Source organism: Bicyclus anynana, chromosome 6 (assembly GCF_947172395.1).
Source record: "Bicyclus anynana chromosome 6, ilBicAnyn1.1, whole genome shotgun sequence".
Classification (NCBI taxonomy): Eukaryota; Metazoa; Arthropoda; class Insecta; order Lepidoptera; family Nymphalidae; genus Bicyclus; species Bicyclus anynana.
In genome coordinates this window covers 10,608,208-10,678,864 of record NC_069088.1, presented here as the reverse complement: position 1 = coordinate 10,678,864, position 70,657 = coordinate 10,608,208, and the positions used below count along the sequence as shown (strand labels likewise).

The 70,657-nt window shown below is 34.8% G+C and overlaps 8 protein-coding genes and 1 long non-coding RNA gene across 12 annotated transcripts; 5 read left to right on the top strand and 4 right to left on the bottom strand.

The window, feature by feature from the left end:
- Positions 1–17,147: 17,147 nt before the first annotated feature.
- LOC112056672 (uroporphyrinogen decarboxylase) lies at positions 17,148–19,530 on the top strand. Its single transcript, XM_024097132.2, has 7 exons — positions 17,148–17,355; positions 17,429–17,716; positions 17,787–17,945; positions 18,427–18,570; positions 18,642–18,797; positions 18,869–19,036; positions 19,239–19,530. Exons 1-7 carry the CDS (start codon positions 17,338–17,340, stop codon positions 19,380–19,382), a joined length of 1,077 nt encoding a protein of 358 aa, XP_023952900.2. The 5' UTR covers positions 17,148–17,337; the 3' UTR covers positions 19,383–19,530.
- Positions 19,448–27,356, bottom strand: LOC112056671 (COP9 signalosome complex subunit 3). Its single transcript, XM_024097131.2, has 9 exons — positions 27,134–27,356; positions 26,500–26,654; positions 25,732–25,828; positions 24,551–24,768; positions 23,603–23,800; positions 22,848–23,000; positions 21,454–21,585; positions 20,170–20,352; positions 19,448–19,593 (listed from the first exon to the last, which is right to left on the bottom strand). Exons 1-9 carry the CDS (start codon positions 27,186–27,188, stop codon positions 19,513–19,515), a joined length of 1,272 nt encoding a protein of 423 aa, XP_023952899.1. The 5' UTR covers positions 27,189–27,356; the 3' UTR covers positions 19,448–19,512.
- A 1,083-nt stretch (positions 27,357–28,439) lies between these two features.
- On the top strand, positions 28,440–30,123 carry LOC112051035 (RWD domain-containing protein 2A). Its single transcript, XM_024089497.2, has one exon. It carries the CDS (start codon positions 28,926–28,928, stop codon positions 29,808–29,810), a length of 885 nt encoding a protein of 294 aa, XP_023945265.2. The 5' UTR covers positions 28,440–28,925; the 3' UTR covers positions 29,811–30,123.
- Positions 30,124–31,480: 1,357 nt separating this feature from the next.
- Positions 31,481–38,164, top strand: LOC112051034 (anaphase-promoting complex subunit 4). Of its 3 annotated transcripts, none has more exons than XM_052881982.1 (6): positions 31,481–31,741; positions 34,465–34,568; positions 35,381–35,572; positions 36,006–36,543; positions 36,659–36,858; positions 36,951–38,164. In XM_052881982.1, the coding sequence occupies exons 1-6, from the start codon at positions 31,699–31,701 to the stop codon at positions 38,115–38,117; spliced, it is 2,244 nt and encodes a 747-aa protein (XP_052737942.1). In that variant the 5' UTR covers positions 31,481–31,698; the 3' UTR covers positions 38,118–38,164. The 3 variants fall into 3 exon arrangements, with proteins under 3 accessions (XP_052737942.1, XP_052737943.1, XP_023945264.2); XM_052881983.1 differs by lacking the exon at positions 31,481–31,741 and adding an exon at positions 31,814–32,040; XM_024089496.2 differs by lacking the exon at positions 31,481–31,741 and adding an exon at positions 33,451–33,827.
- On the bottom strand, positions 32,691–33,429 carry LOC128198146 (uncharacterized). The gene is made up of 2 exons (XR_008250884.1): positions 33,182–33,429; positions 32,691–32,852 (listed from the first exon to the last, which is right to left on the bottom strand). It is a non-coding gene; the product is annotated as an uncharacterized LOC128198146 (long non-coding RNA).
- LOC112051036 (contactin-5-like) lies at positions 38,155–40,629 on the bottom strand. 2 transcript variants are annotated; one of them, XM_024089499.2, is made up of 3 exons: positions 40,071–40,629; positions 39,246–39,477; positions 38,155–38,802 (listed from the first exon to the last, which is right to left on the bottom strand). In XM_024089499.2, exons 1-3 carry the CDS (start codon positions 40,257–40,259, stop codon positions 38,609–38,611), a joined length of 615 nt encoding a protein of 204 aa, XP_023945267.2. In that variant the 5' UTR covers positions 40,260–40,629; the 3' UTR covers positions 38,155–38,608. The 2 variants fall into 2 exon arrangements, with proteins under 2 accessions (XP_023945267.2, XP_023945266.2); XM_024089498.2 differs by having other exon boundaries at positions 38,155–38,805; positions 40,071–40,626.
- Positions 40,630–40,676: 47 nt separating this feature from the next.
- Positions 40,677–41,500, bottom strand: LOC112051038 (transmembrane protein 60). Its single transcript, XM_024089500.2, has one exon. It carries the CDS (start codon positions 41,124–41,126, stop codon positions 40,719–40,721), a length of 408 nt encoding a protein of 135 aa, XP_023945268.1. The 5' UTR covers positions 41,127–41,500; the 3' UTR covers positions 40,677–40,718.
- Positions 41,501–45,922: 4,422 nt separating this feature from the next.
- On the top strand, positions 45,923–53,581 carry LOC112051048 (probable dolichyl pyrophosphate Glc1Man9GlcNAc2 alpha-1,3-glucosyltransferase). Its single transcript, XM_024089510.2, has 8 exons — positions 45,923–46,201; positions 46,592–46,864; positions 47,411–47,558; positions 49,671–49,913; positions 50,511–50,616; positions 51,174–51,372; positions 52,359–52,445; positions 53,021–53,581. Exons 1-8 carry the CDS (start codon positions 46,143–46,145, stop codon positions 53,493–53,495), a joined length of 1,590 nt encoding a protein of 529 aa, XP_023945278.2. The 5' UTR covers positions 45,923–46,142; the 3' UTR covers positions 53,496–53,581.
- A 5,374-nt stretch (positions 53,582–58,955) lies between these two features.
- LOC112051049 (protein phosphatase 1 regulatory subunit 36-like) lies at positions 58,956–68,352 on the top strand. Its single transcript, XM_052882113.1, has 10 exons — positions 58,956–59,050; positions 59,714–59,810; positions 60,462–60,527; positions 60,952–61,083; positions 61,726–61,870; positions 62,781–62,933; positions 63,499–63,727; positions 65,749–65,916; positions 67,372–67,482; positions 68,216–68,352. The coding sequence occupies exons 1-10, from the start codon at positions 58,956–58,958 to the stop codon at positions 68,325–68,327; spliced, it is 1,308 nt and encodes a 435-aa protein (XP_052738073.1). The 3' UTR covers positions 68,328–68,352.
- Positions 68,353–70,657: the final 2,305 nt, after the last annotated feature.

Genomic DNA, 70,657 nt, shown 5'->3' with positions numbered 1-70,657 from the left:
TAGGTACAATATTGCAATATTTTTTAGTAATTTTTCTACCTATTATTTGGATTACCTACTTAGCAAGCAACTTGTTCATTGACTGTATTAACAAATCTTTATAGAGTCAGTTTATTTAGATATATATATTCTCTGTGTTGATGGCAATAGCTAAATAGGCATCTTTAGTTTATACCTAATATCTTTTCTTAGGCACCTAGGAGCATGTTTTACTCTTCTAGAATCATCTAATACTACGCATACTTATGTCCGCTAATATTCTATGTATGAGTAAAGTGTTTTTCAGATAGCGTGAGTACGGTGACAGTCGTCTGTATGACGTTCATAATACGTACTATTATCGTGTATCGCGGCAAACTTTCAAGAGTGAAACGAACTGTCACTTTACACATGCTATCTGAAAAACACTTTAATATGGCATTTTGTTTACAACATTCATAGTTTGTTGAACTTATTAACTACTTATTTCTTCTTTCAATTGTAATCGATGAAGATTGGAAATGTTATCTACAATCTATAAGTCTTTCATATCTACAGGCATCAATCAATAATGATGCTACTTTAAATCCACGGAAATTTTAAAAGTAGCGAAATTTTTCAAATTGAATAAATATTATCAAAATATAACGTCTCGTTTCTAATTAGTTAAGCCTACATCGCAGATACAGTCGAGTTGGCGGGAAATCTCGCTGCTCTACTTCGGACGTGTAGCAAGTTTTTGTCGCGTTTTTTCCTCGTCTCTTGGTAGGTTGACACAGAGTTCAACTCACGACGATGATTTAAAATTTTTCGACTGTTAGAACGAATGATTTGTTTGATTTTTTAGGCTAGGGATTTGTTTTCTTTTTATAAATAAGAACTACGTTTTAAAACCGTTGATATATTTTCATCGCCTGTTTAACAAAAAGCTTTTGCAGACTTTTCTACATCAATGCCCACTAAAATATTTCCACGGGAGAGAATTAAGTGCATCTCAGACGTCATTCAACATTCTAAAAGATAGATTTAATTAGGTGTTAAAGAAATATAGGAAACGTTGTAAAATAACTCGTAATCTTTATTTATTATTTATCTAACTGAAAATCGTTTAAACCTTAACCAGAAAAACAAAATACTTGTGATTTTTTTAAATATCTGTTTAAACTGAAAATTATGCTAAACTCAGATTGCCTAAGTCTGTATCACCTACGCCCTCTAAGTTTAGTAGACTTTTTACATCCAGATTCTTTCCTAAAAATAAAAAAAAAACATTAAACTTGTTCATTCTTAACACCCAAAGACTCGGCTGTAAATAAGTAATCTCATTACGGATTAAATCTCCAAAACGCACGCCAACAAAAACAGTGTAGAAATACTCGAGCTGAGCTGGCTAAGGCATTGTCGCCGGCGTTAATTCGGCCGGATCACGATCACGCACTTCGCCCCGCGGTTCTGTTGAGTTATTTAATAGTATTTTTTGTGCGGCGGCGGCCGATTGCGCTCCGCCACCCTTGGGCTTCGCGCAAAAAACCCTCCGCTCAAATACTTCGAATAGGACTGCCAGACACAAAACCAAATTTTCCGGACTTTCCTAGACAAAGTTCTTGAGCTTTTACAAATAACTCTGAAAATAAAAGGCTTATAAGTATTTGCAAGATGTCGTGCTGAGCTACGTAACGATGGAACATTTCGAATAATTATGTCAGTGGTGGATTTACCAGTAGGATAAGTAGGCTGGAGCTTAGAGCGGCAAATTTTAGAGGGCGGCAAAGAAAATGTAACGATAATTTTAATATTTTAGTCCTGTACATCCTGTACGCCCTACTAAAATAATAAAACTTGTAATTTTATTGACACAATTTAAGGTAATTGTATTGATTCTATTCCTATCTAATTTCAGAGTTCAGTAGGGGCTGCAAAAATTCAATAGCCTACTGGCGGCAAATTTATATATCCGCCACTGAATTATATTGAATACGATATTGACAGTGCAATCCACCCAAAAAAATAAGCAATCCAAGCAATAAAAATGATACAAAGCGTTTGTTCAGTAGGAACATCATCGTAATATGCATGCTTTTTGTGTTGTGTGTAACGGAATGCGATCCTCGAATTTGCACGCTCAATATCTCACAACGCCTAGTCTAAAGACGTATGTCAAGCAGAAAACAGAAGTCGAAACATTGGACTTAACAGCAAAATTCACGGCGAGAGAAGAGAATCGTCCGAATGGCCAATCATTTTTTTTATCCAAAAGCATATGTTTTCTGTGCCAGAAGTATATACTTGTTAGTACCTACTTAGTGTGAGAGGTTAGAAGAGCTCCAGTTTGCGGACGGTCCTAGAAGCAGCAGAGGCTTGGCAACCGTACCGTAGAATGTTGTTTTGGTGCGAGGGGAGCGGGGCTCGTTGTGAGATCGCTATCGCACGCACCTCCTGCACGCACTATCCTAGTGCCCACTTAATTGTTATGTATGCGAAGCACAAATTCGTGGTGGCTTTCACGAGGAAACTGAAAGTCGGCTGCTTTAATGAGCAGTTTTTAATTGGCGAATGTTTGATAAGATTGGTAAGGCACTGTTGTAAAAGTTATTTTGCCTTAAACAGTTTCTTAAAAGTTTTCTTCAACTACAACTGCGTCGTGTGGTTGCTTTTATATTGGCGCGGAAAATTCGCTGAAAATTTAACTAAAATCCGATTATTTAGTTAAATCTTTGAAATACTCTCCATGTTTGAAAAACGAGGAACGTTATGCACGGCGCATGTGACGTAGACAAGTTTTGGAATAAGCCATACCTACTTTTTACAAATTAATATGTACAAACTAAGTGCACCTTCATCTAATATTTACATTTACATTCATCTCTGTATATTAAATTGAGAATCATAATTGTGAAGTAAAGCGCAACTAATAATTTAAACTTCCAAGATTCAACGCTACAAAAAGTGGCCTATAATTAAAAATAATAGAGAATTAGAAACTTTTGATAACCAGAAAACCAGAGATAATAGTATCATCAACAGTCAGAACCGAGCTTATATTTTAACAGAGAAATAATCCTACGCACACAGCTTTTTTTTTAAATAAGAAAATGCAACGTTTTTTTGACCATTACACGACCATGAGTTTAATAATTTGTATTCAGCCATAGAATCTCTTACATATTTCTTTGGATTTACTTATATAGACACTTTTATAATAAGGTGTTATGCAGGAGTCATCTAGAATCTAGACCTTGGAGCAGGGCACCTAGACATACGTAGGTATATATATTATATGTTATATCATAATTATATTAGGCACGTGTGGTTAATTCGTTAGCTATCTTCGAAGTTTTAAGCCAAATTTTTAGCCGGTTCTTAGTGACAAATTATCTTGTCCAAAAATACTTATACTCGTAATAAAACATTTATACTCAGCAGGCAGCATGTAGCAGATAACTGCTACTTCATCTGCGTAGAATTTGATTTTCTTGAATAAAATAATTTTCATTCAAACTTTAATACCATATTTCACTAACAAAAAGATTAGTTTTTAAAAAATCCGTGTTAATCTAATGTTATAACGTAACTCTACGTATTAACTGATATAATGCGCTATCACTAGATTGGGTTTTTATCTTACATCAGGTTGAATAAGCAATAGAACCAGCCAGCTGTTTCTCCTATACAATCCACTACATTACCTACCTACATAAAAAAAAAACTGAAAATAGAGTAAGTACTGCACAAAAATGCGTATCGCTTGCGTGCGCTTGGCACGAAAAACTAACGGGGGAAGCTCATTAAGGTAAAAAGCCGAATGCAAACGTCGAACTAATAGCGAATTACACGAAGGGGAACCTCACACCACCCATGACTGGAGAGTGATGCGAGTTTTACCACGTTGAACTGTGCTCTTCCTAATTACCAAACGCCAATGTGTTTTATTCAATTTTTGAAATATTTTATCAAGTATTAGGTTTAAGCATCCAGGCTGAAGACTTTCTTAGCTAAAGCATCTAAATGCTTACGTGTTGACGGTGTAGGACCACTTATTTTGGGGCTAGATAGTGATGTGTGTATTGATTAAGTCATCATCATCATGAGCAACCCATATTCGACTCACTGTTGAGCGCGAGTCTCCTCTTAGAATGAGAGGGGTTAAGCAATAGCCCACCACGCTCTCCCAATGCGGATTGACAGACTTTACATATTCACATAAAGAAAATTCCCAGGTATGCAGGTTTTCTCACGATGTTTTCCTTCACCGTTTCAGACACGTGATATTTAATTTTTTAAAATACACATAACTGAAAAGTTGGATTGATTAAGTATATTTACCTATTTATTTACAATAGACACTTTCTTTCGTGTATATTACTAAATCCTATAGTTTCAGGAGGAAGGGGTACTTTAAGGCTTTAGTACTTTTATCTTACCTAAGGTAAACTGAAAAGGAGACCATGAAAAAAACATAAGCTATCGATCTTCTTAAAAAAAGCATAAATTTTCCAGTAAGTGGACGATTCTGGGTGCGATTTCCAGTGGCAGATAATTATAGATGATAGTCCAATTTAAGTTGCAGAGATGCCCTCTCGAATAAGAAAAGGCCATTTGCCCTTTAATTGACCAATAAGACGTTGGAAGCTTATAAAGCACAATAATTACCTAAAGATCGATCGATGTACCGAAATATTTAAATACTAGCGGACGCCCGCGACTCCGTTCGATTGAAATTCTGTTTATCACGTGGTGGCGGTATGCGCGGTGGATTTACAAGACCTAGTAGTTCCTGTCAAGTCCTGGGTTCGAATCTCGGCTGGGCCTATTGAGGATTTCTTAATTCTGGCTGGTGGGAGGCTTCAGCCATGGGTATTTACCGGCAAAGACGTACCGCCAAGCGATTTAGCGTTCTGGCACGATGTCGTGTAGAAACCGAAAGGGGTGTGGATTTTCTTACCCCTAACAATTTCCCACTTCCATCTTAGATTGCATCATCATTTACCATTAAGTGAGATTGTAGTCAAGGCCTAAATTATTTTTTAAATTCAAAATTTCAGCCAAATCGGTTTGCAAGCCGCAGCGTAAAGGAGGAACAACCATACTTACACACACACACACAAACTTTCACATTTATAATATTAGTGTGATAATGCAATAATTTGGCTGATAATGGTGACTGAGCCGTGATTGGGTAGTGATAGTTTAGTGGATGACCTCTGCCACTCTCGGAGGGCGTAGGGTTGCATTTTAAGAATCTCAAAATCACGTGTCTCAAACGATGAAGGAAAAACATTATGAGGAAACCTGTATACTTACCTGAGAATTTTCTTAATTCTCTACGTGTGTGAAGTCGGCCAATTCGCATTGGGACAGCGTAGTGGACTATTAGCCGAACCCCTCTCATTCTGATATGAGACTCGTGCTCGACAGTGAGACTAATATGGATTGTTAATGATTAATGATGATGATGATGATGATGATTGATTGTTTTGTATCTTGTATGACACTAACAATTTAACACACTAATAACTAGGTAAATAAATACTTTCCTTGGTACATGGATATAATAAACCTCGCCGTCAGTGCAACCTGTAATAATATGTCAATGTGCCTGCTAATCATCAATCATTATGCACAATAAGTATCAAAAGACTCAAAAGTTAGAAGTCATCGCAAACCGCATGGTAGTCGCATCGAGGGCCGACGGAGGGCTTGCATGAAGGGGGGCGGGAGGGGGCTATCAGCATTTCGGCGCGTCCGCGTCCCCCTCCCCCCGCGCGCCGATTTCGCCCTGCACCGACCCGCGATGCTCCCCTCCTTGCTTCGTGCTAACCTTGAAAATAGTTTTTACTGACACGAGGGTATTCACCCCGAACCCGAATTCCGAGGCCCGACGCACACTGCCGGTTTCCTAGCTATGCAACCGGGTTTCTTATAGGAATCTTAGATGCATTCAAGAAATCGCGTGGTGTGTTGCGGCATGTGAGTTTTACGCGGACGACGTTAGCAGGCAAAGGATATTTGATTATGTTTAGTTTTTTTTTTGTCGTGAGTTTTGTTCGCTTTATGTGGTGTTCAAAAGAAAAAGTGGAACTTCTTTAAAAAAATGATTTAGGTAGGTTATGGTTTACATACGTACATACCTATGTATTTACTTCTATAATAACTTGGTGATAAGGTTAATGAGCTATTAGGTATCTACTTATTAGCAAGTAGGTTCAACTGCTATTATGTAGGTAGGTAGTTTTCATAGCTGCACCTTAAGTTAGTCGCAAGTACCTAGGAAAAGTTCCTAGGAACTATGCGGATTTTCACTCAACTTCAGGTAGAACAACCTTAGTACCAATTGAATCAAAAAAGAAAAAAATAAGTAAGTAAATAATAGTTTACTGTTGGGTATCTAGAACTTGAACAGCAAAAACCAATACATTCAGAGTTATAGAAATATTCGGCATTTTTCCTAACCGGTCACAGTTCTTTTCCTCTAACGTCCATTACCATAGCCTTGTATCAAGCGTCTAGGCCTTAGAATATGGTAATTTAGGTAAACATATTACCTATAGAGTAATCATTATTATCAACCTGTTTTTCAAGGACACAAGTCTCGTCTCATACAAAAAACGAACTTGCACCACGCTACCCTAAAGCGGGTTACGATTATAATGAGTAATCTGTACCTAAGTCTCTGTTGAGATAATGTCCTGTCCTTAACTACGTCTTTGTAAATGGTAAAGACCTATAGCTTAATGTGCTCTCTGAGGCACACGGGTGAAAAATGCCACCGACTTCCCAACTTCGAACAGAGGTTGAGAATTTTTGAAAGAAAGGAAACCTAATAGTTCATTGCTCGACCTGGGAACCGAACTAAGGTCCTTGTGACCTAAAAAGCAGTCGTACTTATAAGTACATATTTTCAATCGTCCTAAAGAAAAACATTTTCTTTATTTTTTGTCCAAAGTTGTCGAATCAATTTTTTTACTCCACAGCATATCATTGCTAAGAAAGAACGGCGCGTAAAAAGCTGGACCCGTGGCGAAACAAATAAGAAAAAGGAGGACCATCATTTACCTGCAACCGCCGTCGGGAAGGAAAAATAAAGTAAGGCGAGTGTTATACATAGCCGTAGATATAGCAAGGCAAGGGTATAGCGGCAAAAAAGGTAAAAGGCTTGCGTCCGCGCCTACGCGAAGCCCCTCGGCGTTATTGCTCCTCCAATGAAAATGTTGTTATGTCTAAACCAACTGATACTAATATATTGTAGGATATAGGTAATGTGTTTTAAAAATGTGATTTTGAATGCAAAAAGCAAAGATGGCTGATGCTGCTTAAAGAAAGCTTATGTCCAGCAGTGGGTCCATATTGGCTGATAATGATCAAATGGTTCTAATGTGTATTAAATCTACGATTTTCAGGGAGGTTTGGGAAATTACTTCCTTTTTTTTCGCTGGGAAAAGCCTTTACGCCATTTATCATCAAAGGTTATGTGGGACTCGCGGAGACTTCGGAATACCCAATAAAACCCAACGGCTTCGGCTGCGTCATTTGGTGAGATCACAGGATCCTTGGTATATTCTACTGTGATATTTATGTTACTACTTACTTTAATTAAGTTTAAAATTTATAAAGTTACGATTTTCAGGGAAGTTTGGGACCTTTCTTATCCAATCAACTATACTACATCGCAACCTACTTTGCTTCGTAATAAAGAGGTTACGTGTAGACACTGGACAGGGATTCGTAATTTTCTGTAAGCTCAGAGTTTCTTAAACTATGCTCTTATACCATAGAAATTCAGAAAGCAACTGTGAAGTTTAGAACATCGTAGATTTGGGAGGCAGCAGGTTTCAAAGGTACAGGGCCTCAGTCTTCCAAGTATGCTTGCGGTAACCCTTCGGCAGTGACTATTCAAATTTAATCGATATAGCAGTATTTTCCTATAGCACTCTATCTTCTTAGTATTTTTTCTTTCCCTTGTAAATAAGCGAAAAACTTGTCTTAAAATTACGACAACAAGAGGCGGGGAACGTACCCAAATATTTGATTATTAACCTCTTAACCACAAAGCTATTGAGCTGTGACTATTGAAGCTAAAGTCACTTGAATAATTTAACAAAACAAATACGACCGAAGTTCTGAAGGCATCGTTAGCGCTGTAGCTCTTAAATCATTCATTGATCGATTCGTACACAAGTTTTGACCAAAACAACCGCCACCCAACATGACTAGTCGAATTACGAGCAACCCCAACTGCAAATGCGTTTTGATTGGTGGCCAGCTGCCTGTAGAAGCAAAAAACCTGCTTTCTAAATTACCGCTCATATCAACCATACCTTTATCTAGTGCGCTGTGCAAACACCTTTCTCGAGATCATAATCGGAGTATGCTTCCGAAATAAATAACCGCTAATATAATAAGATACAATGATTCGAAGTGCTTTACTTAAACTTATGCATGCATTAGGTACACAAATTATTAATTATGTTAGTTTTTAACTAGTCCCATAAAAAACTTCTATAAATATTTGTCGTATGAGCCCACTAAGGGTCATCGCATCATTATTTTTGGGGGGTGTTTCACTGCTGCTGGACACCGGCCTATGCTATATTTTATACTATATATTTATATTTTTTGACGGCCTCCGTGGCGCAGTGATATACGCGGTAGATTTACAACACGGAGGTCCTGGGTTCGATCCCCGGCTGGGCAGATTGAGATTTTCTTAATTTGTCCAGGTCTGGCTGGTGGGAGGCTTCGGCCGTGGCTAGTTACCACCCTACCGGCAAAGACGTACCGCCAAGCGATTCAGCGTTCCGGTACTATGCCGTGTAGAAACCGAAAGGAGTGTGGATATTCATCCTCCTCCTAACAAGTTAGCCCGCTTCCATCTTAGACTGCATCATCACTTACCATCAGGTGAGATTGTAGTCAAGGGCTAACTTGTAAAGAATAAAAAAAAAATAAAAAAAAATACTATTGCTACTGGTAAGTTTAGTCTCTGCACTTTTATTGCGTCACTAGATATGGATACCTTATGTACCTTTATAGGCACCTACGTACCCACTACAAATTACTTTACTAATTAAATAATAACAACATAGCGGCGGCATAAATTCATTATAATAATATGTGATGCATTAAGATATATATCTACTAAGCACCTACCTAAACGTAATTATTTAAATTTGCATTTTAGATTTGCATTGTTGGTTGCCTCAATGTAAATAGACAAAAAAATAAGGAAATATTTAAAAATAATTCGTCGTTTCTCAAAACACCGTCAAATGATACCTTATGAATAGCAAACCGTTTCTACGTAGGTAGGTCGTATATTTATTTTCCACGAAGTTTTTTAAAATATTTATTTTCCACGAGGTATCTTAATATATAACACTTATTTTCCACGAGGTATTTTAGATCACTGCCTCATTGGTCCATGGGTTAGCCTATGTAGCTATTGATAACGAGGTCCTGGCTTCGAGTCCTGGGTAGGATAATGTAATACAGGGTTTTTCTTCAAATTTCATAAAAAATTCTCAGCTCAGCAGTTGAAAAGTTGATAGTGTTACATTGCATTGGAGCAGAGTGGTGGGTCTTCGCTCGATATCCCCTTTATAAGGAGGGAAGCCTGTAGTGGGCCGTTAAAATAGGTTGATAATTATCTACCTAATGATGATTTTCGATCCCTGCATATTTTCTGTTGAGTACTTACCATCGCAGCCCAGCCCTGGACCTCAAAAAAAGGAGGAGGTTCTTAATTCGAGTCTATGTTTTTTTTTTAGGTTTAGGTATACATGTATGTTACCTCAATACTCGAAGACGGTTGGGCCGATTTGAATGTTTTTTTTTTGTTTTATTATTAATTCTTTGAAGTTCACCCAAGGAAAGACCCAGCACTGTCGCTACATATCTACTAGTCTAAGTAGACATTAGCCGACAACATTTTTCTTCTAGATAAAAGCTACAGTCATCAAACGGCAACAACGCAGCAAGGCAAGCTTGAGATAAGGAACTGTTTACAATGCTTGAGTCAATGTCCTCTTCTTGCGTGCGAACAGGGAAAACCTTGGAGAATCTTAACGCGCCTTCCGTCCGTACGCCAACCTTCAGAATAACCCTTGAGGGTGATGATCCCACATGATGCATAATCGTAACAAGCCACGTACGCGTTAATGTGACCATTGTACCGAATGTAATCTGCTATGATAAAATTGTTATTCTACGTAAGTATACATATTATATTATAATTATACTTAACCTAATAAATAAAATCGTAAATAATAATTGGAAAAAGTTTAATTTACGACGTTTTTAATGAAAACTTATCACACAAATAAAACACTACAAATTGTGCACAAACTACTAAACTAGTTTCTTAAATTATCCTTTACTAGCTGACGCCGCGCCCGTGTGTTTCGCGTTCCCGTAGGAATATTGGAATAATATATAGCCTATAGCCTTCCTCGATAAATGGGCTATCTAACACTGAAATGATTTTTCAAATCGGACCAGTAGTTCCTGAGATTAGCGCGTTTAATCAAACAAATATACAAACTCTTCAGCTTTATAATATTAGTATGGATTCGTAGTTTCGAGGTCGTTTCTTATTAAAATTATCAAACTATAGTCTTTAATAATTAGGTATAGATATACTTACTTCTATACTCGTACTTTCTAAAGAAAACTATCAAAATACCTGTACCTATTTTGATAATCATTAATTTCTACAGCAACACTATAAATAAAAAATAAATGTAGCTTCTCTATCTTTCATAAACCGCTATGTTCGTGTTCGCCCCTAGCTGCTGTCTCGTAAATAAATTGAGCCCTGCATTAGTGACAATTGTTCGCTATTACTCGCTAGCACCTTCCAAACTTCTTATACTTATTTAAATTTAAGCTATTCGTAAGGCAGCAATACCAATTATTCCTTTGAAAATAATTAAATAATACCTTCATCTTAAATGTGACCCATAATTACAACAGTACAAATCAATCAGTACCTGGAACGGTCAATATCTTTCTATCTTTCTATGGTTTTATTTTTTATTTTTTACAAGTAATCCACCGCGCATACCACTGCGCCACGGAGGCCGTCAAAAGTATGGTTCTAAAGTATTGGCATTTAACTAGTAATATAATAATAATACCTTCTTCTTCTTAATAGTTCTTGGCAGAGTGGTCGTGGTTACAGCGATGAGCGAGCTTTCTGTGTGCCTTCTGCGCTAGGTCTTTTAGGATTTATTTGGAACCCAAGGTCACTACGGCGTCTTCTGATCAGATGTCTCATCAGGTGTACGGATATACCGCAAAAAGTCTGTCACCAGAGCCTCGTCTGTTGTCTAGCAGGGAGCACAGTAGCAAATTGTCCACTGTCGTCATTAGACGCGTCCAGGTGAGGATGACAGTAGAGTCGGTTAAGATGGTAAGGACTGTTCTCCCCTTATTCCCTAATACTACATCACGTCATCTACGATGGCCACGTTACAAGCATGTCATTAAATCGCTACCAATTTAGAAGTTGAAGTTCTTAATAGTAAGTTTGAGGGTCTTGAGCTTTATACACTTCTACAAGAGAAGCTTGTCTCCATAAAACATGGTAAGTACTTGCTTTAAGGTAACGATAATAAAGATGGATATTGGAAACAATATATTATATTATTACACTTTCATGAAATCGTAAGATTTGCAACATCGACGTAATATTTGATTTTAAATGACCTAACCTGAAGATCCTAAAAAAAACTTTCCAGAGATCCCATTTATTTGACAATATCAAAATAACAAAGTATATTATTAAGATCGCAGAATGTGCTAATCTAGACTATCTAGTATCTACGATTAATTATCTTTGAGCCTGAAACAGAGCCGTTCAGAATTTCAGAGGTGTCGCAACCCGACTTTGTTGTAAATATTTATTTATTTCAGATATTAATGTATGAACATAAACACTCATAAAGAGCTAATAAATTGATAAAATCCCATATAAATTTTATCGTTTCGCGTAAAAAAATATAAACTAAGAAAAAGTAGCTAATATAAAAATGTTCGTGCCACAGTTGATAAGGCTTTCGGGCATAGTTCGCAGGTCGCAGACCACATTATCTCACGAACCAAATCAAGGGGTCAACGAGTTTTCCACAAGTTTTTGCACACAATTTTTGGTGTGTTGACCTGAAATACGAAATAAATCCTGTACGTATAAAGTTTATTTATCACACATAGTAAGCAGTGAAATAAATTTTGTGCCTACTTACCCTAAACACAAAACTACTGAACCGATTTTCTTGAAAATTAAATGGGACCAATCTGGAAGTATTTCGTAATAGTAAGTAGACTACTCTTTCAAACAAAAAAATAATTTTTCAAAATTGATTAATGAATGACGAACGTAGTTATGAGGTAACAAACATTAAAAAAGAAAAAAAAACTTACGCTTCGAATTAAATATCGTTTATTATATTGGTGGTACCTACGAAATAAAATTCAAGAAATCGTGACACGCGAAACCTTTTCTTCGTAAAAACATCGGCTAATCTTATTTCTTTTCTAAATCACCCCTACTGGGCCCACCGAACTTTGATAACGGTGTAAAAACCTTTGTAAAAAAGGAATCGCAGATATGCGAACCATTAACGAGATATTTTTTATAAAAAGTCCTCGTTTTTTGCAGACATAACGGACCTGTCCGAATTAAAGCGTATAATATATTGTTTCTTTTGTAGTTTAGACAAAAGAAATATTCCCACACTACTGTTAATTATATTATTAATGTTTTCTTCTATCAAAACTTTAAGCTCCAAGGCGAAGAGATAAGTTTTACATGATTGTTAGGCTATTGTAACCTGTAGAAGGGAAAATCCTAATGGACACCCGTGTTGACCGGCTAATAACCCTTTCTACCTTCTAAACATGGTGTTCTTGGCATAAAGACTAGATCGTTGTTTCTCCTTAACTCTTCATTTTCATCGCTCTCCTACTTTAAATATGGCAGAAAAATTTATAATTAAGTCTCACTTCGCACTGGATTCCAACAATATGTTTTCTACTCATAACTTGAGTCTTACGAGTACTTCTATGAACCCCTCTCCTTGACCTTAAACATTCTAGAAAATTCTTAGTTATATCCCGCTTCTTTCTCACTTGATTACAACATTATGTTGAGTTAACTCATCTATTGTCTAAGCTCCTTCGTTACTGCCTTTTTTCAGATATCTGAAGATAATCCGAATGAAACATGGTATTTTCTGCATCTTCGTTGGGGTCTATGCCTCTATGCAGTAGGACGTAGGTCCAAATACTTTCCGCTTTTTTAATGGGAAAATATTATCCATGTTAGAAACGCAAGGTTTTCTCCAAAAAAAACTAATAAATCAAAGGACTTTTTATAAAGTCTCTCTCTCTCTCAATTGATAGAGACAACAAGGGAAAGTACACAAAAACCTTTACTATTTCTGTCACACATCTGGGTCTCGCAGACCTTAGCCTAAATCCATTAATGTCTATTGGCGACAGATAAGTAACGAGAAATGTTTGAAATCGAAGAATTGGGAAATGTCGATGTTTGAGTTTGGATTTTAATTGGATTTTGTTTATGTACGGTTTTTTTTAAGTACTGAACTTCTTTGTACCCTACCTACCTACTAGTAGGTACGTGCTACTAACTGTTAAGATTCTACCATCTTACGTATCACTAGCGATAACGTTTCTACTTTGATTTGCTGAAAATAACTCTTTATTTAAACTTGGATGTGAGGTGCAGTGGCGTGCACAAGGTTTTCAACTAGGGCATGCTCTATACGTACCTACAAATTGTAAGAAGTCAAAAATCGAACTATGTATAATACAGTAGCGTGCGCTTTATAGACACGAAAATGCACTACCTACCCTGCCAGGATTCATTAGGAACCTGTATTGGACAAGGAATTTTTAATTTTGTACAATTTGTTTGTTGCCTACCCTAGTTAAACACCTTGTGAAAACACCATACCTAACACCTGAAGTTTACTGAAATCGCTGTATGATCTGCAATCAAAGAATTTATACTCTAGATATGTCACTAGCGCGTCGAAACTAAAGAAAACTAAACTAGTGGCTAATTGTCTTAATTTCAGTTACCTAGTCGCTTAGTGAACAACGAAATTTATTTAAAGAAAATAATACTAAATACTTTGATTTTACTAAATATTGTCTACAACGTCAAGTTGTGTGTTCAGGCCAACGAGGTAAATATATAGCTACAATAATTATGATGTCCTTGTTTCAGGCAATGTAAATATCTTTATATATCTACTTACATACATTATATAAAGTTGAGCATGTGTGCGCTCAGTGAAGTACCTAGCTAAACTCGGATCACTTTTTGCGGTGATTTTATAGGCACGTAACATATCTAATAGTAGGTACATATAAAATCTTTGCTGTGCTGCATATGGTCAGCCATTTTAGTCCGATAAGAAAGTTGAATTTTAGCGGACTTATTAGGTAGCGACTTTATATCACATCACATTAATATTATGAAGGCGAAAGTTTGTGTGTAAGTGTGTATGTTTGTGCGCTTTGGCTACAAAAGCGAATTCCTGAAATTTTGAATGGAAATAGGTTTTACTCTGCATTAACACATCTACTACTTTTTATCCCGGAAATCCCTATGGTTGGTTCCAGCGGGATTTGTAAAAAACTGACGAAGTTGCGAGCGTCCGCTAGTAAGAAATAATTTCGAAATCAATCAAAGCGATGCCAAAACCTTTTCATGTGTGCATAAAATAGCATTCTAATATGGCCGACCCGTGAGCGGCGGGGTCCCACCGAAACACAAAGAATGCACAAGTCACAGCGGCACCTGTGTCCTTTGCTATTCACTTGTATAACATGCAATATTGGGCTCAGACGAATACTGATGCAACTTTGTTTCTTTATCATCAGTAGGTATGTACCAGCGGCGACGAGTTCATGCAAGCCGATTCCCACCGGAATAGCTTTAAAAATCTATGCATATTCTTTGTTATACTGTATCTAGTTATATAAGAAACCGGAGTTTGTATCACGCTATATGAATTTCCTTTTCTTTGGGATGGCTTACCTTCATCTAAATTCCATTCTCGCCACTGGTAGGTAACTAGTCATATGCCAGTAAAAGTAAAGTAGTTTTGAGACAGAGCTCATCCGGGGCATTCTTCCTACTACAGCAGTGATTATTTCTAATAGGTAACTATTGCAAAGATTTTTATACCATAGATACTCGTATCTCACTTGTGCGTCGAAAAGAACTGAGGCTGAACAGAGGCGTCTGATTGCTTTAATTAAATTTTGTCTACAATGTCGAGTCGTGGGTTCATAAGTGTAAAAACTATACATACATAAATATAGATAGATATAAAGATATACTTTATTTGCACACCACAAAGACAAATACAACTGATATAAAAAACATATTAAGAAGAGATCAGCATACAAAAGGCGGCCTTGTCACTAAGTAGCGATTTTTCCAGGCAACCTTCGATTTAGGAAAACTTAAGGACATCAGCAGATAAAAAAACCATAGTACCTATTAGTAATACACATACATACAAATAATTTACATTCAAAACACAAAATTGTGCATGCAGGAACCACAAGTAACATCTAATAGTGGTCGTTAAACAAACATGAACATTATTATATTAAGCCAGGCGAACCCACCTTGGAGCATAATGGTGGGTTTAAGCTCCATAATCCATATCCCCTGTAATAAGGAGGGAGGCATGGCCCTGTAATGGGACATTGAAATAGGCTATAAATGCAGATAGTGTGAATTGTGATATCCTAAATCTCATTAGCGCTTACATCTACTTAACCTTACAGTAACTTACTTAAGTTTTAACTAACTGCATTCTAAACGAAAATAAAGTAAACGGAGTTGCAACTTAGTTTATCTAAAGCGAATAAACTTTATTAGGCAAGTGGGATAAAGGTTTGACACAAAAAATCCTTATAGCAATAGGTCGCAGTGTGTCGCTATGATAACAAAAACTTTGGTGGACCCCTCTCATTTGTATTTTTTACGTATTGATAGAAATGCGATGGCAGGTAGACGCGAGGTCCTCTCGCAAACTTTGTATATTTAAAACCCCTATCTACTTTTTGCTTTCTTTTTATTAGTTTATCATTGAAGGGACAAAAACTTTTAGCCGATTGGAGGGAGGATTCAGGTTGGAAACAAATATTTATCGTAAAATTGTTAAAATTTTAATTATGGTTAGTATATATTATCAATGCAATGCAATCTAGCCAGGGAATATCTAAATACCTATAAATTTTTAGAGCAATTTAATGCGTAATTTAATAAGTGTTCAATAAGATTTTATTAGAAGCCTCAATAGTTCCACTGTAAAGGGGCCGAACTCACACCAAATGACACTTGAAGGGGAATTGGTTAAAATATTTAAAAAAAAATACGGCAAATATTCTTGAAAAAAAAATAAGAAAGCCTGTAAGTAGGTAATTTATGTATTTTTATTTCGAGACGGGATTTCAAGCTTATACCCTCATAAGTTTGACTCTGTAATGATCACTGTACCATGACCACAAACTATTGAAATTCCCAAAAATAAAAGGTTAAATAATGAAATAACTTGGAAATCAAGAACCCTTACGTACCTAGGTACCGATGGCCTGGAACTGTTTTAAAGTCTTTATTTTAAAGAGTTCTGTCTTAAAAATGAAATTTAATACATCTCGATTTCTTGGAGATCCGCTAATTAACATTAAAATCCCAAACCAAATAGGTTGCGCTCCTATCAGATGTATGAGACGTTCATATCGGCGATAATTTACCATCATCAACCAAATCCACGCCATTATTCTGATTTCTTTTGCAATTTACTCATATAATAAAAGAACATTGTTTTCTATAAGACATAATATCTACATAATAATGTTATATAAATTATTAAATGCTAAGTACGGCTTGGAATTTGAAACTTGGACAGGGTTTCAAACTGGATTAAAATAAAACCGGATCCGGAAACACATTGGGATTTGGCACCAAAATGCTAACCAAAGTGATATTGTCACAGATTAGTAATAGAATGCAAGCGTACACAGAGGAAGAAGCATAAAATAGATACATTGACAGTTTCATAGATGTAAACATGTTCCTTGGATGTAAATGTCAGTCTGACAACTAAGTGACATTTGACCAGTCACGAAATTTGTATTCTAGTGTCAAATTAACTGTAAACAATAAAAACAGCTGGTAATTTTATCGCAAAAGAATTAATTATTTCTCCGTTGCTAAGTGGTTTGCAATAATTATTAAACATTGCTCAACTACCAACAAAGACAGCAAGACTGTTGACACAGTTATTATTATTTTTAATTTAGACAAATCACACTATGGAGTATACAAATAAGGTAAGTCATTCATAAAAAAAATACGATTCCTGTTATATAGATGTTATATATTATTCAAACTTTCATTTTGTAGAACTTTCCGCCGTTGAAGAACGACAGATTGTTAAAAGCGGCATGTGGCATAGAAGTCGATAAAGTACCGGTATGGGTTATGCGGCAAGCCGGACGATATTTGCCAGAATTTCAAGCAGTTCGAGCACAACACGACTTCTTTACAGTATGCCGGACTCCTGAACTAGCTTGTGAAGTAACTCTACAGCCTTTGCGGCGCTATGAACACTTGGACGCATCCATCATATTTAGCGACATCCTCGTCATACCACAGGCTCTAGGCATGACTGTAGAGATGCACCCAGGAGTGGTATGCTCATGCTTTTAATATTTGATGCTGGAAATAGAATTTATGACTATAATATAATGATGCTTTGTAGGGTCCTGTGTTTCCTGAACCTCTGAAAGATATATCTGAGATAGATAACCTTAAAGAAGATGGTGCAGTATCAAGACTGACATATGTAGGTGATGCTATAACCCTTACAAGACACAAAATTGAAGGAAAAGTACCATTAATAGGTTTCACGGGAGCACCAGTAAGTAGTAATTGTATAATGTACTTTTTGGAGTACAGTCCAGTTTCTTTATTTGTAGGGACCATATTTAGATAACCACTATTTCAATACAAGTGAAATATAATTTTTCAAAGCTTTGTTTTTTAATAATATTCTCTGAATATTCCTTTGACAACTTATGATCTTCCTGAACTGCACTCTAAACCAAGGGCAAGAGATATTAAGTAATTTCAACCTCTTGTCTTATCGTTCTTATGCCTTTGGGCCGTACCAGGCAATGCTTCTACTCTCATCCAAATCCCCCTCTGTTGCCATTGAGATCCCATTAAGGAAACTGGCAATTAAACAATCAGATACAAAAAACATACAAAATACCATTCCATGTTTGGATTATTTATTTATTTGTGACATTATTATGAATTATAATATTTTCTTCTACATTAATTAAACTAATTATTACCTAATGTATTTTAAATACTCAGTTTTTACTGAACTTTTTCAGTTTACTTTAATGGGATATATGATAGAAGGTGGAGGCAGCAAGACAATGTCTAAAACAAAGGACTGGTTAGAGAAATATCCAAAAGATGTTCACCGGCTACTTAGTCTATTGACCAGAGTTATTATTGATTACTTGGTGATGCAGGTAAATTTTTGTTTAGATTTAATTATAGTGTAGTGTGTGTATTTGGTTGTACTATATAACTTTACTTTTAGGTTGAAAGTGGAGCTCAATTATTGCAAGTTTTTGAGTCAAGCGCAGATCATCTTTCAAGAGAACAGTTTATTGAATTTTCTGTACCATATCTGAAAGATATAAGAAATGGAATAAAAGCAAAACTTGAAGAAAAACAATTAGATCAAGTGCCTATGGTATGTTATTATAATAATAATTAAATTTATGTTATTTTTTCTATGAATATATCATTTGGTAACTTTTATAGACTATTTTCGCAAAAGGAGGGGGTCATTCCCTAGACATACAAGCAGAAATGGGTTATGAAACCATTGGACTTGACTGGACAGTAGACCCTGTTGAAGCTAGAAAAATTGTTGGTAATAATATCACATTACAGGGCAATCTTGACCCACAAGACCTTTATAAGACTCCAGTAAGTATAGAGTCCTTTTTATAAGACAAATTTAGAGCAAAGTTAATTTTAATAAAGCATTGATATGCAATTTGTATTTGAAGTTTGGGTATTTTCATTAGCCAACTAAACTAAATTGTTTAAAGTTAAACTAAAATGTATTCTTAACTCTTCCTTGTAAATTATGAGTTAATGGATTAAAAGGTATATTTTTTTGTTTCAGGAAGAAATAAAAAAGTTAACCATAGACATGGTCCAAAAGTTTGGTAAACATCGGTACATTGCAAATTTAGGTCATGGAATAACACCACAGACTCCACTAGAAAGTATGACTGTATTTACAGAATCTGTTCACGAAGTTGTTTAAGTTTTCATATACATACATACAATATTATGATAAGTTTGTTTTTATTTGTGGTTATGGAAAGAATATTGTTTGTTTGATATTTTTATTTGACTATATACTTATCATTATGTGGTTACAGTTAAATAAATGGTTACATTGTATAAGTAGATTTTGAGTTTTGACTTGTAGCAGGCATATCTTCATCATGACTTCCTGCAGATTTCTTGACATACTGAAACAGAAATAAAAATTCTTAAAATACTAACTTAACACTGAAAGTATGTTTATTGATGCATTTACAGCCGTATAACCTATCTATCTGTCATTTTGCTTACTAAAGTTAAGAAAATCTATCTTTCTGTTTTTCTGCTTTTCAATAACCTACTGACAGATAGTTTCACTATGTAAAGATAGTTTGAATGTTACTGATAATCGAGGATAGCTATCTATCCGTAATCTTGGGTAAGTTATTGAAAACTGCTGTAAATAGGAAAGCGTCCACATAAGATATAGCAATCAAATATATATAAATATAAATAATAATTTTTGTTTCTACATACATACTAGGTTAAATATTTATTTACTTATGAATTATGGTTAGGTATTCAACATTCAAAATAATGTATTTCAAGTAGGTTTTATGCAAGGAAGTTTTGGCAAGAGGAGCCAGCAAAAAACTCTGCAGTTAACTTATTTTTAAATAAATGTTACAAATTTAAAAGTTCATGTTCACCATTTTCAAAAAGAAAGCAGAGCTGAAAGTTATGACTATTTTCATATTTTGTAATTTTCATGTTTCAATACTTACTTGAGGGTTGACCTGTATTTGTTCGTCCATTTCTTGAATGTACTGATGCAATTTGGTACAGCCAGCCATTTGCTGCTCTAATATGCACAAAGTTTCTGGTGATGCATACTTCTCTGGACTGTCTAGGAACACCACCATGCCATCTTTTTGATTTATCATCGCGTAAATTTCACCTTCTTCAATCTAAACAAAAATGTTTAATTCAAAAATAACACTTGGATTTAAAGATTAACTTCATTTTTCAGCCTAATTTAAACATCAGCCAACTTAACATATATTTGTTTAAATATCCATTAAAAAAATATGTTAAATTCGTTAACAACCATTATCAAATGTTAGTGATAATTAGCAAGACCAGCAACTAAACGTGCTTTCAACACTAGCAACTTCGCAACTCCAACATTTAAGAACATAATATCTATATCTGTGCTAATATTATAAAAAGGTAAAGTTTGTTACCACACTACCTTGTAGTGAGTAATTTCTGAATCTACTGAACCAATTTTGAAAATTATTTTACCACTAAAAAGCCACGTTATTTGCGAGGGTGATACAACTATATTTTATCCGTATTCTTACGGGAACAGGAACAACGCGAGAAGCCGCAGGTCTTTGGCTTGTATATAATAAAATTAGTTAATTGTAATAACAAAAAAAATTTAGATAATATATATTAAACATATTATACATAATATACTCACTACATATTAAAGGGCGGATAATTGTGCCTCTAAGTATATTTCCTAGTTAAGAGTGTATACAGTAAACAGTCCACCATGTGGGATTGAACCCAGGCCCTCGACCTTGCGTCTGGCATCTTAATTGTGGCACTATAACCTTGCAGTAGTATGTGTAAAGACTTTAACTAGGGTAGCCACTTAAATGGAAAATATGTTCTCCAATAATAATATTATGATTATTGAGTTCTAAGGGTAAGCAGTGCATTTTTGCTTCTATGAAGTGCACGTCATTGCAACCATGCGAGCTAAATATAGAGCAACATGTCGTCGTCATCAACCCATATTCGGCTCACTGCTGAGCTCGAGTCTCTTCTCAGAACGAGAGGGGTAAGGCCAATAGTCCACCATGCTGGCCCAATGCGGATTGGCAGACTTCACACACGCAGAGAATTAAGATAATTCTCTGGTATGCAGGTTTCCTCACGATGTTTTCCTTCATCGATTGAGACACGTGATATTTAATTTCTTGTAAACAGCAACATGTAATGTATGCTAAATATACAGTAATGTACTCCTAGAAGCTATTTAACAAAACCGTACTTGCCATATTGAGCACATAAGTTTCTGCTTGAGAAGGCCCAGACAGCTGTACTCTAGAAGCGACATCACTAAGCGAAAGTGTCAAAAAAGTTTTTGTGAGCCTCTGAATATTCTTCTTGTACATTGAACTTAGCACCTGAAAATAGTAAAACAACCATTGGTTACAAAACATGGTTTGTTGTTTTACGTTTGTCATAAGATCAGAAAAATACACAAGAGTGTCATTCAGTCCTGGATTAAGTTAATAAGCAATTGATTAGGGCATCCCGTCTATACTACAGCCTTTCTTGATGAGTACTGTTTACCAACAAAGAAGTTAGAAATGAAGGTAGAAATCGCATGTCAGTTCATAACTTATTTATTTTAAATTATGGTTTGTTTATAAAATGTTATAAAAATATATTAACCATATCTAATTGTTCTAAGCTTAATAATCAAAGTTATTTTCATTAATTTAAGAACAAATTAATTAATTTATTATTAGGTGTGAAATGACTAACGATTTGTACCCTAATTTTTAATTTGTTTGTTGGTGAACAGTACACATCAAGAAAGGCTGTAGTATAGTATCGCTATGTCTCTCTGCGGTTACTTTTTATTAATTTTTTGTAGTTCACTTAACAATACATAGGGGAAGATTGCTTAGGGTAACAAGTTCTTTTTTACACAATATGAGGCATATTCATTAAAAATAATTTTTCTGCAATTTTCTGCTGCATGCTTTTAAATAGCCTCCGTGGCGCAGTGTTTGCGCGGTGGATTCACAAAACGGAGGTCCTGGGTTCGATCCCCGGCTGGGCAGATTGAGATTTTCTTAATTTGTCCAGGTCTGGCTGGTGGGAGGCTTCGGCCGTGGCTAGTTACCACCCTACCGGCAAAGACGTACCGCCAAGCGATTTAGCGTTCCGGTACAATGCCGTGTAGAAACCGAAAAGGGTGTGGATTTTCGTCCTCCTCCTAACAAGTTAGCCCCCTTCCATCTTAGACTGCATCATCTTACCATCAGGTGAGATTGTAGTCAAGGGCTAACTTGTAAAGAATAAAAAAAAAAAAGAAAAAAAAAACTAATGGCAGTGAAATCGTAAAGTAATATGTCGTTGACACATTCTATGCATTACTACTACTACTACTACTACTACTACTAGTCGTTTGGGTTATTAGAAAATCAAACTTAGATATATGGCTGTCTGCTACTTTTCTGGTAAGTGTAAGTGATTTTTAAACGAAAGATGAGAGATCAGGAAATTATCATCAGCCACTGCTGGACATAAGCCTCCTAGAAGGACTTCAAGATTATTGATTATAGATGTTGTCGACACACCTAATAGAATTAGAGGTCTAGACTTGGCACCACACATGCCTTTCAGTTTGTTTAAACTATGTGCATGAGATACTGACCTGACTGACCAAACCCATATTTTTGTCTCTCACAAATGTTTCCCTGTGCTTTATGGCAGCATGTTGCGATGTGCCCAGCTCGTGGTAGGCGACTGACAAGGGCTTCAGGAAACGGCAGACAACTTGGGATGTATATTTTGGCATGGGTTGTATCTATAAACAAAGAACTTTATAAAAATCTACATTAAAAACCTCATTATAAATTCGAAAGTAAGTCTCTCTGTTACCTTTTCAGGAACTACTGAACCAATTTGAATGAAATTTGGTATAGAGATAAATTGAACTTTACCACAAAAATAGGCTATACTTTTATCCCAGAAAAATCTATGGTACCCATAGGTTTGTAAACATAATTTCACGCTAATGTAAAGTGATGCCAATAAGAGTTTTAATTAGGTACAGTTTACCCATCAACAATCAACAAATATATGAAATTTAAATATCATATGGCATTCCATGGATTCACCATGCAGGTTCCAGGCCCATTAGGTAACAGAGAGAAAACCTCTGAAAGGAGCCTGAAACTAGTGATCTAAATGCAGCGGGCGGGGATTGAACCACCACCCCTCAGTAATGGGACTGGCTGCTTTACCGTTGAGCTATTGAGTGGTTCTCTGGTGGAGCTCTAGTGGTTCCAGTACTCTAGCTATATGATCACATCTAAAGCATAAAGTCATATTTATCCATCCATCCATTCTGATAATGACAAATTTGTTTAAGGTACTGCATACATATATACAAGTAGAATTAATTACCTTCCCATGTAAAATCAATGAAACCAAAATGTACTTCTTGTAAGCTTCCAACATTATATGGGATACCACCATAGCTGGCACTGTCACAACCACTTCAAAGAAATAAAGGGCTCTATCATAGTTCTTCATTGCTGTGTAAATCATTCCACCATAATAATAGTATAGAAGGAAATGTTTAGAGTCATTTGAACCACCAAGCTGAAAAATAAGCATGATTAAATTTCAATTTTGGTAATTATTATTACTATTATTTCATTTATTTGTTCTATCTTTTAGGGTTAACTTTCCACATAGAGCAAAATCAAACATGTGATAGATAAAATTGAAGGTTCATTACTATAAAACCGGATTTTGGGGAGCCATCAATGTTTCACTTTATTTTCCTTCGTCTTAAACCAAAATCCCACAATATATACCCAAAGTATATTTTTTTTTACATTAGTGTTATTATGTAAAAAAGCAAAGTACAATTCATGGAATTACAATACAACTTTCAAAAATCAGTTAAAACATCTTGTATTTTCAATCACCCACCTATTCGCCTAAATGCTGTTAAAGGACTCGTCGGTCTCTTTGAGGTTACTCACTTTAGCCTAAACTAGGGCAAAGTTCAATACTTCATACTTACGAAAGAGTTTCCTAGAGGTTTAAAGAATTAACCAGGATGTTTAAATTGTTTATAAATTAAAAAAAAAATTTTTGGAAGTGTGTTTATTACTTTAGCTTAGCATTTTAAATATTGTTAAGGGGTCTCTTGTAGACTGGACTAATAAATGTTGGGGCAGCTTACAAATGCTAAAACTAGCATGGTTTATAATAACAATTAAACATACTAATTTATTAATGAACTAAAAGGTCTTAATAAAATTAAAAGAAACAGTTAAAAGCTACATTATTAACTAAATAAAAAAAAAAAAGCTAAAAATAAAGTTTACCTTAAAAACTTACCTCAAAACTAATTCCTGTAACATCAGTGTCTAAAAACTCAAGAGCAGGTTTCATGCACTTTGACAAGAGACACAATTGGCATAAATCTGCATGGATGGATGTCAGCTGTGAATCAAACAATTGAATTTTTCTAATTGCCTTCTTCAAGATTTCTATTCCTCGGATGGGTTGTTTCAGTTCAACAAGATGGTCAGTAAGCAAATGGCACAAATCTGCATCTGTAATCAAATTTAAATAAAAAAAACAAATGATGAGTTCAAGATGTATAAAACAATGTAAACTGTATATTACTAGTGTGAAATTCGATGTAAACTTTTAACTACCCTTACCCTACCACTAAATTGGGAGTTGTCCAATACCCATCTCTTTTGTCCCAACATATTAAAAGACATACCTAACAATATTTGTCTTTGCACTGCTATTATTGGCATTTGCCTATTCTTCATCACTAGATATATTGTTACATGCTATTCCTACAGGATGAAATTTAACACAAAAATTATACTTTTGGTTAGCACATTGGATTCTTTATTACAATACTCCCACAAGGTTGGGTTTTTATGCTGGTGACTCTGGAAGACTCAACAGGAAAATAAATTGTTAGAAGAATAGGTGCATGGAAACGTTTTTGGAGTATGAAGGAATTTATGAAAAACAATATAATAACTAAAGCAAGACTGTTTGATTCATGTATCCTACCTATCCTAACATATGGTTGCCAAACATGGTCTCTTACTAAACTCCAATGTAAATAACTTGAAATATGCAAAAACTATTAAATGAAGCATGATGGGGATAAAACTCTAAGATAAAGTCAAACCATCCAAAATAAAAAAGACAAAAACAAAGGAAGTAGCTGTTGCCATCAAGAAACTTAAATGGAAGTGAGCATAAAAGAAAAATGGAGCAAAATGGAGAAAAATGGAGCAAAATGGCAAACTCTACCCTGTAAAAGTGAACAAGTCTTAAGCAAAGGAGAAGAGGAAGGCCAAAACAGAGATGGGCAGATGAAATAAGACAGATGGCAAGGGGTAATTGGGCAAAATCTGCAAGGGATTGAGAATCGTTTAAAAGCTTGGAGGAGGGCTTTGTCCTAGGGGACAATCAGACAAACTCAGAATAAAGGCTTTTATTATTAAAGTATGAGTCAATATGCATAGTAATTATTTTTATATACTTACAGAGCTCAGGGCAAAATCTCACTTGTTCTCCATTACAGTTATTGATGAAATCATGTACTTGCTGAAACATTGTTGATTTATCCACATCATTGTTGCCCTAGAATAAATATAATAATGATTATATAAATAACATCAAATCAATAACTGATTTATTTTTCATGTCAACTGGGCAATGTCCCATCTACGTCTATGCTATGATATCCACAAAGGGATGTCAGAGGGCACCAGATGACATATTTTACCTATATACTCTATTATGACCTGTTAGCATTAAGTAAATAGTGAATATGAAATCATGTGACTTAAGTACTATGAGCTGATAGCTAGAAAATTTTGTTTATGTCCACTAATGTATTATGTCAAAATTTGTGAATTGACCTGCAGGAATGAGTAAAGATAAGTACAATGTAAATCAATGTAAACTTTCAACCCCTATTTTACACCTGGGGTTGAATTTAAAAAATTTCATATTTTTTTATGATTTATGAACAAAACTTTTGTTGGACTTTCTATACAAACTTTCAACCTCTATTTATATTTTAAGGTCAAAGTATGTTTTGGTCCAAGGTCCAATTTACCAAAATTCACCTTGATTGGTTCAGCTGTTTAGTCATGAAAAGGAGACAGACAGACTTACTTTTGCATTTATAATATTAGTATGGATGGTGTATAGCTAAAGCACTTTTGTGGCTTATAGATTGTTTTGACGACTTTTGATACAATTATGTATTTTTATTACATTACAAATTCCAGATTTAAATTACTTACCTGTGGCAATGAGAATTTAGCTACCAACACTGCTAGCACCCCAAGCGAATGCTGTTGTATATCTAAAGTTTCCAGCACAGTGGTGAGATGAGCACTATTCCTCTGTAACACTTCTTCAGACTTTCCAATTGTGTCACACAGCTCCCGAAAATTTCCTAAACAATATTATGTTGTAAGTATATTTGTCTGAAGAATAATCTATATACATATACTAATAGATATTATACAGAGGTTAAGTTTGTGCTAGTGTAGGGGATAATTTCTCGATCTACTGAACCGATTTTGATTTTTTTTATTATTTTTGAGTGTCATATCTATATATATATAAAAATTAATTTCTGTATGTTAGTCTCGCTAAAACTCGAGAATGGCTGAACGAATTTATCATAACTTGGTCATGAAAGGTTCATGGAGGTTTATGGAAGGTTTAATTTAAAAGGTGAGCGAAATTAGAATAGTGTAGAGTATGGACAGGGAAGAAGTGCACATAATTCATAGCGAAGTTTGACCGAGTGGAGAAGAGAAGCTCTTAAATATATTTTTATACCCGTATTCTCATGGGAACGAGAATTACGCGGGTGAAACCGCGAGGAATCGACTAATGTTTTATGCATAAAATCAAATGATAATTTACCAGAAGCTGAAGAAGTCCTCACATTATTTACGAATTGTTCCAAAGATGATGCCATTCTTAGGTACTTAATATAAGTTATGACTTCAAGATCGAGTTTAGTTGCCCTGATTGTGAAATTAAGAATATTTAATTGTAATTTTAGCAATAAATAACAATTTATACGCAATTTTTAAGTCGCGTCGGAACTTGAAATTGAAATGAAATTCGAAAGATTTTTTTTTGTTTTTGAACACAGAGTGTAAAATCAAATCCACAAACGTCAAGTTTCTACGTGAGTAGCAACAGAGTCTATAACATGCCATGGGAACTTAGAAGAACGTGAAATTTTTATGAAGCAGCGCCATCTAGATCCTAGATTTAAGATTCCAGAATAGTATAACTATTGTGTATGTATTATAATGTTTTTAGAGATTTAAACCGTGTAAGTACGGAAAAAACCGAAAAAAAGAACTATTGATCCTTTTAATTTTGACGCGTAATATGAAGAATGTGTTTGTATTTCTAAAGCAAAGGGATTATTAAAGAAAGACATGTGTACATTAATTTCATCAAAGTTCCTTGTAGCCATTTGGCCTAGTGGTGCACATCTAAAGCTCAATCTAATAATACTGAGTTCGAGCCCGGGGGTGACACTGGAAAACTTTTTGTTTTTTTTTTTCTCAATTGGTTTCTTCAACTATTACAAAATCAAAAAGCTTTTTCCTTTACAAAAAATATGCATTATTATTTTTATAAAATAATGGATACTATACTAAAAATACTGTAGCTAGTTACTAGATGGCGCTATCACAGGAGTTCCGAAAAAAGTTAGAGTAGCCTATCTATTTCCAATAATACACTGTAATCTTTGGTCTACAACACAGATTAATAGACACTACTACAAACCAATGAAGAGGAAAGAGTAAGGAGGAACGGCCCTAAGTTGTCTATTTATTTTTTAGTTATACAAGTACGATGAAAATATGAACCTTACGAGTAAAAATATGTTTGTCTCATTCTCACCTACGTTATTTTTAAAATGCTTTACAGGATAACATAATGTCAAACAGTTCTATGTATCTTTCATAATCATTCATATTATTACAAAGCTCCGCCTTGAAGCACGTAGGCGCCATTTAAAGGAATCATTTATGTCCTGTGAAACTTCTATATGTCCATCTGATTGTTTTTGACGTATGAAAATATTTGAATAAGATTATAAAATCCCGCCACCCTATTATGCATTTCAACCCTTTACGAACTTGTCAAAGAAGATCACCAATACACTCAACTGTCAACTGTCAAGTGTCAATGTCAAATAGACATTTTTAATATTGAATTGAAATAGCAAAAGACTCAAATCAAAAATCAATAACATCAAATGAAAATAAATATTTAATATCATCACATCTAAAATATAAATTTTGTTTTTTTTGTGATTGGTGAAGTGAATCATGTTTCAAGTATATATTGGGTATAATACTATCGTCGTAAGTTGCAGGAGTTTAAAATAAAACGTAGTGTAGTTGTGATACGGAATACAACGTGAACCAAAATCTAAATTGATTGAAATCTAATCGAAGGTTTTGTTCCTACCCTTTTGGTACTTTCACTTTTAATTGGAAGACTTATTCGTTACTCATTCATGTGGTCAGGCAATATTCTTTTATCCATCACATTCACATAATTTTGTTGAAAAATACTAATGGTTTACTAAATGGTGAAATATATTTAGAGAAACAATTGAATGGTAATTGAAATTTACTTGCCAAGTTATTAATATTAATTAGTACATTTAATACCATATTGTAATATGGAGGAACTTTACTTAATAAGTGAAAGTTTAAGGTCTAAGTTAATTGATTGCTATTCACAACAGTTGGATGAAATAGAGTTATTGACTTGTATGTATCCTAATAAAGAAGAAATATCATTTACTGATAAAAATGTTCTCAGTGAGATAAAAAATTTTGTAGACAGTGATACACCTTTTAAGCCAAATCATTTGGATTTCATTATAAAATTACATGTTGATGGCCTAAAAATGGAACTGTCCATTAACTTACCAAGTTTTTATCCAATTGAAGGACCAGACATATATTTAAGGTGTAATCAATTAAATCGGCAGCAGGAAACAGCTTTGAATTCAGATTTGTCTCTTCATATAAAATATAATCACTTGGGAGAAGCATGTCTATATACTGCTATAATGTGGCTACAAGATAATTTAGAAAAATATAATACTAAAATACCAACAACAAACATAACTTCTAATGACAAAGAAGATGACGAGAAGTTTGCAAGATTCTGGATTTATTCTCATCATATTTATAGCAAAAAAAAGAGAGAAGATATAATGAAAATGGCTAAAGAGTACAACTTGACTGGATTCTGCTTGCCTGGAAAACCTGGTATAATCTGTGTAGAAGGTACAGAGTATAACTGCCATGAATGGTGGAAAATTATTAAATCAATGTGTTGGAAGAGAATTACATTAAGACAATCAGAAATTTTTGATGTGTCTAAGAAACCTGAGGAGAAAAGATTTACAAAATTTGAAGAGTTACAGTTTAAAACTGCATCATCAAAACGTGTAAACCATGCTGATATGAGTGAATTTTCAAAATACATGGAACAGTTCAGATTGTCACAAGTGTTTAATGATATTTTTGGCTTATGTAATGTCAACAATGAATAGTATATTGTGGCCAAGCAGTACAATGAAAACCAAAACATAGACTATATATTTTTATTTTAAGTTTATATTCTTTACCTATTCTATAAAAATTTACATGGACTTTTCATGACTTTATTACAGTGCAATGTAATGGTGCTCACAGATTTATATTTGAAATTGTTATTTCTTATTTTTAAACAAAATTATTGTAAAAGTGTTGTTGTCTACTTGCTATTCTTTTGAATTACTCTTGTAAAATTCTTTTTTAAAATCTATTAGCCAAATTACAATCACAAAACTATGTAATGTATAATAAATTAATTATATGTATATAGAGATGGCTTTAAATTGTATTGTATATTTTTTAGCAATTCAACAAGTTGGTCAAGTCTATCCTCCTATCCACCAATCAGTAGATTTTTAAAAAGAGTGATATAACTCAATAATATGTGAATATTTTAAATGTCTGCCTATTGCTCCAATATTAAGCAAACAAAATCATGTTTCTTGTATGGTAGCCCCCTTAAATATTTATTTTATTATGTATTTTACTATTTGTTGTTATACTAGCAACTAAAGCTACATAGATAATGGCTACAGAAATGCATATTTCGTGAATTTTAACTGTTGCAACTATCTCGGTTCATGAGATACAACCTGGTGTCAAACAGATGGACAGTGAAGTCTTAGTAATAGAGCCCTGTTTTACCTTTTATGTAAAAACATTTTTAAAATTAAATCATTTATGGATTAGGATTTATACAATATATAAATAATATAATGTTTATACCTCAATTTTCCTCAAAGCAAAGTACACTTAATTATTCCACTTTACTTTACTTTGAAGAAAAATGAGGGATAAATCATTTTCATTAACCGACTTTCAAAAAGGAGGAGATTCTACGTTCGGCTGTATGTATGTTTTTTTTTATGTATGTCCAGCGATAATTCCGTCATTTATGGACCGATTTTGAAAATTCTTTTTTTTGTTTTGAAGGGTTTGATTCCAGGGTGGTCCCATTTTTTTCATGTCAGGATCTGATGATGGCATCCTGAAGAAATCGAAAGGAACTTTCGAAAATTGTCGAAAATTGTTCGAAGACAACTAGTGTGTTTGTTAGTGTTTCCATAAGGTATTTTAAATCACTACAATTTTATGAAGGTCCTTTTGTTTGGGTTTGATTAATTTGTATTGATGAGAACTTTCCACCTAAACTTCGTTTTTTTAGAATTGCAAAATTTTGTAAACAAATATGGCCGTATTCATCACTGACATTAGTTGTGACGTCATCCTAGGAATGGGCTGTTGATGAACTATACCGAGAATTAACTACTACTAATCGAATTTTATATCAATTGTAAAAAAACACTTTACTTAAAAACTCACTTCTAAGTTGGCAACACTAATCACACAGTCAAAATACGCGCGATATTAACTATCTACCTCTTTCTGTTGCATATTAATTAATACCTATCAAATAACATTTTTTTCACTTGTATCTGTTTGTTATAAATTAAAAGAGTACTAAAAAATTTAGGCAGTAATTGTTAACGCATTATCTTTTATAACATATAAGTAAGTAACTAACTAAACAGCGCTATGAAAAAATTACTTTATTCAAATTACTCAATTACGATATCGATACTGAACGGAATACATTCGATATTTACAATCGGTAAATCGTTCATTTTTAATCTGTGGTCACAATTTTACTTGGCACAACCTTAGAGAGACGAAACGTCAAATTAACATTTAAATGTAATCTGTGTGCATAATTTCGTGTTTAATTTCGTTTATTTCTAAAAATTTTGATTAAACCCTGTGTAAATTAAAAAAATGTTACGTTTGTATGATTCTCCATAGGTGGATTGTAAAGAACAAAGTGTTTCTGCGTGTTTTAATAGTTTGATGGTTCTGAAAACTGTTATGAAAGTTTGGCATCGGCAAAAGGGTTTGTTTATTTACCAAATAGCGCAATTCAATCTGGACATGGTATAGATGGGTTGTGACTGTATTAAGGGTCTGGTGATGAAGACGAGGGACAGTTAAGAGAACTGCGTAACGGTTCGCAGTAGCTACCTTGTGTTTGGACTTAATAAATTTGTATTGATGAGAACTTTCAACTTTCGAAATTTTACGGTTTTTAAGTTATATTTATTTTTATATTTTAGAAAAATCAACATTGGAACTCCGTGATAATAATTAGATGTTTTATTTGTGTATTAAGTATTGTCACAGACCAATTACGAGGTAAACACACACATCAAAAATATATAACACTAAGTTTCAATTTGTTAAATGTAATTATTATTAAAACAGACATAATCGTTAAAACACGTTAAAATAATTGTGATCATCAACTTCTAGTGAGACAGTCTGAGATTTTGTCATTTTTAGTGCCATCTAGTGTACATTTTAGAAACAAATATGAAAAGTTTCAGGGGGTTGAATGTTAGATGGCTGTACAAATTACTTATGGCATTTTTCTTAGATAAAATACCTATAGATGTAACCACCGTGTAGCCGCACATGAAACAACAATACTTAACTGAATTGTTGCTATTACTTAAATTTTTCCCTAAATTTGGTTAAATTTGAATTTTGAGAAAGCTATATTAATATTTTATCTGAGACCGTTTACACATAAATATTATGACTTAAAAACAAGTTCCCGAACTTCTTTTTTATTTATTTTTTAGTAGTGAATTCAACTCCCTTCATCAAAGTAAAAAGCTTGTGTCAGCAATAGTCTAATGGGTTGTTATGTTAACTGGTAAAACTAGTTGGTTAACCTATAGCCGAAACCAAAGAATGTAAATATGAACCGAAACGAATTATAAATGTTCGATTCCCTGTTGGACAATTTTCGTCCCCCTATCTGGGTTAATAAAAAAATCTAATTTATTTTAGAAGTTTTATTAGTTTTATGAATCCAAATTACATATTGATTGTGTCCTTCTCAAACTGAATAGAGCAAATTTAAAAGAAAGTTCTTAGGCTGCCAATTTTGATGACCAGTAGCCATTATCCATGTTTGTTTAAAATGTATATCCTTGGGAAACCTGCAATAAAATTAATAATATGATTAGATATATTGTTTCCATTTGTTATGAGTATTAGCAAAAGTAGATCTTAAGAGCTGCACTAATGATCCGTCATCAGAAAAGTAAAAAATTAATATTCTTTTTTATTAATTAAAAATTGATTTAGTGGAAAATCTTTATAAAGTCATGGCAACACTCTAAGTTGTTTTTACGAGGTTATGTTTAAGGAAAAATGCCATATTTCGTTAAAATCTACGTTATTTAATGGAAATTGTTTATTGATTTATTTGTTCAATCATATTTTTATCTGTTCTATAAACTATAACCTTAATTTTTTGCATACTTACTAAGTGAAGAGTGTCTTCCTCTGCCTCCGTTTCCTTGCGGCTTTTACAGCTTAAAACACTGCATTCTCCCATTATAAATAACACTACATCTTACTAATGGAGTCCTTTTCTAATAAGTACATTAAAACAATCTTAAAAATCTAACAAACAATAATAAACAAGAAAATTTCGCACAACGCACAACTTGACAGCAAATTGTTTGGCTAACTGATAGTTAGCCAAACAAAGAAAACCTCCACGGCCTAAGAGACAGAAGATAATACTTTTTGTCTCAACTTCCTCATAAAATTCGTAAATACGCTTCTCACTCCCACATCCAACATAATTATATGGCTACGTCTATAGGTATTAAGTCAATGGCATTTTTTGTTATTCTGTGAGTCTGCCTGTGTCTATGCTCTGTGGTTTGATTTTCCGTTTTGTTTTTGTAATTCTAAATATTTGTAATTTAAATTTAATTTCAAAATCTAAGTACAAATTGCAAAGGAATACGACTACGACAATACTTTTTTACTTTGTAATATATTTAAAATCAAAATGTACCATTGTGGAATGCGGCAAATGGAAGAAAAGCATGTTGCAAACCAAGTAGATCTTATGGTTTGGAGTAATCGACTTGATTTATTGGCTCTTAGTAATTTCAAAGGTAAATCTAATATTAACAATGAATTTTAACTCGGTTTACTTTATGCCTAAATAGTGTTGGCGAAGAGTTACCATGAATGTTTATGTTTGGCGATTAAAAACCACGATTTCTCAAAATCAATACGCGTACTTGGTCAGTATAAGATTAAGGTTTAGACTTATTATTTAAGTACCTTACTTACCTAAAGCAACAGTGTATGCTGACGGGTTCAGTTTTTATAAAATTACCAAGCAAACTTTCGTAGTTTTAAAACACAGGCTAGTTTTAAATTGTTGTAAAAATTCAGATGTCTGCAATGCAACTTCAGAGGGCGTTGTTATATTTTTAAAGGTATAATATGTACCCTGTCATTACGCAGAACAGTACAGTAGTGTAAGATGTGAGTCTAAACTGGACTTCCTTACAAAGAGAGGCCTGTTGTGGGTCATAGACAGTGGCATGCCTAAGGTTGTTGATCAGGGTATGCACTACTAAAACAATTTAACCAAACTGGGAAACTGTGCATTGGATAAGCATTAATAAAGCATTTGTTTGGGTATGCTGTGCTTTAATGCATGTTTGAAGTGCACGCCACTGGCCATAGATATGCTGATAATTATGGTACTGCTTAAATGAAATATTGTGTTTATTGTTACAGGAGAAGTTCAGGTTCACAGGTTGCATTGGCAAAAAGTTTGGAATTTACCTCCACCAAAAGAAAATGTATCTGTTGATGCTATGGCTTGGAGACCTGATGGAAAGGTATATTATATTGTGTTTTTTCATCATTGAATAGCTGAGACGCCCTGCAGTTTTACTCGCATAGTTCCAGATCTCTACAGCCATGATTTATATATAACTCAAAAATAATGTGGTTTTCTAGTGGTAAAATAAATTTTAAAATCATTGGTTCTGTAGATTCAGAGATAATCCCTATTGTTATCAACCCATATTCGTCTCACTGCTGACCTCGAGTCTCCTCTCAGAATGAGAGGGGCTGGGCCAATAGTCCACCACACTGGCCCAATGCGGATTGGCAGACTTCACACACGCAAAGAATTAAGAAAATTCTCTGGTGTGCAGGTTTCTTCACAAAGTTTCTTTCATAGTTTGAGACACGTGATATTTAACTTCTTAAAATGCACACAACTGAAACGTTGGCCCGGACCAAATTCAAACCCACACACCCCAGAATCAGAGGCAGAGGTCATATCCACTGGGCTTCTTCTTCTTCTTTTTCCCGGGCCTTTTCCCCACTTGGACAAATCCACTGGGCTATCATGGCTCTCAATCCTCTATAACACCTTTAAAATACATAATAGTGTAGATAGGTATTCTAAAGAGATGAAGCATCATTACAGGTAGAATTGTAAAGTTCTGAAGACAGAGTAGTAATATTATTATTATTCTTATAAATCTATATATATAAAAATTAATCAATATATCCCTTGGTCACGCCATCACATGTGAATGGCTGGACTGATTTCACTATTTCGAGTTCTACGCTGATGAAATCGCAGGCATCCACTAGTAACCATATAAATATATAAATTTAACTCTGAGCATTATTTTAGGCATTGGCAATAGGCTACAGTCACGGTTCTGTATACATTGTGGATATTGAAGATAAAGAAATCATTGATAAGTATGATTTTGCTTGTGAGATATCAGAAGAATTTTATACTGCTAACAATTATGGAATACCATGTATCACATGGGCTGTTAAAGCAGGCACCTTAGAAAGTGCAGTGGAATATAATCTGTATGTAAGTAATAGCTTAAAATGAATTGTTATGTTAGCTAAATTTTTATAAAGTATATATTTTGACTAATTTGATTTAAAAAATTAGAATTTGGACTTCACACAACAGTTGGGAGGAGAAGAATCTAGAAATACAAGCATTTTGTGTTATGTCTAATTAGGAGAGGATATATATCTAAAAAACAGAAATTTAATCAAGAGTTTCCTTGTGGGATAAAATTATAAAGGAATTTGAAGAAAGACAATTTTAGAAATTTCAACATTAATGAGCGGAAATGCAAGAGGGAATAGTATGAAAGTCTCTTCTTTGAAATATAAGAAATTACATTTTTTTATGATAAAGATCCATTTTCTATTTGTAGTGTTCCTTAATGCAACGATTCTTTTTGTTTGTTTGTTTACTTGAAAAGTTAATTTATATAATACTTTATTTACAGGATGATCCCACAATATTTCTTCCAAAGCCCCCTTCACCAACAAATACATATAAAAATCAAGCTACAGATGATACTCTGAAATGTTTTAAAGAAAACCAGGATCAAACACAACTGAGCATGTTAATGATTGCATATGGGTCAGGAAATATTTATATGAGCGTCTTTGGAAGGTATCCGTATGGTACAGTTCATCTGTCCCATATAACCAAGGATGAGTGTGGGGAATACAAAATACTTGACATTAATCTGTCTGATGATTTTAGTGTCATGCAAGTTATGTATTTAGACACTAATAACAATATTTACCTATCACTTGTAAATACAAGCATATTATCAGCTTATTCAGAAGAATTGTTTGTGGTTGCCACAAGACATAGTCAAATAGTGAATATGATGACTCATTTAGATAAAACTATGATTTCAATAACCGAAGCGTGGGAACACATTTTGTTGGAAATGGACACCAAAATGGCATACTATGCATCATCAGTTCCTGAGGGTGGTGTATCGGCTGACTTATTAGAATTACTCATGTTAGGTATTTATTTTAACAATTTCAAAATTATTGAAACTAATTCATACTAATACTGTTTCAGTATTCTCAGAATTACGAGAATTCTCTCAATAAATTTAAATTTATGCCTTAATTTCAGGAGTCCCGTCAGATGAATTAGAAGTGTTCTTGCTAAATGAACTTACAGCTAAAGGACTCAAAAAATTTGGCAATTCGGTTGAGCTAAGCTATTCGACAATCCAAAAGTTGGTCTTAAAGCAGTTAAATATAGTAGGACAAAGTCTTACATACTATCTTGCAGAATTGAGAGGCTTAACTAGAATACCAGATAGATACAAGGTAATTCTTTTATTAGTATAGGATTCTAAAATATCTAGAATCTATACACTTCTTTAATATTTTGTAATTGATAAATTCGAAAAATCTTTCAGGTTCTGGGTTTAGAGGAGAAAATGGTAACTGAAGCAATTAAAGCTAGCTGTGCGTTTTTAAACAAATGTCTTGAATTGCAACAAGTTATAGATGTTTCTATGAGAAACTATAAAGCATTCTTTAGATGGCTCTTTGTGGTGATTGTTCGGTTATTGGATGAGCAAGCATCTAGTGAAATTGTCAAGATTACACAACAGGAGCTTACACATATTGCAGACTTTTTATATAATTTTGATAATGTTCAAGTTGAAAATAATGAAACAGCAGAAAAGCCTGTGAAATTTAACTTAGAACGGCTAGGCCAGTATCTGCAAGATCAAGAATTGTCCATTTTGCCTGATGATGAAGACAATCCTTGGCACAAATATCTGAGAGAGAACTCGTGTCTGTTAAAGGATAATGACACAATATTTTCTGTGATGGACTTCAGAAAGTTTTCACTTGTGCAACAGCAGAATCATTTAAAAGCTGCTGTTGGGAAAATATTTGATGTAAAAACGAAATATGTTGGCAAATATTTTACTGTATTGTACAATTTAAAATGCCATCAAACTATAGATAAAATTACGAGAAATAATTTGCGAATCTCGCAAATATTTGATCCCAATGAGGACAGATTTATGATGGCTTTTACAGACACTGAAAATATCAAAGAGGAAATTTATTTTGTGTCTGTTAATGTAAAAGAAAGATTATGCAATGCTACTTGCTGTAAGTATGCTTTCTCTTCCCGTTTGCTACAGGATGAAAATGATGTTGCAACTGAAAAAAATTTGCCAATTTTAGATTTACAATTTTATTCATCAGAATATTTATCGGTGCTGGTGAAACATCCTACTGTAGATGATAGCACTGTGTTTATTCAAGTTCCGCTTAAAATTGTTTTGCAAAATTCAGTAGAATTCAACATGAAATCTAAATCGTTGTTAGTATTCAATGAAAAAGTTATAAAAAAAAACCTATCTCCTTTATTGGATGCGAGTGTTTACAAAGTTTTAGACAAAATGGATGGGTTCAGAATTGCAGTATCAGGCAGTCGAAAAGTAGCTGTTGTTTTATCAAACAGCCACAGAAAAGTGAGAGTTTTTGAAATGGAAATCAATGGAGAGGATGAAGAAGATGAGACTTTGGACACAACACCACTCTCGCAAACAAGTCAAACATGAAAACAACTATATCATATTCATAAAATAAAATATTAAAAAAATGCAAAGACTTTATTTTATTTTACAAGTATTTAAGTTAAGTGAGTAATTGAATAAAATCAAACTTTAGTATATGAAGAATTCTCTAAAAAACATTGATTTATGTTTTTCATCATATTTTCAATTTACAAGAAGTATTGATTTGGTCAACCTTGTTTGTTTTAGCATTGTTGGTTTTTACATAATCTTTTAAAACAAATGAAAGCTAGTTATTTAAGATGATATGAATAAAAAAGAAAAGAAATTACAAAATCTTGTAATTATTTACAATAACAATCATAATTCTACTTATTTTTATAACTATAAATACATAGATACAAATTTTCATTTATTACCTACTGTTAAAATTTGCATAACTAACCAATATAGAATTAATAAATAAAACTGAATCAATAATTTTAACATGTAGTTAATACTACTGCATTATAATTAAAATTACATAAAGCTAACTTTTAAATTAAACTTGGTGATTTAATTTGTATATTTTCAAATACCGAATTAAAATCAGTGTCTAAGCCTTCATTGTCTATTCCATATATCAAATGTTCTGATGAGGGATTCCTGCTTGGACCTGGCACTGGCTGGCTGATAGCTGTGGTGGTGCGATTGTAAATTTCTTCACCATCAGGCTTTTCATCGTCTTCATCTTCTGAAAATGATAAATATCATATCAATATTACTTTTAACTTTGAAACATAACGAAATGTGCATACGTAATTTTTTAATTCAGTGAATTTAGGTTTTAAAAGTTTATTATAAAACAGGAGTTAATTTAAGACTTAGTCTGTTTAAAAATATTTATTGAGTTACAAATATAGGTACTACTAACAGGACCTTGCTACATTATCAGGCAGTAACATAGGCTAGGCCTGATAATGTAGCAATGGTGAAATTTTTTTTTAAATTGGTCTAGTATTTCCAGAGCTTATTCAGTGCAAGCAAACAATCATAAAAGAAAAAATTTGCAACTGACTCAAGGCAAGATTGCATTGGTGTTTGGCAGCTGAAAACCCAGAGTAATTGACTTCTTTGGACAAACTGACAATGAAAATTTTTAATGAAAAATTAAATTTTTGTACAATTATGTACCTGCTTCAACAGGATGCTCATATTGATTCCATTCTCTCTTTAGTCGATAATACACCACAGCACAGATAATGATGACAAGCAGGGATATTATAATAGCAGCCACTTTTATAGCGTCTCCACCAGAAAATGTAGGACTCTGAACTATCATTTCTACTTCTCCAACAGACAGGCTTGATCCATCAACATGTTTTGATATACATTGGTAATATCCAGCTTCAGTAGGTGCAACATTCTGTAATAAGAAGAGTTAAAAGGATGCAATTAGCTATATTAATATTATAAAGAGGTTATCCAATAGTAATCTGTGCTATTATGTCAAGCAAGTTTTGTTTACTAATTCTCAACATTCAGTTTTGAGGTAAAAACCATTACAGCAAATGTAATTATGACAAATAAAGTAAGAAAGTAATTAAGACAAGAAAAGTACATAGTAATTATGACTATATGTAATGAGATTCCAGGCAAACAGCCAGCAAAACCATTTAGGAAAAAAATTAGACAACCATTAGTTTGACATGTATATGGTTACTAAGACTATGATGTCACTAAATGCTGGAGAATGTTTTTGGTATTTGGAAAAATAAATAAAATACTCCATTTATAATTTGAGTTTTATAAGTAATCTAATTGTTTTTATTATATATATATATTTATAGTACTAGTGTACTATAAAAAAATAATATTGTTTTTATTAAATTTGATATGTGCCAACTTATCTTTATATATCTTTATTCAACAATTGGGTAAAAACATCCATCCAAATTTTAGTACTTACCATACAATATTGGTTAAAAATAATGTATATAAAAGAACTTGTTTACTTACATGAATATGTAATTTTCCAGATAATACTTCATATTTGAATTTCTTTTCATTATAGTTATTTCCAGGACCAATGATTGTGTTGTTATTCAATATCCAAAACAAAAAATTGTGATTGAAGTCATTACTTCCACATTTTAACACCACTGTTGACCCAGCGGGAACTTCAGTGACCTCAGATATGGCTTTCATTTTCAAATGCAGGTATCAGACCTCACAATAAAATATCACCACTGGAGCAGTTAAATGTTTTGTCATGAATGTGCAAATCTATGATGTCAATGGATTGGTGCCAAGTTTAAAATTACTTCAGTCACATGCCCCACCCTAAACACTATTAATAACATACAGGTCACATATTGTGTATCATTTCTATGCCAATTTTATGTATACAAACAAAGCCTTGCACTTCCATTTGCGCCGATGGGATTGGAGAGTGGTTAATGTGATAGTCAAAAATAGTCTTTCAATCGTAATAGTAATTATTCTTACATCTAAGAATAATTTGAGTAGCAATCCTCTTGATATAAAGAAAAAATGTTCATTTTACTAGATAGTTATACAGTTTTCAACACTTGCAAAGGGCATTTCAAAATTAAGCTATTATAATTAAAAATTTATTTTAATTAAAGATTTGTAATCAGTATAAATTTAGTATCGACTGCTTCTGCTGGAATGTTTTATTAGATGCATAAACACTTCAACACATAGCACTGGCAGTAACATCCAAATTGGTGTCATCACCACATATATTGGCAAATTAAACTTAGTATATTCAAGTTTTATACAAATTATGATTTGTGCTGCCATTTTGAGTCCAATAGCAGCTATGTACCAAACGTTTTTGTTTATAGTACCTCTGAATCTTTCAATCCCATTCCGACAGTGTGACACCATATGAAACAGTACATATATCAATAAAATACTATCATAAACCCACATGGGAATAAACACAATAAACCAATTCCAATGAGTCCGTGATTCCAATCTCAGGCATAAGAGTATCAAAAAAACCAAGAAAATAAACCATGTAAAGAGAGCTCTGTGTAGTATAGCCATTTTTAAGTATTAGGTATTATTGTGTTATTACTCAGGTATAGGTAAGCGTCAGCTTTGGTCTTCCATTTTAAATCGATTTCTGTTGATATATCTAATTAAAGACCACAAGAAATGTATTTATTGCGTTAAAACTGATTTTTCGTCTTCCAAAACAGTTTCCTATTCCTTTTTTTATTTTTCTCAATCTTAAAAAAGTTTCGAAGGTTTTCAGTTGCAAGGCATGAAGGCGATAAATAGTATTTTGATGTCCGACAACAGGAAATAATTGTTATGTACATAAACAGACTATTTGATTTTGAAAATTTAATTTAATCACGAGATCGCTTGCTCGGTTTTTAATTTTATTTGACAGTGTGACAGTGACGTCTCACGGCTGTGAGCTGACACTTGACAGTTCAATTCCCAGCTTCTAGTTTTTGATTTGATGGATTTACTAGCCTGAGTTCTAGCCCTTTTGATAGATGGTGCGATACAAAAGAGTAGAAAATAAATGAGGGCGCTGTAGTCACTTATTGTCGTTCATAGGGTAACCCTGTGTACAATCATCCCCTTGGGATTGCAACTATCTTGATACTTGATAATAATTTATTTTGTTCTTTAAGTGAGTAATATTATGTTAGTATTAGTTGTTTTAAATAAGATGATCTAAAAAAAGTGTGTGTCAGTTCCGACGCACGAATGGAGTATACCCTTTCAGATCGACTGTATAGATAGGTGTATTTTGCCCCGCAGCATACACTATGTATGTCTCAATACTAACGCCTGAAAAGTGAAAGGTGCGCAACCGAGGAGCAGCAGACCGCGGCGTGCGCGCCCGCCAACAGCAGGCGGCACGCATGGTGAAAGGTGCACAGAATAGGTTGCGCACAAAAAACGTAACGCTTTCACTCGTTCATCGAATTTTACTGCCCGTATTTTTTCATACCGTGGGCTATACAGTGTGTTTTAAAAATACCGTCCGATCCAAAATGTGCGTGTAAGCATTATAATAAACAGAAAAAATATTTTAAAAAATATTATTCAATAATTAAGCATTTTTATCGTGATAATAAAGTTTCTAATTTTAAATATAAATTGTCCCAAAACTTGGAAAATTTAAAAAGTGACAACACTGTACTATCAATTTTGGTACATATATCTAGATTATTACGTCCTACCTACACACCTGTAGCACAAAAGTCGGCTAAATTGAAAGCCTTTTGACAATGCCGCGTTTTCGGCGCCCACTGTCTTTGAAACACCGCGCCGCCGCCGACACGTGCGATGTCTGTAATGCTGTGTTTAGTTTGCTTGCGCCACTCGCCCAAAATGCAGACTTAAATTAGTAGTAGTAGATCTATTTGCGACAGAGCTATTACTGTGTTCCAGAGTAAAAGGCATAGTTTCTGGTGTAATGTATGTTCAAGGAGTGGATAATGTGGAAAATGATCCACTAACCATTAATTCATCTGCCATCGTCCATCTGCATAAATTAACTTTTCGTGTTTACACACATCACAACACGCCAGTTATGCAAGCACGCATGCATGCTTGTACATAGCACAAGATGATAAAGCACCTTGTTGTGTGTACTTGTGTGTTTACTTGCCCATTCAATACCGGCGTTTTTATTTTGTAGTAATGCCTACTAATATACTTGAAATTTTCTTAGATGTCAATTTTAAACAACAATAATGGCTGACTATGAACCAAAGACAATCAGTAGGGTTGAGAAGTTAACCGCGGGCATCGTAACGATATCAAGTAGGTATCGTTATATCTGAAATAACTAAACTAAAATATCCGTTACTATACGTCATCTTAAAAAACGAATACGTTCCATATTCGTTTCGTTTTCCAACTTTTCAGTTGTGTGCATTTTAGGAAATTAAATATCATTTTAAGAATATATACACCAAGGAGAAGAAGTGAATCATGAAATACATGAAAATGTTGGATATAGTAATAATAATAATAATATAGCCTTTATTTCCAAGTACATAAATTACAAAAATTTTACAGTTTACATTTTTAAAAATTACAAAAGATACAAAAGTTACAAAAGTTAAAAAACATTAACATTTCATTTCATTTTGTTGGATATAGTAGCGACATTATTTCCGCATACGAATATTTTTGAAATAAAGTCAGTGGCAATTTATAATGGAAATTTTTAATTTTTAAATTGTTGAAGAAAACAATTGAGAAAAACAAAAAAGCGACAAAAATATTTTTCTATTGAATTAAAGATTATTATTTCTTTCTTTTTTTACCTTGGTTATACACCACTAGTCCAAATGACTATGTAGAACATAATTGGAATTAATGTACACTTACTGTCTGTCTCTAATTATAATTCGTAACATTTTTCTAGCTCTAGAACTTACTAAATTTATTACCGCATAATGTCATATATTCAAAAACCTTTGTACTAAAGTTTCGGCCCCTTGTACATCACTATCTCTCAAACTTCTTTATATAATATCCTAATAACTCTGACTATCACGATTTACGTATACCAGAAAAATAAAAATCTCACCATGTTGCGAAACAAAAGTAATAAATTTTTTCCATTAGTATTTCAAATCTTTTATTTATTTTTCTGATCCAGCAATCATAATATTCAAGTCGTATTTGTGTATTGTTTTCTTTATTCTTAATTTAAAAATTTTGCAAGTGGTTGAAGAATCGGTTTATCGGTTTTTTAATAATTTTTGATCGTGCTATATAATTACAAACATTCGGGAGCACTCGCGCCGCGATCGGTTAAGCTCGGTTTAGGATGAGTTAACTGCGAGCAAAAGTGCCACATTGTCGCTTCCATGCTCACAGTGAGGTCGTGTCAATGTTTGTTCCATATCATCATTACTTATTTGTTTCGTTTGCAATTGGTAGTCTTGTTATTTATTTGTTGTTTGGTTGTTATATTATTGCTGATTGCTGAGTAGTGTATGACTAACAATAATATAACTAACCGAAAATTCCGACTTTCAGATGGGTGGATTTTAGGTTGAATTTCATATGGATTGATTTATTTATTAGGTATATTAAAAATATAAAAAAAAAAAAATATTATGAAAAAATACAACCGACTTCAAAATGTTAACGTACCCACGAAACTAAAAAGGGAAAGATAACATTATTATATTTTCTACTTATTGATCATTTTGAAGTCGCTGCCAAGCCCGTCTGATGTTGACTTAAGTCGTTACTGAAAAAAACACATGACAGACAAAAATAATGTCTGAGAAACAAAAATCTTTACGATAGGGTACACCTTTAATTAATAGATTGAATACACTGGCTTGGCAGAAAATATAATGATATTATTTTTCCCTTTTTTAATTTCGTGGGTACGTTAATATTTTGAAGTCGGTTGTATATACATATTTTTTTAAATTATTATTTGTTTTTTCTCAATTAGGTCCTTCAACTATTTTAAAATCAAAAATCTCCATTTAAAATTGCCACTGACTTTATGAAAAAATATTCGTATGCGGAAATAATGTCGCTGCTATGTCTAACGTTTTCATGTATGTAGATTTACTTCTTCTCCATGGAGTATAATATATTCTTTGGTGCTGTGTTAATAAAGATATACATTTATTTTATTTATAAGCCACAAAGGACACAAATATTAAAATTAAAAAATATGTACATAATTATCGACAAGTTATAATTTCATGTATCTTTCCCGTCTCTTCAATTCATAGACAATCTAGCACTACGAAATGTCAAATTCGCAACATTTTCGTTAATCTGTAGAAATAAAACTTGTTGTGATTTCGTTTTTAGTGAAATAAATGTGATATAATAGTTAATTACAAGCAGTTTTTATGTAATTCGCGGTGTGCGCGTTAAATGAAGTGATGTGTATATAAATGATTTAGTTTAAACGGACGGTTTGTGAGAAATATGTGAATGTCGTGACGACGGATCTTTGTTTACCTTTTTTGCCATGTAAGGAAAAAAATACTATAATTAACCTATCTCAACTTTTGTGTTGCCATGTAAGTTTTTATAATTTTGCATTTTTTTAATGTTAATTTCGTGCAGGGAAAAAAATGTATTTCTTTAAAAATAAGGACTGCATAAAAATAATGTATGCACGATACCTAAGTACACCCTTAAGGGCCGGACGGTATTTCCTATAACACACTGTATATGAAAAATCGATTCATAAGGAGTAAATTCCAATAATAAATATATTTGCAAAATACTTACTATCTAGCCCCAAAGTAAGCATCGTACATTATAGAAAATAGATAGCTGATTTCATGATTTATGTTTATTACATTTAAATAAATTCAAGTAAATCTCATCTAAATGAATTATATTTATTGTAATTCGTTTGGTAATTATCTGAATTTCCACTATGATTTTAGAAACTATCAATAATGATTGGTTGCACTATAATGACAGATATTTGTGAAATAATTAAAATGGAAATAAATTTATTAGTTCCATTTTAATTAACTTCTACTCATGTCGCTCTATTTGTTGTCGCACTATGTTCACATAAACTGACGAAATTAATCATTGAATATACATAATATACTCTTACTGTAAAATTGGCGATGGAAGTGAAAAAAGATCATTGCAATAAATAATTGCTTATTGCAATCCTCAGACAAAATCGTATTTTGGTGTAAATGGACTAGTATCTTACCTAAACTCACCAACAAAATTATTTGTCATTTTTTGAGGGGGGCAAGGTAAACTCATAAATTCATCTGAGGTGACAGGCGAATTTTGATGCTTCACATTGCGCAAATAAGCTAGAACTCAAAGCCGTAAAGCGGACAAGTTGACAGTTGACATCTCATTGACAATGACAATGACAACTGACAATAGAACAACAACAAAAAAATGTTTCGTGTTCAGCGTTTTTGATGTTCGAGATATGTTATAATATTTGAATAATTACTTGATTAACATTTTGAGATAACTATTGCTTTGTAATAAAACTTGACTCCTTTAAATTACGCGCGTGAATACACCTTTAATTATAATTCCGCACAATATAATAACAGCACAATGATAGTTGAAGTAATATTAATTGTAACCTCTATAAAGTTATTATTTATGCCGCTTTAGTAAGTAAAACTTGTAATTATGTAAATCTTAATCATATTCTAATTTGGGTTAACGCATAACGCGGTATCACGCAAATACTGTTGATTCGTTTCGTAACTTCGTTGATTCGTTTTCACGAATCCCGGGAACCAAGGATTTTTCGGGATAAAAAGTAGTCTTTATGTTGCTCAATAACCTTCTCTATCTTTTAGTGAAAGTCTCATTAAAATCGGTCCAGCCGCCCTAAAGATTAGCCCAGACAAACAGAAGGACAGACAGACAATAATTTTAATAAAGCTTGTTTGTGTATTGGTTTAGTATAAATAACTACAGACACTTGAGAAAATGGTTATCTGGCAATCACAGACTGAAAATTCAATTTTATTATAATTTCCTTGTTTATATTTTAGCCGGTCAACTGACTTTGAGGTTCACAGGAATTGGCTGGCAGTTACTCACAACCTGTCCATTGATCAGTGGTATCATGACACTACATCAGAGTGGACGCTGGATTATCCTCCATTTTTCGCTTGGCTGGAGCTAGGCCTTTCTTATGTAGGAAAAATATTTGATCCAGAGATGGTGAAAATAGAAAATTTAAATTATGCCTCCGAAGTGACTGTCCTATTCCAAAGATTGTCGGTAATTGCTTTAGACACTGTTTATTTGTATGGTACATATAGGTGAGTGGGAAAATTATATTTCACTACAATTATAAATCTATCATTCATGAAGAAAAAACAAATATGAGCAGTGTGTAGCCAACAATCTTAATTAGCTGTTAAGTAAGCTGTCCAGCTTCATTATTAAACAATGCTGGTTAACTAACTATTGTTAACATTCACCACATGGTGTCAATACACCATAAAATGTACTTCTTGATGATTTCACTTTTAGCAATAATATTTGCAATCATCAAAATATTTTGTGTTTTATGAAATAGTCCTGTTGATTTTTTTTCCATTTGACTGGGCTGGCTTTTTTGTGTGCACCAAAAATTACTTTCTTCTGGTTTAAGAAAATAGTTAAAATTTTATCAATTTAATTTGTCTGCTGTATGATTGAATGGCTGAATATCATTTAGGTAGATAGAAACAAGCTGCAAAAAAAGGTAGGCTATTAACTCAGATATATTTGGCTGTAGGCATTTTGAACCAAGCCTTTTTGTATGTATGACAAATACATATATAATAACAATAATTTGATTAAGTCCTTTGCTTCTGTTACAGATGTGCTAGATATGTATCACATGGGAATCTTCTTGTGTATATAATTCTTATAACCAACCCTGGCCTTATAATGGTCGACCACATACACTTTCAATACAATGGATTCTTATTTGGTGTACTATTTGTATCTATATCGAATATATTGTCAGTAAGTATTTAATTAACTACATATATTATATTAAAAATAAACTTTGAAAGTAATTTTGAAATAAGGACTAAATATTAATGTATATTTACTTATACACCTGATGTAGAATTACAATTGTTCCTGTATTTCTATAGTACGCGCGTTAACAACTGAGTCTTAGGGCCATAAATCATTTCTCTATATCTATCTCGCTTGCACTTATGGGTCTTATGGAGCCGTCTAGTGAAGGGTGTAACAATGAAAGACATATTATCGATAAGTAAAGTTTATTATCGTATCTTGTTCACAAAATTAAAAAAATTAACAATATTTGATTTAATATAATACATATTTCATATTATATAATTATTAACTAAATAAAATTAATCTTCATCTGAGTCTTCATCATCAGAATCTTCGTCTTCTGCCAAATTTATTATAAGCGGCGCGTGATCTCTAATTAGAGCTTTTTGTAAATCTTTGTTTTGAAGTTCTTCGGCATGCCTAACACATTTGGCCCAGTCTTCTCGTGTGACATTTTCTATGGCTCGGTGGAGGTGATTTTCGACATCTGCTATCTTGAAGGTATTATTATTCTTCGCAACTTCTCCCTTTACTTGTGCCCAAATTAATTCTATTGGGTTATATTGACAGTGATATGGAGGGAGCCTTATTACTTCATGACCTCGTTCATTTGCCAGATGGTCTAAAGCGTAGACCTTCTGCGGGTTACTGGCTTTTACTTTTCTTATTAATTCTTCAATAATTTCGTTGCTGGAATATGGAATCTTTTTCTTTGTCAACCATTCTTGAATTTCAGCTTTCCTCGTGTTTCTTGTGGGTATCTTTTCCAACTGTATCGAATGATAGCTTGCGTTATCGACAATTATAACTGAGGGCTCTTCAAGTAGATTCAGGAATTCGGAAAACCATGCCATATATGTTTCGCCATCCATTTCTATGTGGTAATCAGCATCCTTTGATTTCACCGCTTTAAATATTAGCTTCGCATCTGGAACGAAGCCAGTCCTTGCAGAACCCGCATGGCAAACTATTAATCTTTGGCCTTTTCCCACAGGCTGATTCTTGAAACCTCCTTCATCGTTGCTTCCAAGCCACATCCTCTTTCTTGCATGGTTTTGATTAATCCATGTTTCGTCTAGATAGAAACGTGGTCGCTGATCGTTAGTTCTTCTAAGTAAATCCAATTTCCTTAAAAAGTCCATTCTAGCACAAACAATATCAGTTCTTTCCATTAAATATTTACGTCCTTCGCTATTTTTCTTATACTGGAACCCAACCTCCTTCAGTAGTATTCTCATTGAAGTGTTGCCGCATTTAAAATCGGGTAATTGTTCACGGAATTTTTCTAAAATTTTCGCCACGGATGGATACTCTCCATTCTCATAAAATGAAGCTACAGTTCGCTTCAACACACTTTTATCAAAATCGTCAATATTAGTGACGGTTTGTGGTTTCTTAAAATTTGTTCTTGGTATACAGGTACTGCCTGATTGTGATACTTCCGTCTTGATTCGGTCCACTGTCGCTCTGCTCACACCACAAACAAATGCGGCCATTTCACGTGGTTTGTTGAAATTTAGAGAAGCCACTTTATTCGGATCACTTTTCAATTCATTGAGAAACAGGAATACGTTGTGAATCAGTGTTCGAGCTTGAGGGCTAATATCGCCATGTAATTTCTTCAGATCAACGTTAGAAAATAAAGTATCCATAGTGCGCAACGAGTAACACATGAATGTATTTATTTAATTGCAGTAAACACATTTATAGCAAAAAAAATACGCAATGCAATTACATTAGAAACCGACCAATCAGAATCGTCCAAATCATTATTGACTCATCATTAGCACGTGCGCAGGTAGCCGTTTATCGATAATTAGGGTGCGCAGGTAGGCGCGCTGCACATTCCTATCTTTTTTGACTTTTATGACCGGACGACTCAGATGATAACGCGCATACTATATACCTTAAGTTCTTCTTAATTAGCTAACATAAATGATAATTGTCGAACTTGGTTTAATTTATTTTTAAGTCTCACATATTTTTGTTACTTTTGTCTTTATTGACATATAGAACATTTTCATTGCTAAAAAAATTATAATTTTACAGAATAACTGGATATATGCAGCGTTTTGGTTTGCAGTGTTGCTAAATTTGAAGCACATATTCCTGTACATGGCACCTGTCTATGTAGTGTATCTGTTGAGAGCCTACTGCTTCACATTGTCCTCTGAAGATGGGGTTCACACGCCATGGTACTCATTCTCGGTGGGCAATTTGGCCAAGCTTGCTGCAACAGTTATCTTTGTGTTTTCCTTATCGTTTGGACCATTCATTGATCAACTGCCACAGGTGACTTACTATATTTTTAATGAGAGATGTTTCTGATATTGTTGTAGATGTTGAATAATTAATTTAGCTACTTAAACTCTATTTGAACTAGCAGGAAGGGCATTAGTCTGAAATCATCTATGATTTGTTTTTATTCTAATGGACATATTTGGCACATCCTTACATTATTTGTTTTTATCTATCCTAGTAATACTAGTAACATTAACCGAAAACTAAGCAACAAGTACTATCTCATTTATAATATAAATGTAGTGGTTATTTTGATAGCATCATGCAATTAAGATTAAGATAGCATTTTGCAATAATGCAGTTTATTAGAATCACAGCAGTGTATTTAGGGGAACACATAATAATCTTTCTCTTAATAATACAATATATTGATGATCATTATACATTTAAGAAAAATTTATTAATGTAGCCAATTGTCCCATATATGACATTTTTTTTTATTGAACTGCAATTACAAGTACTAATACATCAAACAGACAAATAGGCTATTTAATTTAATTAGTTAAGAAAGAAAACTTTGTCTTCTTGCAGACAGAAGTGGAATCATTTGTGAAGCCGTCAATTAAGTAATCAATGTATTACTTTTAGGTATTTTCAAGACTGTTTCCATTCAAAAGAGGGTTAAGCCATGCATACTGGGCTCCAAATTTTTGGGCGTTCTATAATTTTGCAGACAAAATTTTGCAATTTTTATGTAAGTATCATATTTTGACTTCCTAATAAAATTTGTATTAATTAATACAAATTTACGCCTTTGCACACACTTGTTGACTATGTTTTCTTCTATTTTCTTTGTTCATTGTTTTTCTTATGTGCAGTAAAATTACATTACCTAAAGGATACAAACATTTGAGATTGAATTGCTGTGTCAAGGTGGGTACTCGGTTCTAAACATTTAAAGAATATTGTGAGATTGTGATTAAAAAAATATCTGGCTGAATTTGTAATGGGCATCTTCTTTTTCCCAACATTTCTCTTCATTGCTCTGCTCCTATTGATCGTATTGTGATGAAAAGTATACTATAACCTGCTCAGGAATATGAAGTACAGTTGTACCAAGTTTTTTTTAAAATCCGTCGAGTAGTTTTTGTTTCTATAACGAACATATAGACAGACAAAAATTTTACTGATTGCATTTTTGGCATCAGTATCGATCACTAATCACCCCCTGATAATTATTTTGGAAATATATTTCATGTACAGAATTGATCTCTCTACAGATTTATTATAAGTATAGGTATGACTTTACAGTTATCAAGTTTGGCATCCCAGTGGCAGTGGAAGAGGCGTCCATGACTGGTGGACTGGTGAAGGAGTACCAGCACGCGGTGCTGCCCACCATCACGCCGACGGTCACCTTCGTGCTGACGGCGGCGTCCATGGTGCCCGCTTTGGTTAAACTGTGGCATTTGGGAGCTGATAGGAGATATAGAAGTCTGAGTTTCTTTAGGTAAGTTATTTTACTGTAATTTCATGTCCATTGACATGAAATTAGCGTCATTTTCCACAGTTAAGTACAACACCATGAAAGAGAAAAAAAATTGTTTTACTAGTCGTGTTTTTATCGAAAAGTCACTCGAAAAGAGCGTCAAAAAGAAGGTCATTTAAAAAAAAATTATAACTTATCAAACTGATTAGAATAGTTGTTATGTGCAAAAAACGGCCGAATCCAAGCCACATATCAGAAAATCTTCTGCGCATGTGGCTCCCCGAAACCAAAGCATCCTCGGGAGATGTTGACTCTGCAACAGTCAGCAAAGCAAAAATTCTGTCAGATCTGGGTGATTTTCGATTCGTCGGTTTTCCGCAGATAATAGCAAAATAAATAAGTTCATCATCATTATAATATCAGCCGATGGACGTCCACTGCAGGACATAGGCATTTTGTAGGGACTTCCAAACATCACGCTCCTGCATCTAGCGATTCACTTGCTTGATTACGTCAGTCCACCTGGCGGGGGTCGACCAACACTGCGTTTTTTAGTGCGGGGTCGCCATTCTAGTGCCTTGGCATTAGCGTCTATGTGCCCCGCCCATTGCCACTTCAGCTTCTCGACTCGTTGAGCTATGTCGGTGACCTTTAGTTTTACTGCGGGTCTCCTCATTTCTGATACTCCGAGCATAGCTCGTTTCATCGCCCGCTGTGTGACTCTGAGCCTTTTTATGAAGCCCATAGTTAGCGACCAAGCCTCGGAACCATAGGTCATCACTGGCAACACACATTACAAAAATTATCTGTAAATTACAACAGCTTATTATAGGCATGTTACGAAGACTATATTTTTTCCTTTGTATTCTTTATTGGTATGTATTTACAATGAAAACAACATTTTTTTATTTACCTCAAATAATAAATTTAAGTTATTAAAATCCCTGGGAAATTCATAATGAACTTCCGCAGTAACGCCTGCTTCTATTCAATATTTTTTGTTGTAGATGCTTAACACTGTGTTCGACGTGCGCGTTTCTGTTCGGATGGCACGTTCACGAGAAGGCTATACTGATGATTTTAGTGCCCCTCAGGTAAGCCACTTTATATTGTGACCGCTGACATCTATTATACATATTCTAACTAACGTTACAAATATGAATTTGTTTGTTATGCTTTCACGCCTACACAACTAAACGATTTTAAAAATCATCCAACAATGGAAAGCTACTTTATCAGCGAGGAACATACTGGTTATAGTTTATCATTGTATTCCCAAAGAAAGGCGGGTGAAACCGCAAGTGATCCGCTAATCTTATATATCGTTTGTATATTCTAATATTATAAACAGGCAATATTTGATTGTTCGTTTAAATTGCTCTAAAACTACCAGACAGATTTGAGAATTTTTTTCACCATTAGGATCCTACATTATCTATACTTCTTTACTAATATTATAAAGAGGTAATTTTTGTGGTATGGTCGGGGGTAATCTGTGGATCCACTAAACGGATTTTGAAAATTCTTTTACCACTGTTATTCATTTCACACGTTATTTGTGGGTGTCATAGGCTATATTTTGTCCCTGTATTTTAACGGGAACGTAAGCTATCCGGGTTAAACCGCGAGGTGTCGCTATGATATTCATGAAAGTATTTCATTGTTTCAGTTACCTCTCAGTTCTGGGCAAAATGGATGCACGGTTCTACATGTTCATGTCTATGGTGGGACACTACTCTCTGTTCCCTCTGCTGTATCCAAAGAACTTGCTACAAATTAAGATGTTCTTACTACTGGCACACTTGTGTATCGTCTTCTATTACGTCCCACGTTTATACGAGCCCAAAATAAAGATGAGCAAAAAGCGCAGTTTCTTACTCCTACCAAAGCTGGGTGCGTTACAGACTTTATATGTATACGGTTTGATATGTCTGTGTGTCTATGAAAATATACTGCATCCGTTCCTCGGTTTGGATAAGACTCTGCCATTCCTTCCTTTAATGCTGACGTCAGTGTACTGTGCTCTGGGCGTCTTTTTCTTTTGGATACGAATGTATAAATATTTCTTGTACTACCATTTGAGCAAAGTTCCTACTTTAACGAGAACTACCAAGCCGTTGAGGAGTGTAAAAAAGCATACGTGAGTCACTAATAAGTCATAGATTGTAGGTAATTTAAATAGAAGTAACAATTTTTTTTTATTGTAAAAAAATAAATGAATTCAAATGTTTTCTCGGGTTTTATTATATCTCGTCTTTACCAGATTCGAAGTTAAGGGTTTGAAATGAGCGTATCTGTTCCTATCAAGTACAATTTTGACTTTTACTTTGAATATTTTATATTTTAATTAATAACAATGGTGCGCCTAATGTTTAAGTTATACTCGTACTAAGTCGTCTTCCGTGTATGTCTATCTGCTACTATCTAAACCACTCAACCGGAGAAAACTTTGCTCCGGTCACATTTCTGTTAAGATTGACTAACATTCCTTTTTCTTCATTTAATTAAAAACACATGCAATCTAAGAAATTTCAACATTGCGGTCGAGTGATCGATTGTCATTAAGATTGAAAACTATATGAATTAATATAAATGATGACAATTTTTTAAATTGTATATAAATTAAGAGTATACTAATAGCAAAGCAATTTTCTAAAAGTAACAGGAAATCTGCGATCATTACTTTCGGAGTTACAGGGATTTAATGAGTCAGATTTGCGGCGCTGCCGCGGATCCCTGTAAAACGCTCCATACAAAATGGTACGAACGAGTGACGTCGTTGGCTCGCTGATCGTTAGATTTGTATGGGCGTTCAAACAAAATCACTAATATTTTAAAGTTATTTGTGCGTTTATGTTTATAGTTCATTTATTGAAAAATGTCATGTAAGGAAGCTAAACTGTATGAATTTTTATCTAATTACGATAAAAAACTTTGATAGATTTTGAAATTTTATAATCTTATTTATTTTGCAAATATCCAAACATTCTTTGCTTTTTTTTGTATAAATTAGTTAACATTGACCTTACTTACCCGAATGTATCATAAAAATCAATTTATTCAAACCTAGTCATCATCCCCATTGGAATAAGTAAAGTCGTCAAATGGGGTTGACACCAATGAAAAGGTTCTGGAAAGAAAAAAAGGTTCGTCTATTAAAACATCATTGCGGTCATTTGACCGCTTTGGATTACTTTGTGAAAACAAGAGTAGCTATCGTCATCAACCCATATTCGGCTCACTGCTGAGCTCGAGTCTCCTCTCAGAATGAGAGGGGTTAGGCCAATAGTCCACCACGCTGGCCCAATGCGGATTGGCAGACTTCACACACGCAGAGAATGAAGATAATTCTCTGGTATGCAGGTTTCCTCACGATGTTTTCCTTCACCAATTGAGACACGTGATATTTAATTTCTAAAAATGCACACAGTTGGAGGTGCATGCCCCGGACCGGATTCGAACTCACACCCTCCGGAATCGGAGGCAGAGGTCATATCCACGGGGCTATCACTGCTCAAGAGTAGCTATAGCTACTTATGTTTAAAGAGCTATATTTACGAAATACACGAAAGGCTCCAAGGGACACGTTCACGTGTTTACAGTAATAAAGAGAAGCGAGCATCGATCACGATATGAATATTCATCGAGGCGTTAAGACGGCGCCTTGTAATGACACTGGCTTACTAGTTGAATAGGTAACTGTATAATGCAGATGCACACTTTCAGCGTAGGTTTAGGGGGGTTTATGTAGGTAGGCGATTGTAGATTGTATCTACCTACAATGTTTAGTCAAGGTACCAAAAAATATCTTCAGATGATAAGGATAAATAATAATTTATTTCAAAGAAAACTGAACGTTTTCCTTTACATTATATGAAACGGCTCCTGAAAAATAAGCCGATATCGAAAATTTCATTTAAATCTTAATATGCTTCTGATTATTTAATCTTAGTAGTAGGGACTAGTTAATTTCGAGGAAATTGACATATAAGGTAGGTATAGATATATCGGATCATGAGGATCTGGATTCGAATTCTGGGTCTGGTTATGAGATAGGTACTGAGTTTTCTTTCTTCTAAGAAATTTTAATCATCACCAACTTCCCAACTCTGGAGTCGAGAAATTCGTGATGTCAAACGACCTTGCTTCAGTAAGCCTGTTAAAAGCAGTTTCAGACTAGCGTTTTATCCTATAGGCGCTTCTGGTCTTTTTGGCACACGCTCGATTCGTACGAACGTTGACGCTCTACTTATAATGCCTAGTTCGGACTACTTTAATATTTTAGTCGAGTTCGAACGATTTTTGGGCGGTAAATCCAAAAATTGTTCGTACTCGACTAAAATACTAAAGAAGTCCGAACTAGGCATAAACGCCAAAGCGCGAGCCGCGAGAGACACCTTCCAGAGATACTGACACGACACCACCGGCTCGAGCGAACACGCCGAAATATGTCCGTTTACACGAATCCGGTTTTTTGAAGCGCGTAATGTAGCGCGCGTGTAAAGCACGCCATTGTCGATCAATTATTCTCACGTTTCTGCAGCACCCACGATTATAACTGATCGTGTATTGGTCGCTGCGTGCATGACGGCTCGACTTATGAAACGTCTTCGCAGCCGTTCGCAGAAACGTGAGAACGTGCATTACACGCGCGTATGCTGAAACGCAAAAAAATACGCTAGTCTGAAATCGCCCTACGGCGTCAATCCCGGTTATTATCTCATAGTGGACATTAATGAACAAGACCACCAACCCACATTGGATTGAAGCAGCGTGGTGGATCTGGTAACGTTCGGACAAAACAATATCTAAGTCTAAAATGGCATTATAAAATAAAATCTGCTATGATTGATTTATTTTTTGCTCGATGTGTTTATGTAATAATAACTTATATGATTTAAAATATATTCCTGTTAGGTTCAATCGCTCGGTCCAACGGACTGGAAGTTTGAAAATAAAAATGAAACGGCGCGGAAAGAGTTGCTCATTCAATTTCGTGATTCAGCATTTTATTAACTGTTTGATGAAAATACCGACGTGGGTAATAGCTTGTTTATTGTAATGTGGCATGCTTGTTTGCTGGGCATGTGGATAATTGATTACGAAAGGAAATTTTAGATTTACTTAGATATTGTTATGACTGGCGAAGGCAGTTATTCTGAATATATGGTCTTTGAGACTTTGATGGACAGACTTTTTTTGGTTAATTATGTAAGTTTTGACTTCTGGCGCTTCAATGCAATCACGCCTGATTAATATTTAATCACAAGTTAACTTGACTAAGATCTCTCTCACCTGATGTTCAGTAACAATGCAGTATAGGATGGCTAAAGAAGAGAAAATCCCAAAAAGTTCCCAATTTCCACTCTTGAACTCAAAAAAAAAATTATTACAAAGTTATAGATAATCTACCAACTAAATGTTAATATGGATAACGCTACACGTATAAGGAAAGAGTCTTTGTTTTATGAAAGCATAATGTTTGCTAGCCAACAGTGGTGAATATACCATCTGAGGTGGCGAATTTTGTGGATGGGGCTGCAGAAAAGTTGTCACATTGCGGTATTTTTTATTATGTAGTAGGTTACTTCTGAGTCTCTAGGACTCGTCACCGTCAGACAGGATTGCCCGTGGAGTTTTGCTTGTCTTGCTGCCCTATGGTGATGATGGGCATCTAATAGTAGCGAAGACTGAAATTTACTAGTAGGTAACCAGTTAATGTGTTTATGGCTGAGTTGCTGAGTTTACCTTAAATTATTAACATCCGTAAAACTTGTAGATTTTTCAAAGGTAACCTGATAGGAATCGGGTTGTTGGATACCAGGGGCAGCAGAAATTTATTAGACATATGGAAGTACCTAGCTGATTTACTATTGACAAATTTCGTTTGTAATCAGTAAAAGGGAACGGAGATTTTTTGTTTTTCCAAATTATTTATTTAGAAACAGTTAGGCATAGGTAGACCCACTTTACAAATCATATCAGATTATATACAGATGTATACAATCGTTCCAATTTTAATACATACGTGCTGCTAATAATCTCGCCTGTGACCCCGTATATTATAATACGAGGTATCGAGTGAGGACCCATGATCATACGGCAGAGCGCACACGATCAAAGCCCGCGCCCCAGCCTTGTGTGCAATCGCCTGTGCTCTCCAATCCAATGAATTAGCACACCTCACACACTCGTCCTTTGCAATGCTGCTAATATGCTATATGCTTTGATAAAATATGCTCGATTGACACTGCTTCCCGTAGATTAGCACAGCTATGTACATACCTACTCGTATATCGGAATATGCTCGATTATTATAAAGTTGTTCAATTTCATAACACAACAAAATTATCGTCAGATTTAATTAAAGAGAAGGCTTTCTCAGTGCACTCCTCAGAAAACAATTTATTATATAAGCTGTTAGTGAGGCTTTTTTAAGTGCATAATAACCCAATTCGACCAAGATGATAACATACAATGAAGTACGTACTTACTAAATCTGTAACTTAGTGAATAATTAATAATCTACCAACGGAAAGTCCGTAAAGTAAGACTTTTAGGGAAAGTTTACTATAGGTACTTATCGGTTACTCGGCCGGTTACGAAAGGTAGGCTGAACAACCGATAGCACAGATCATTACTCTGCCGATAGGTTCTAATCCCTAGTGGGGGGTATTGAGAAAAGCTACCAAAAGCTACATAGGAAGTAATTTACCCACTGTTCTTTTTTCTTTCGAAGATCTACCATTCTTGTTTGATAAGTATAGATAAGATACTAGTAATAACTTCAGACATTTTGTAAGTTTTAAGGTGTGGAGTTTGGATGCAGTGGCATTAACATAACTTTATATTCAGCGGCGTCTCGGGCAACTTACTGGTGACATCGTAAATTCTACCAAAGTTACAAATGCTCCCGATAAAAATTTCGATTCACAACTTATAGCCGTCTATGAATTAAATTATGATACTTTATAAGAGGGAAGTATAAATTCAATTCTCGGATTTGATGAAACTTTAACGATCAAAACAAATCAAAATAATATTGATTATTGTGCGAACATAAGAGTTTCTGTTATGAAATTCATCAACCCGCATGCTCAGCTTGGTCAGAACTGGGCAAAACATTTATGGGCGGCACAAACTCACATACGCACATACTTACTAAATATATATTTGGAATATGAAGTAGGATTAAATACAAACAGGTTTTCGTGTAAAAAAGCCTAATTATGTAGTAGAATATATGTAGAAATGTATAATACTGCCTACTTAGATTTTTATTTTCTATTTTTCTTATTGGTAGTTTTGGTTTTTTAGTAGAGTGCAGACAAAATCTAGTCTTTGTCGTGAAATAAAAGTAAACCGACCTTTTTGTTTAAAAAAGACATGGGCACTCTTTCGTAATGCAACGTTTGTCAATAATAACATTACTTACTTAAAATAGTGTTAATCAATTAAAGTTCTGAGTATTCAAAATATTTTTGTAAGTTTATAATTTTAATTGTTTTACATAATTACCATAATTTATTGGTTGGTAATAATTTCTAAATCTGTAAACTTTATTACATTGTTGTGTTTATATCTAACAATAATTTCGTTAAGAAATGGCAGATGATGATGACGAAGGTGGTTTTGGAGGTTTATATGAAGACGGGCATTGGGCATGGGATGAGACCACGGAACAATTAGTCTTTATAAGGTAAGACATTGTATAACACTAAGTTGAATTCTACCTTTCTACACCACAGAATACATATGCCTTCGTTGTAGGACGAGATTGAGAGCTTTGGTTGGCCACTATTTGATGTTAATTACAATGATTGAGATCAACAGCTTAACACATTGTCTGAGGCACATAATATGTAGATCATCATCATCATCATCATATCAGCCGATGGTCTTCCACTGCAGGACATAGGCATTTCGAATCCCTGCGATTCCCTTAATGTCGTCAATCTACCTGGTGGGGGGTCGACCAACACTGTGGAGTCGCCATTCTAGCACCTTTCGGTCCATGGGCTCTTCGAACTATGTGCCCCGCCCATTGCCATTTCAGCTTCGCGACTCGTTGAGCTGTCGGTGATTTTGGTTCTTCTGCGGATCTCCTCATTTCTAGCCTCCGAGCATAGCTCGTTCCATCGCTTGCTGTGTGACTCTGAGCCTTTCTTACGAGGCCCACTTGTATATATGTTTTCTGTGCCCAAGCCCATAGCTAGCGACCAAATCTCGGAACCATAGGTCATCACTGGCAACACGCACTGTTCGAAGATTTCTGTCTGACTACAATAGGGTACATAATAAATATTTTATGCCCATACTTTCGGCTGACGAATCTCAAGAAAGATTTGAATTTTTTTTTCAGTGACCTACCTCCACAACTCATTGAAGCTATCCAATTACCAATAAAAGTGCCGACTGGAACTATTGAGTTTAGGGATGATATTGATTTAATTGAACAAGTAAGCATACTTATAGAATTTTTGTGACAGCTCGTTGGGTACTACCGGTTAGGTACTACAGCCCCCGGGGCAGCATTGCTGAGTATGGTATGGCTGGTATAATTAAAGGCACATGAGGTTTAACAATAATACTTTTGTTGACGTTGACGATCTAAGGTATTATACTACAGCTCATTGTATTGCGTGCTGCTCTTAGAGAGATTGCCCAGCAAAGTATTACTATATTATAGGCGATGGCTTCTCACTTGAATAATACTATCAGCATCAGATTTCATTTGATTTTTGCGTCAATTTTAATATAACAACAAAAGTAAAATTTGTTTTTATTCAAAATGAGTTTTTTATCAGTATTATTTTGACTGCCTCTTTATTGTAATTTAGCAGGTAGCTCGCCTATGTTGCTAATGAGGTCCAACGTTCGAGTCCTGGGTTGGGCTATAAAATACTAAAAAAAAAGTATAGCAACCATTTCTAACAGTACGGCGCACGCAGTCGTGGTACGAGAGATTTTCCAACATGGGTAGAAACTTAATGTTATTTAGGGCCTCTTTTGAGATCAACTCACAAGAAAACCCACAAGGGCATGCCTTCGGACATCAGGTGCTAGGCGCGCGATGGTTTCGTTTTGCTAATTTACCTGTGTTTTTTTAGATCCGCTTTCGGCGTCGCTATCAAAGGAAGTTGAAGCCTGGCCAACCAGATATTATTACTTTACAGGTTTTAACTTATATTCACATTCATATATTAAAGCACTAGCTGACGCCGCGCGGTTTCACCCGCTTGGTTTCCGTTCCCGTATAAATACAGGGATAATATATAACCTATAGCCTTCCTCGATAAATGTGCTATCTAACACTGATTTTTTCAAATCGGACCTGTAGTTCCCGAGATTAGTTCAACCAAACAAACTCCACAGCTTTATAATATTAGTATAAATTAATATAACATTGTTTAAGTAGGTATATGAGGCCTCTTTTGCCCTCCCTATCTTACTATAAACTTTTTTTATGCTTACATATTATGTGGACAATGAATATACTAAACGGCTTTGGATAATGAGGCAAAGACGTACGGTCAATATTTTATTTTTTAAATGACCTAAGTTTTTTATTAGGTTGTTAATATATTTTATTTTTCTTAGGATGTCAAAGATATTGCATTATTCACAGCTCCGGTGAGCATTTTAAGCCCTATGCTGATAAACGTGCTACACATCCCTACGATCGACAGGTTCCTTAGGGCGCTCATCCTGTGCTGTCAGTATTATTTACAGGTAATTTTTTAAATACTTATTCTGTTTTTTGAACGAACTGTAGCTAGATTCTAGCTGCACGAAAATTTAAGTCAAAATCAAAATTAATTTATTTCAAGTAGGCTTAGTTTACAAGCAATTTTTAAACGTCAACTTTGACTACTGTTAAAGACTCTAGTGCTACTGGTTTGGAAGGCAGGGTCTGCGGAGAAGAGCTAGCAAGAAACTCAACAGTTGCTCTTTTAAAAAATCACACCCTTTAAGCTGAAAAAATCATACAAAATAGGGATGTAAAATGTTAAATTAAAAAAAAAAAACTTAGTGAGCCTTATTCAAGGAACGGTGGACCTTTTTTTAATTTTTGAAAGAGCTTTACATTTTTGAGTTTTGGTAGAGCTTTTCATTTAAGAGCTTTGGTAAAAGCTTGACACAGAAATAATTGGAAAATCTGTATTTTCAATTATTTTAGTCTAGTTTACAATATTCGTCTTAACGATTAAATTTTTCGTCATACACACGTACTTCAACGACTATGCCACTACAACAATAGTCCAAAGGGCGGGTATAGAACCCATGACCTCGGTGTTGAGTCCTTTTAAACGTAAAGCTATTGACACTTTTAATGCCATCACTTTATACCTTAAATAGGAATTTAATTTTAAGATAGCGGATGAAATGGCAAACCGCATTATCGAGTTGGATACAAAAATACGTACACCACATGGTGAAGTTGTTGAAAGCGAGTTCCGAAACAACTTATCGGATGTAAGGCTTTTAGTGGCGAAGGAGTATAGTACAATGCTCATCGGTAAGAAGTAGCTAGAATAAACAGTGATGTATTCTATATTGTATTGAAATTCTATTTGGCTTTGGTAGTGCTATTAGTAGTGATATTTTGCATTTGTGTGTGAAACTAAAGTAAAGGCACGGGTTTTGCATTTGTGTGTAAAACTAGGAAAGATAGGGGTTTTGCATTTGTGTGTGAAACTAAACGAAAGCAAGGGGTTTTGCATTTGTGTGTGAAACTAGGAAAGACAAGAGTTTAGCATTTGTGTGTGAAACTAGGAGAGACAGTGTTTTGTATTTGAGTCTGAAACTTAAATGAAGACACGGGTTTTGCATAGATATGTGTGTGAAACTAAAGGAAAGTCAGGGGTTTTAAATTTGTGTTTGAAACTAAAGGAAATATAGGGGTTTTGCATATGTGTGTGAAACTAAAGGAAAGTCAGAAAAATCTTAAACTTGTCTATCGTCTGGATGAGCGGGGCACAGAGTTGGAAGTGGACGTTATGGTCCTAAGATGTTTGAGTCGCGACTTCACTCTGGAAACCGCAGTGTAAACCCACCAGTGCGCTGGTGGACTGACGACATCAAGCTTGTTGCAAGGAGTCGCAGTAACTGGATGCAGGCGGCAGTGGTCCTACCTAGTAGGTCGACCCACCCACTAGCTGGACTGCAATCAGTCACTAGATTTGGTGGCATAGCACCGTGACATTTGGAAGGCCTATATCCATAATGGATTTCTATTGGTTGATGATGATGATGATGGTATTTCATAGAAATGTGATCAAATGTGAAACCCTTCAATATTATGAGCCTTACGACTCAGCCGGCATAGAAAACGAAAACTTACATATATTGTTCTTTTTCATGATATTTTTCTATATTTCAGATTTTTCTCTCTAAGTCTTTATAAAGCATTTTGATTTTGTTTATAGGCGGAAGTGACACAAAAAAGTTCCATCACATGGGCCCAACCAAGAAACGTCGATCGTTGTCAGATAAAGATGCCAGACTCTTTGAAACTCTGCTACGTATGTGTGTGCAGATAGTCTGGTTGGCACTTGGACGCAAGGCTTTTAATCAAATAGGTACATATTTATCTAATCTCTTCTCAGCAGAACCTTCCAAACTTTTTTCGCAAATAGTAAGAAAGAAGAAAAGAAAAATAATACATTTATTCATTTTTAGTGTCATAAATAATATGTACATCTTATTTTACACTAGCTGACGCCGCGCGGTTTCACCCACGTGGTTTCCGTTCCTATAAGAACACGGAGATATTATATAGCCTATAACCTTTCTCGATAAATGGGCTATCTAACACTGAAAGAATTTTCCAAATCAGACCAGTAGTTCCTGCATTAGCGCGTTCAAACAAACAAACTCTTCAGCTTTATAATATATAATTATTATTATAATATTAGTATAGATAATTATTATAATATGTCTGTCTGTGACACCAAACAGAAAGGGCTAACAGCTCAGCATTTAACCGTTCTTTGCAAAGAAATACCCAGCGCTGATTTTTAGCTGAGACCCGTGACGTCACAGCCAGTTAAAATTATAAATCAAAACACTTAAAAATAGTAAGAGTTATCGTTTCAAAAGTGCTTTCTTGAAATAAATAGATTTTGATTTTGATTTTAAATACAGAGCTGGAAGTGAGTAGAGTGTTCAAATCAGAGATATTTAACTCGACGGAGCATACGTTACACACTGGTTACATCGCCAAGATGGCTAAGGAAGAGAAGTCGGTGCTGCTCGGTCATTGCGTGCGTCACGACAAGAAGCTGAACACGCGTTCGCCTCTCATGAACGAAGTGTTTTGCCATCGGGACATCGACTATCGTCTGATGGGACTTGGAGTGATCAAGTGTGATCAGTAAGTCTACACAACACAAGAATTTATTTGTTATTAAGAGCGCGCAGCGCGTCGGTTACGATATGGATACAATTCGAAGCGCAAACGAGACGCCGAATTATGACTTTCACGTGAGTGAAAAGCACGGAGCGATTGACGCGCGACGCAAATTTTATGACGTGAGCGCCAAACCTTTTTAACCTAATTGCAAGTAAATTAAACAACATAACGAAAAACAAAATGGCCATGTTCAAGATATAGACCTAATTTTCTCTTTATCTACCTTAATCTGAGATTGAAAGCAAACTGTAAGTAAAACATGTATTTTTCAAAAAAATAAACTATCGAGAAAAGTTTTACAAATTGTGTATTTTGTATAGTCATAACGAAGCTAACACTTTGAAATATCATTTACCCAAATATCAGGCTCCTAACTTTTCCAGAATCTGAGATCCAGAACCATTTGTAACCACCAAATTACATATTGCACACTCTTGAAATAATATTTGCCAGATATTTTAAATATGACCAATACGCATGTCGTACCCATCACTTCTTACTGTTGGGTACGACAATAGCCCGGACAACGACTTCTCGGTGATGAGTGCGGCTTCTTCCATCATTATCAGCCGACGGACGGCCTCTTGCATGGACTTTCAAGCACAACGGTTTCGAGCCGCCAGCATCCAGCGGCTCCCTACAACTCCCTTGATGTCCTTGGGCCAGTGGGGGGTTGACCAACACTTTTCTTTCTGGGGTTGCTTTCCGGTGCGGGGTCGCCATTTCAGCACCTTGGGATCCCAACGTCCTTTGTCTCTTCTAACTATGTGGGCTGTCCATTGCCACTTCACGGTCCCTTTACTGTTGAGTATATTTGTAGGCTTAACTGGCTGAGATTGCGTACAATATTTTTTTTCTGCTTCATTGACCCAATGGTGGATTTTCTTTCTTAGAAGTACCCATGAAAATAGCTTTAAAAAATAATAAAATATGTATTACTTTATGTGTAATTATTGAATTGAAAGCAAAATCGTAAAAATTGTAAATAAAATCAAACGAACTCACATTATCATTTATAATTATAATTAAGATTATATTTTTTGAAATAAGTCTAGAAATAAACAACTTCTACTTAGTAGCGAGCACAAAAGTAAGTAGCTATAAGTAACTTAAATTTCACCCATGAGTTGGGTAGATGCTCGCCCAACCTTTACGTATAAACTTTATTACGGATCCAGCCACAATTTACAGCAGGTTCATTCTAAGACCCCGTAATGCCACGTGTTAAATTTCTTGAGTATGTAACTCCACAACACATTTTATATTATTATTTTGGTATGGAATTTAATTAGTAGATATTTTTTTGTTCGTTATGTAATTTTTTTTCATGGAAATGGAGAATCTCCTAAATTTATAAGTCATATTCATTGCTTTAACTGCCTCGTTGGTACAGTGATTAGACTAGGTTCCGGATCATGAGGTCCTAAGTTTGAATCCTGCGTCGGGCTATAAAATCCTGAGCTTTTGTTCGAAATAGGTGTATAGGTAAGATGTCAAATGTCACGTGTCTCAAACGGCGAAGGAAAAACATCGTGAGACAACCTGCATACCTGAGAATTTTCTTAATTCTCTTGGTGTGTGAAGTCGGCTAATCCGCATTGGGCCAGCGTGGTGGACTATTAGCCTAATCCCTCTAATTCTGAGAGGAGACTCGTACTCAAAGTTTGAGCCGACAATGGGTTGTTAATGATGATATCAGCCTGGAGTTGGGAAAATAGTGGTGTTATACCACAGTACCACGTAGTGTGTGGTCATTATTATTAAAATCTGGTAGTAATAGTAAAAAGTCTCAAATTGTTATCACCCTAAACCCGCCAATCCGCATTGGAGCAGCGTGTTGTGCTCCATTTTCTCGACATTTTAAGCAATGTCCCGATAGGGACATAGCGATGCCCCGCGCGCTCGACTTCATATACGCGCAGTATTTAAGGTCCATTCAAACACTTTTAAAGGCTTAATAAATTGTTTTAATTTTTCTTTAGACCAACACCCAGACTACTCTATATGATGGAATCTCTCGCGGGTCCGGAAGAGAACTTCTCCAAGTTAGGAATAGTTCTAGGAATCCTCGGAATGCCGCGATCGATCTACGATACGATGTTACGACCCTTGCCAACGGCAACCACCGAAGGAAAATCGAAGGCTTCGATGTACGTATGGTACTAAGGATGATGGTGCTCACTCATCCAATCGTCTTCAGTGTGGCCTACGGGAGCCGACTAGATGCTACGTCAGAAATATGACCAGAAAATCATCAGTAGTCGGAGTTTCCCCCATCTGTCACAAAAATACTAGATCGTTCCCAGTTTCTGTACACTTTCCGTTGGTGCCTTTGGAAGATTCTATTCTGGTGACATCGGCCTATAGATACGTTCTTTATAACGCCAAATGCGTTGTGCTTATGCATAGACTTTCTGTTTCAAGAAGTCAATGCGTTCGGTGACACAAGTCAAGTGGGACGAATGTGTGCCAGTCTCAGCTAAAGCCTGGTTCACATATGGAAAGAGCTTGTAAAGAGGATCCTTTTTGCTTAATTCCCGTTCTCGTGAGAATAAAATATAAACTATGGCATTCACAAATGACGTGGCATTCTAGTGGTAAAAGGATTTTCAAAATCGGTTCTGTAGATCCAGAGATCCCTTTAGAACACCACAAACTTTCCCTCTTTATAATATTACATATACGAGTAGATATTTAGTAACGGGCCATTAGGCTCATTTCCCTGCTTTGTATATACGAACGTAAATGTAATTTGCCTAAATTGTTTTTTCCGTTTTCATCCGGGATTATTGGTTGTCCTTGAAATTGTTTTTGTAGTTGTTGTGAAAATAAACGTAATTTTCGTGATTTGTAATTTATGTCACATGTTGATGCCCCGCGGTTTGAGCCACGTAGTTCTCGTTCCCAAGGGAATTTGGGGATAAATATTTCCAGTTTATCCCCAAATGTTCGTCAGAGATAATGTAGAATTCTAATGGTGAAAGAATTTTTCAATTATTTTGACCTATTATAATTATTGGATGGGTATGAAATAATTGCCTCAGACATCCTGCAAGATTTGTGAAAAACAGAAAATCATACGAATGAAGTAATGGGCGTCTGCATATACTATTAGTAAAATGATATGTCGATTTTTTAAATAAGGTCAAAATAATCGCTACGTACATAAATACTCTGCCTCCGATTCCGGAGGGTGTGGGTTCGAATCCGGTCCCGGGCATGCACCTCCAACTTTTCAGTTGTGTGCATTTTAAGAAATTAAATATCACGTGTCTCAATCGGTGAAGGAAAACATCGTGAGGAAACCTGCATACCAGAGAATTATCTTCATTCTCTGCGTGTGTGAAGTCTGCCAATCCGCATTGGGCCAGCGTGGTGGACTATTGGCCTAACCCCTCTCATTCTGAGAGGAGACTCGAGCTCAGCAGTGAGCCGAATATGGGTTGATGACGACGACGACGACATAAATAGAGAATCTTTTTACCGAGTTCTATAAATGAGGAAGTTCTACGTTCGGCTGTATGTATGTTTTTTTTTATGTATGTCCAGCGATAATTCCGTCATTTATGGACCGATTTTAAAAATTCTTTTTTTTGTTATAACAGATCTTCTCGCAGTTATTCATCTAAAAGCACCACAAGTTCTACGAGGAGAAGTACGTTGACTGTTAAGAGACTATATCCTGACATAGTTTTACCCAGAAGAGATTCCAGGGTGTAAGTATTGAATCTTACTTTTTGTCTACCTCTACCGATGATATTAAATACTGTTAGATGTGTTATCTGTGCTCATGAAAAATGAGGCGCGAAAAAGAGAAAATTTATAGTCAACTCAATGTTAGTTGTGGTCATCGACGAACGTTATTTAAACAAATAATACCTAAATATCGTCTACAATGTCGAGTTGTGTGTTCAGAAAGTAAATATTCATAAATATTAACAGAATAAAAGACAGAATCGTGCATGTGTGCTCTCGGGCCGGCCTTACGTTTGGCAGCGGTCGGCGGGCGATGCAGTAAAGATATCCTAGCATCATCATTAACAACCCATTTTCGGCTCACTGTTGAGCACGAGTCTCCTCTCAGAATGGGGCATTAGGCTAATAGTCTAAAAAAATGTATTAAAATGCACGTAACAGTAAAGTTGGAGGTGCATGCCCCGGACCGGATTTAAACCTACGCCCTCCGAATCGAAGACATAGTTCATAACCACTGGGCTATTACGTATCTAGATAAGATATCCTGTAGTATAGACTAATCATACTATAAGTATTTACACAGCACCCGTGCAAAGCCGGGAAGGGTCGCTAGTAGACTATATCATCATCATCATCATATCAGACTTCCAAACATCACGATACTGAGCCACCTGCATCCAGTGAAACCCTGCAACTCGCTTGATGTCGTCAGTACACCTGGTGACTATAAATGTAATAAAAATATACTTGCAGTATGCCATTTCCTGCACAATTCAACGACGAGCCGGAAAAGATCAAGCCGTCCAGCGAAACTCAGCGTCGACGTTGGCAGAACAGACTCCAAAGACTTCTTCATCCACATTAGATATTACATATACATTAATCTCGAAAGTGTTATTTTACCTCTTTACATTGTTTTATACAATTTCAAATATTTATTTGGTTACATTTCATTTAAATCTCAGTAACCGGACTCGAAAGAGGTTACCTCACTAACTAGAACCTTAAGATTATTATTAAATCAGTTGGCTCTACACAGGCTTAGGTACCTATAAAAAAAAATTAACCGACTTCAAAGATGCATTACTCTAAAAAGCGAAAAAATAACATCGTACCGTCCTTTCTATTAATCGGTTTGAAGGCGGGGCTATGCTATAAAATTTTGTTTTTTTGGTTGATTGGCAGACTTTTTGGCACAATTCTCGGGTATTTAGGTTTCCTCAAGATGTTTTATTTTAGCGTTTGAGACACGTGATATTTTATTTCTTTAAATACAGAAAACTGAAAAGTTGAAAAAGATTCGAACCCACACCCTCCGGAATCGGAGGCAGAGGTCATATAATAACTGATAATATGATAATAGGTGATAACTTATTACTAATCTGTAATTAGAGTAAGAATTTTTAATTTTGTACAATTTGTACGTATATAAAAAGTTATGCCTGTAAGGACTTTCGAACAACATGGCCTTGAGCCTAATGCAACCAATGACTCCTCGTAATCGTTTATTTTATTTTGTACGTTACATTTTCTAATATGTATTTCGTATGTACATAATATTTCCACGGTTATTCTGGGTAACACTAATTACGGTCCGAGGAATCATTCGAAACGATACTTGACAGGATAATAGCGACATTTAAGGGCAGCAGGTACTAGAAAAATGTGTGCCGCTGAAACGTTTCATGCTTCAAGCTAAACATGAAAAGGAAATTATCCATATTACTACTATTTATAGATATATATTGTGGCAGGTAATATCAGTTGTTAAAAGGTTAATAACTACCAGAAGCGACTTCACCTGCTTGGAAAATACGACGCTTTAACCATGAATTGTTATATTATCTCAAAAGGCAGCGTTTTCGATGAAAGCTCTCAGGCTGCTTGAATTTTTCCGGCACTTCCAAATAACATGATTGTTAGAATAGCTATTTGATTGATACATTTTATTTCAACACACACGTGTGGTGGCTTGGCTGGTGGGAGCCCGTGGCTAGTTACCGACAAAGACGTACCGCCAAGCGATTTAGCGTTCCGGTATGATGTCGTGTAGAAACCGAAAGAGATGTGGATTTTCATTCTCCTCCTAATAAGTTAGTCCGCTTCTATCTTAGATTGCATCATCACTTACCATCAGGTGAGATAGTAGTCAAGGGCTAACTTGTAAAGAATAAAAAAAAGAGTGTGCTGAAGCCTCCTATGAATATTATGGGATGAATATTATGGGACAGTACAGTAGTGTCGCTGAGGGATTTAAGTGAGCAGAGAAATTGTGCAAGAGTCAAGCTCTATGGTTTATTTTTGTATGAGCAAACGCTTAGCAGCAATCAAGCCTGACGGTAAGCGATGATGCAGCCTATGGTGAAACGCGCTTGCCTATAGCTTGGCTACTTCGTTCGTAATTCGCCCGATGTTGCGCCCGGGGCGTGTAGCGATGAATGAAAACAGAAAACAGTAGGTGGTGGGGTAAACGAAGCTGGAAGAGCATTTCACATCTTGGCAGTGCGTACCTTTAAGAAAAGAGGTTAGAAGAACAGAAGGGACTAATCTTAACTTCAAGGGCGTCTTCTAGGCGACTCGGATCTCTGTTTATAGGACTATAAAATCGTAATCGGCTGATGTCTTGTTAGATACCATAAATATAAAGATCAAGTGAAGGCGATGTTATTCTACCTTGTACCAACCTACGGCCGAAATTAATAATCAATCCTAATCCGTTTTTTCCCGTCTAAAATTGATAAATCAATCCATTTCTTATATAAAGCATGCCAATAAGCTATCCTCGTATAGAATTTGCAATCTTAAAAATGAATCTATCATTGGGAGGACGGATCACAGATTAGAGATGGCCTCTGTATAAAAATATCAATTTTTGCGTGTCAATAACCTATCCGACCATTTTGACATATCCATAGATCGGTGTAAACAATTTTAAATTGCAATCTGAGAAATTGTTCGGATTGTTGCATTATTTTTGAATAAAAGTTTATAAAATTTAAATGGTCATTACATTATTCAGTGCTGCTGATCAGTATGAAGGCGGTGCTTAGCCGGTAATGTATTAATTCAAGCCATGTTATAGATTTAGATTTTGCAGACAGTGTTGTTTCATGTGGTCCTGTCAGAAATGGCTTAAATTAAGACAACACCGGCTAAGCACCGCCTTCATACTGATCAGCAGGTAGAACATATTAT

What these genes read in the sequence shown, in the direction of transcription:
- LOC112056672 (XM_024097132.2), top strand. An exon ending in AATTAGATCAAGTGCCTATG is followed by an intron (nt 18,798 to 18,868) that starts GTATGTTATTAT and finishes TAACTTTTATAG; the next exon opens with ACTATTTTCGCAAAAGGAGG. An exon ending in AAGACCTTTATAAGACTCCA is followed by an intron (nt 19,037 to 19,238) that starts GTAAGTATAGAG and finishes TTTTTGTTTCAG; the next exon opens with GAAGAAATAAAAAAGTTAAC.
- LOC112056671 (XM_024097131.2), bottom strand. Translation starts at nt 27,188, where the DNA reads ATGGCATCATCTTTGGAACAATTCGTAAATAATGTGAGGACTTCTTCA. An exon ending in GAGGACTTCTTCAGCTTCTG is followed by an intron (nt 26,655 to 27,133) that starts GTAAATTATCAT and finishes AATATTGTTTAG; the next exon opens with GAAATTTTCGGGAGCTGTGT. An exon ending in ATATGGGTTTGGTCAGTCAG is followed by an intron (nt 21,586 to 22,847) that starts GTCAGTATCTCA and finishes TACTATTTTCAG; the next exon opens with GTGCTAAGTTCAATGTACAA.
- LOC112051035 (XM_024089497.2), top strand. Translation starts at nt 28,926, where the DNA reads ATGGAGGAACTTTACTTAATAAGTGAAAGTTTAAGGTCTAAGTTAATT.
- LOC112051034 (XM_024089496.2), top strand. Translation starts at nt 33,719, where the DNA reads ATGTACCATTGTGGAATGCGGCAAATGGAAGAAAAGCATGTTGCAAAC. An exon ending in GGCTCTTAGTAATTTCAAAG is followed by an intron (nt 33,828 to 34,464) that starts GTAAATCTAATA and finishes TTATTGTTACAG; the next exon opens with GAGAAGTTCAGGTTCACAGG. An exon ending in GAATACCAGATAGATACAAG is followed by an intron (nt 36,859 to 36,950) that starts GTAATTCTTTTA and finishes AAAATCTTTCAG; the next exon opens with GTTCTGGGTTTAGAGGAGAA.
- LOC112051036 (XM_024089498.2), bottom strand. Translation starts at nt 40,259, where the DNA reads ATGAAAGCCATATCTGAGGTCACTGAAGTTCCCGCTGGGTCAACAGTG. An exon ending in CTGGAAAATTACATATTCAT is followed by an intron (nt 39,478 to 40,070) that starts GTAAGTAAACAA and finishes TTCTTATTACAG; the next exon opens with AATGTTGCACCTACTGAAGC. An exon ending in TGAGCATCCTGTTGAAGCAG is followed by an intron (nt 38,806 to 39,245) that starts GTACATAATTGT and finishes TATCATTTTCAG; the next exon opens with AAGATGAAGACGATGAAAAG.
- LOC112051038 (XM_024089500.2), bottom strand. Translation starts at nt 41,126, where the DNA reads ATGGCTATACTACACAGAGCTCTCTTTACATGGTTTATTTTCTTGGTT.
- LOC112051048 (XM_024089510.2), top strand. Translation starts at nt 46,143, where the DNA reads ATGATAGTTGAAGTAATATTAATTGTAACCTCTATAAAGTTATTATTT. An exon ending in TATTTGTATGGTACATATAG is followed by an intron (nt 46,865 to 47,410) that starts GTGAGTGGGAAA and finishes CTTCTGTTACAG; the next exon opens with ATGTGCTAGATATGTATCAC. An exon ending in CAAAATTTTGCAATTTTTAT is followed by an intron (nt 50,617 to 51,173) that starts GTAAGTATCATA and finishes ATGACTTTACAG; the next exon opens with TTATCAAGTTTGGCATCCCA.
- LOC112051049 (XM_052882113.1), top strand. Translation starts at nt 58,956, where the DNA reads ATGGCAGATGATGATGACGAAGGTGGTTTTGGAGGTTTATATGAAGAC. An exon ending in GTATAGTACAATGCTCATCG is followed by an intron (nt 61,871 to 62,780) that starts GTAAGAAGTAGC and finishes TTTTGTTTATAG; the next exon opens with GCGGAAGTGACACAAAAAAG. An exon ending in CAAGGCTTTTAATCAAATAG is followed by an intron (nt 62,934 to 63,498) that starts GTACATATTTAT and finishes TTTTAAATACAG; the next exon opens with AGCTGGAAGTGAGTAGAGTG.